General features: G+C 54.1%; 2 protein-coding genes across 3 annotated transcripts; one reads left to right on the forward strand and one right to left on the reverse strand.

Moving 5' to 3' along the window:
• The first annotated feature begins 290 nt into the window (after positions 1-290).
• TOGARAM2 (TOG array regulator of axonemal microtubules 2) lies at positions 291-51,119 on the forward strand. 2 transcript variants are annotated; one of them, XR_003524672.2, is made up of 21 exons: positions 291-426; positions 5,627-5,776; positions 8,789-8,927; positions 11,094-11,207; positions 12,733-13,014; positions 15,797-16,008; positions 17,038-17,222; positions 20,153-20,199; positions 22,469-22,635; positions 25,086-25,236; positions 25,438-25,599; positions 27,825-27,978; positions 28,138-28,243; positions 29,090-29,325; positions 31,291-31,449; positions 35,293-35,410; positions 35,802-35,896; positions 37,432-37,624; positions 38,563-38,756; positions 45,946-46,032; positions 50,635-50,686. XR_003524672.2 is itself a non-coding variant. In XM_027622283.2 (21 exons), the coding sequence occupies exons 3-21, from the start codon at positions 8,900-8,902 to the stop codon at positions 50,889-50,891; spliced, it is 2,970 nt and encodes a 989-aa protein (XP_027478084.2). In that variant the 5' UTR covers positions 291-426; positions 5,627-5,776; positions 8,789-8,899; the 3' UTR covers positions 50,892-51,119. The 2 variants fall into 2 exon arrangements, 1 of the variants encoding a protein (XP_027478084.2); XM_027622283.2 differs by having other exon boundaries at positions 38,540-38,756; positions 50,635-51,119.
• A 9,019-nt stretch (positions 51,120-60,138) lies between these two features.
• On the reverse strand, positions 60,139-68,824 carry PCARE (photoreceptor cilium actin regulator). The gene is made up of 3 exons (XM_027620631.1): positions 65,097-68,824; positions 64,505-64,507; positions 60,139-60,316 (listed from the first exon to the last, which is right to left on the reverse strand). The coding sequence occupies exons 1-3, from the start codon at positions 68,822-68,824 to the stop codon at positions 60,139-60,141; spliced, it is 3,909 nt and encodes a 1,302-aa protein (XP_027476432.1).
• Positions 68,825-69,296: the final 472 nt, after the last annotated feature.

The following is a 69,296-nucleotide window of genomic DNA, read 5'->3' on the forward strand; positions in this document are numbered from 1 at the left end:
CAAGCCCGCCACACACTCCCTTGCTGTGGGCACTGCACAGTGGGGGCCAGCTGGCTCTCACCGGCAGCCCCACGGGACCGGTTGGCCACTTGGGAGGGCCCCGCGCCTGGGAGGGCCCCGCCTGGCAGGGCCCCAGAGGAAGTGAGGCCAAGGGGAAATGTCTCCTGGCTCCCTCTGTCCCTCCTGCAGGAGCTATGGGCTCTTTCCGAGCAGTCGTTGCTATGCAGCCTTGTTTATGCAAGGAGAGCCTGGCAGAGGCCAGCAGCACACGCACAGCAGGGCCGGGAGCCTGTTTAACAGCCTGGGGCCGGTCAGGCCCGGGGCCACCTCGTCCTTGCCCATCCAGGCCCATGGGCCACATGGTCCGCGGAGAGATGCCAGAGCCTGGATTCCTCCAGTGACAGGGGTTGGCCTCTGGACAGAGAGGTAAGGGGGATGTGCAGGGGGGAAGGGAACGGGAGGAGGGCCAGCCTGCCTGGAGTCCTCGGAGGGATGTGGAGGAGCTGAGCTGGAGCAAGTACAAAGGGCTCCGAGGGATGGAGGCCTTGGGACTGTGGGGCGGTCCCTTCCTCTCTCCGGAGCCTGCTGCTCTCTGAGCCTGCGAGCTGAGGAGGGGGGCTGCGCTCTCCTCCTGGCCATTGCCTCCAGCAGAGCTCCCTGTTTGGGGCTAAGCTGCACTCCCTGGGGGTGCTGAGGGATGAGGAAGGCTCTGTGTCAGGGGTGCTGGGGCGCAGGCCTTGGACAGGCTGGAAGAAGCAGGATTCAGGCCGCTCTGCCTGCTGCGAGGCCTGGGTGCTCCCACTCCCTGCACTCCTGCGTCCGGGTTTCAGTTCGGGCTCCACCTCTTACTGGCGGTGCCGACTTAGGCTCTTTTCATTCTGAGCCTCAGTTTCCTTGCCTGTGAGGTGGGGGTTAAGTGACGTTTCCCTTGGGGCTGCTCGTGAAGGGTTGAGATGGTAAGGAGAGAGAGGAGTGTGTTGGTCCCTGTGCTCAACAAAAGTTAACTTTTGTTGGTGCCATTATTATTATAGCGGAGATGATCGTGTTCCCTTCCAGAGCAGATTTGGGGCTCCTGAGACAAGGGTTTTGTGAACCACCTCTCCAGGACAAGGGCTCACATTGGCTGGGGACCTCGAAGGGCTGATGTTTCCTCCAGAGCCCTGAAAGGGACTCTAGGGCCTGTGCTGGGTGGGGGCATTGCTGTGGAGAGTCCTGGAGCACGGTGGTGCCCAGCCCCACCCAGGCGGGCCATGGAGGGGTGTAGCCAGGCGGGTCCTTTCTAACCCCAGGCTGGCCAGCTCAGCCCCTGCAACCTTGGCCTAGTCGACTTGAAGGAAGGGGAATGTTGTGGGAGCAAGTGACGGGGAGGGGTCAGATTGAGCTCAGGAGGGACCTACTTCAAGGTCACCCATTGCCCCCAGTGCCACCTGAAAGGAACCTGACTTGGCTCACTGGCATGATTAGAAGTTTATTACTTGTTTTATACTCAACCTCTTGACGACAGAAAGATGTATAAAACTTACCAACTGTTCAAAGTAGAATTTTAAAGTCAATGTGTAGCCCCCACTGCCCAGGGCAGGAAAGAGATGCCCTCTAGGGCAGCCCCCAGGTGCCTCCCTCACCGGACCCTTCCTATCACAGCTGCCTCCCTGCCCCCGAGGGTTGACCACACTCCTCATTTCCCCTGGCTTTTCCATAAAGTCTTACCATCTTTGTGTGCATGTCTAAGCTGCTGAATTTTGTCTTTGAAATTCATACAAACAGAATGGCAGCCTTTGGAGTCTTCTGTGCCTAGCTTCTCTCAGTAAACGTTGCACTGCGGAGTCACCCATGGTGCTGAGTGGAGTGGTGTTGAGTGGTTTTGTTCATTTTCTTTGCTGTGCAATATTCCATGGCATGAATACCCATAACTTTTTCTCCAGTTTCCTGCTGGGCATTGGGATTATTTCCGGATTTGGGCCACTGCCAACAGAGCTCTATGAACATTCTTGTACTTCTGTCTTGGTTCACAGCATGCAAGGTTTTCTCGAGGGTAGACGCCTAGGAGCGGTCTTGCTGGGCATAGGGCTTGCATGTCTTTAACTTTAGTAGATGAGCCAGACCACTTTCCCATGTGGCCGTGCCCTCGTTCCCCTCGCCAGCCCTGCGTCGGAGGCCTGGCTGCTCGGCGTCTCACCAATACTTGGTGTCATCCAGAGTCCTCCAAAGACTTGGCAATCTTTGCAGACTGGCGACAGGGACAGCGGTCTGACTAATTTGCATTTCCCAGATCAGCAGGGGGTCAGGGCCTGTCTTGCCTTTCTTCCTCCTGGCTTTCCTCCATCTTGGGGAGGCCCCTTTTTCCCCTGGTCTCCCTGCTCAGCCCCCTCATCATGCTGTTTGCCGACCTCCATTTTCCTCTCTGCCCTCCAGGCCCCTCTGTCCCTAGGCCCCATTCTCTTTCTTAGGGGACAGTCACTCATCTGTGTTATTCCCTTGCCATCGAGCTTGGAGCAGCAGTCCCGGGCTCCCGTCTGGAGGTCTGAGATTTCCACTGGATCTATGCTTCAAAACCTCTGGATTTTGGCCCTCCTTGCCTCCCTTCCTGGGCCTTGGCTTTCCCTTCAATAAAATAAGGACAGAAGAAATGGCCCTCCACAGAAGCCCTTTCTGTTTTCCAGGCCAAACCTGGCGTATGTCCTGGAGAGGCACTTGGAAGACTCTAGCTTTTGGTCTGGCAGAGTCAGCTTTCGCCTGGGGCCATTGGGAAAGGACAGAGCTGGTGGTCTGAAGCCTGCTGAGCTTCTTACAGGGAGACCTTTGTCAAGAGCCATTTCCTGGGACAGGACAGGCATGTAGACGCTAGGCATGGCCAGCACAAGTTTGCTGAGATGCTGATTGGAAGAGGTGTTTCTTTCTTCTCAGCCCCTCTGGTCCTCTCGCACCTGTAAAGTGCTCACACAGTGCAGTTTGATGACCAGAGCTCCAGCTCCTGGGCAGGGGTCCCCAAGCAGGGAAACCTATGCATAAAGCCTTCCTGGGGCAGTGGACCGGGCCTCTCTGTGTGTCAGACTCCAGGCCCAGGATCAAGCTCTTGGACAACTCAGCCCTTGATGGTGTAAATGTCAGGGTGGATGCAGCAGAAGACTTCCAAGGACTAGCCAGGAGCTGTGTGATTTCAGGAAGGATTGACACAATGGCACCCAGCCCCACCAGGAAACGTGGTCCCCGGGAACACGTTGTCATGGCTTTGGCCAGGCCCTGCAGTCTGAGGCACTGCCCTGCCCACTGCTGAGGTGCCCATTTTCGGGGAGGCCTGGGTGGGAGGTGGGAGAGGGGGAGGAGGGAGCTGGGGACTCTGCCAGCCGGTGGCCAGGGGTATGGCCATCACGGTACGCTTTGGCTCTTGAAGGCCCTGGGTATGTCCTGTAGCCTCGCCAGGCCCCACATTAACCCCTCAGTTACCAGCCAGGAGACTAGCTAACCTTCGGGGTCTCTTACAGCTGAAAAGTCAGAGACAGAGGAAGCAGATGAAGTCTCCTCTTGGCCCCACCATGTGAAGCTTTGTTGAATTACTAGCACATGTTCTGATTTCGAATTTATATTTGCATCAAGATGATACACAAAAGTGGGGCAGGCTCAGAAGATTTTGAATTTTGGAAATTTATGGATATGTCACATACCATTTTCACTAGGGCCACGACTGCTCATCCAGTGCCTTGGTGTGAGTTAGAAAAAGACACCTCTTTGTCAAGGCACTTTACTTCTATGCATCAGAAAAGGGCAATAAATGTGCAAATCTGTAGTGTCTGCAGTGTGAATGATATCTCTTTAATTATGATGCCTTGTGCAGTGCCCAACCTGAACAATCACACAAGGCGGCTGTGCTGGTCACTTGCTGTCATTGTTTTCCAAACAGAGCTTAAGTAAAACTTTTTCTCAACCAGGGGCCTTCCCATGTCTTCTAGACCAATGATTCTCACATCAGAATTCCTGGGAGGTGGGGGGCTGTTTTGAATGTCACAGCCCTAGACATAGAGGCAGCTCTCTCCTTCCTCCCCCAACACACACACACACACTGGACTATTGCAAATGGAAGGCCACCTTCCTCAGCTGTGATGGGAATAAAAATGGTTCGAGAAGTTCTGCTTTGGGCTCTTGAGCATGAGATCCACCCTGTCCCGGAAAGTCATTAAGATGCAGGTGCTAACCGTCTCCTTAACAGACTCTGTTCTGGTAAGAAGGGCTCTCTTGGAGCATTTCCCAGCAAGGTGATACCTGAGCTGTTCTTCTAAGGGTCCTGCCCCAGCCTGTCTGCTGCCTCCTGCTCGCCCCGGAAAACTTCCGCAACGAAGGTCATCTGCCAGGCGGCACCTCATTCCGCCATCCAGCCTCAACCAGGCCTCTGGAGCTTCTTGCCCCAAAAGCTTTCAAAAAGGATATTGTCCCTCTTCTCGCACATCTCAACACACACACTGAAATTGTTATTAAAGAATAATATTAATAGGCCCCACTTGTTGAGTTCTCGCTTAGGGGCCAGATGATTTGAGATGCTTTTTGTATTTTATTGACTATGCTCAGTAACCTTGTGAGAAAGGCATTATCATTTCCCTTTTGCAGTTAAACGGAAGCTCAGGTTTAGTAACGTGTTGCGTGTGAAGTCTCGCAGCTGGTAGGTGATGGAATTTAATGCAGGGCTGTTGGCCACCGGGCAGTACTGTGTTCTTCTGCTTCGAGCAGCAGAGAACGTCAGCCCCGATGCCTCCACTGGCCAGCTCGGTGACCTCCATCCAGCTACTTAACCTCTCTGAGCCCCAGTCTTCTTAGGCATAAAATGAGGACAATAACATATGCCTTGTTGCTCTATTTCAAAAGCTAAATGGCATGATGTGTGGCAGCACCTAGCACCGTGCCTGGTGCAAAGCAGCGTGGAACTAAGAAATGTTAGTTCCCTTCCTTCGTTTCTTCTCAACAAGACTGTCTATAATTTCGACATTTGGGGCTATAATTTTGATTTCTTCATTCATGTGTGCTGCAAGCAGTCATGGAGCTCTTACTATGTGCCAGGTACTGTGTTTGGCACTTTGTATTTCTTTACAGTCCCATAGGCCTGCTAGCTGAAGCACATCCTGCTGTCTGGAGCACAGAAGGTTCCCGTAGCATTGACCCCACCTGATCCCAATTATGGCAGGGAGGTGGCATCTGCAGTCAGAGGGTGTAGCTCCAGAGCTGGTGAAGAGGCTCTGGAAGGGGGCACTTATGGTTGGTGGGGGGCATGTCATCTATGAACTGTCTTCCTACTGGCCTGCATGCCAGTCACTGCTGGAGCCAGGAGCCTGAGTGGGGGGCCCTGGGCACCTCTCCTGGGGGGTCTGGTGGGTGTGGGGATCAGTCTCCTGGTTTTGGTGGTTTTGGTAGCTCCTGGCTACCAGCGTCAGGAGTCAGATAATGCCATTTCCTCTCTTCAAAAGCTCTTTAGAATTCCCTTCCCTCCCCACACGGGCTCTCCACCTTCTCAGCCTCGGGTCCTTCTGCCAAACCCCAACCCCACAGCCTGTTTCTTCCTCCATGCCTCTACTCAGACTGTTTTGTCAGCCTGCAAGGCCTTTCCTGTTTCCCTCGCCATCTAGACTCTGCTTCCTTCCAGGCCCAGCGAGGATGATGCTCTCCTGTGGTGGGTCTCCAGGCGCCTAGTCAGACAGCTCTGCAGGTCTCCCCTGTGCCCGTCTCCACCCAGGACCCCCTGCGCTCTGCCTGGTGTCACGGTGGGCATTCGTTTCACAGGATAGCATCCCAGGTAAGAACTGCAGGAGGGCCCGGCCCGGCCGGTTTGAGCCTCTGACTCTACGGACATGTCTGTCTCCTCCACGTGAGGGGCACCCATGGCACCCGGTCTGTCTTGTAGGGACGGAGGGCTGGCCCCTCATAACTTTAAAGACGGCACGTGGGCGGGGGCAGGGAGAGGAAGAGTCCGCACCTGATCTTACTATCTACCAGCAAAGGTGCTGAATTCTTTTTGCACTTCACTTAATCCCAACCAAACCCTTGGATAGGACATTTTTTTCAGATGAGGAAACCAAAGCTCAGAGGAATTAGGGTTAATATGAGTGGGGCAGGTGGGAAGGGTGCCCATCTGAGGCCTCTCTTCAGAGAGAAGATGTTTCTGCAGGGGACATTTTTGGGCTCAAAACCTAGGTTTGTTCACTCTGCCATCTTTGCCCCATTCCCCTTCTCTACCCATCTTGACAGGGCACCGCTGTTCCCACCCGGCACGTCTGAGGAGGCACAAACTCTGACTTCCTGGAACCCATGTCCTCGGAGGCCTCTAAAAGGAGGAGTGGGTAGTGTCATGGCCCCACAAGGGATGCTACATGTGTGGCAGCCCCTGGGAGGGGGGGCAGGTGGGGCTGCATCTCAGGATCGGGGGCCCATCCCCTCCGGGGCCTCTCTGCAGCCACAGGGGTGACTGGGATCTTGTCCCTGGGGCTGACGTTCTTTACTGGGCCAGTTCTAGCTTTATTTCCTTTCCACTCGAAACCTGAGTCCCTTCCGTCACCTTGTTCATTCCCGTGGCGCCAGTCGCCATGGAGCCTCTGTAGTCATAGCTTTAGTGGAAGGAGTGGACAGCGGTCAGTTACCTTGGGCCACTCCACTCCCGAAGCTGGAAAACCAAGGCCAAGGGTGGAGGAGCCAGCTACCTTGGGCAGAGCCTCAGGGAGTGAGGACAGAATCCTGGTCCCCAGAACCCACTGGCTACTAGCCCTTTAGGTCAGGGGTTGGCTGTTCCAATAGGGAACAGTCACTCCTCAGTGCCCAGAGCAGAACAGTGCCAGGGGCACATGGGGGCTCAGTGGATTGTGTCTTGGGGGTCAGGTGCTAAGTCCGGTTGATGCTAAACCCCAAACTTCTATCTATCCACATTGGGGCTGGAATTTCTGATCTTGGTTTTTAGAGTTTGTACATGGATTTTTAAGTTCCTACCAGGTCGTGGGCCTCCATGATTTCCCTGGGGAGGTGCCGCCCATTGTTCTCACGTAGGACATAAGACGTGGTTGTTTGTCCATTTGCAGCTGTGGCCACCTCCCCTTGGGCAGGTGCCTAGGAGGTCCTGCACGCAGACCCTGAGGGCCTGCCTAAGGGGTCAAACGTGTTGACACAGTCAGGAGCAGGCCCAAGAGGGGGTCTGCCTGCTGGGCTGCCCTGGCAAGCTAAGAGAAAGAAACCAAACAGATCCCCGTGGCTTGCTCCCTAGAAGACTCTAATTCAGTAGGGGCCAGAGGTGGGGCCTTGGAATCTGTCATTTTTATCAGTTCCCAGGTGATTCTGATCCACAGCCACAGTTGAGAACAAGGGCTGTAGCTAAGTATCACTTCTCTGCATATAATTCGCATAGAAAGCCAACGCTCTGGTTAGATATGGTAGCAGCAGTCTGTGGGTCCTGCAGCTCTCACTGTCTACAAAGCCTGGACTCTAGCTTGTTTGCTTTAATTCAGCTGTGGATGGTGTGTCCCTGCCTGGAACATTCCTGCTGGGCTTTGCTGGCAGCTGCCTTGCCAATCTCTTGAGTCTCTTTGCCAGCTCACTGGGGCGAGGGGCGGGGTGTTGAGACCTGTGGAATAGTCTTCCACCACCTTGCTCGGGAGAAGTACTGTGTCTCACCGACATCCCCTTGTGGCCAAATACTTATCCTAGTAGTCAGCACATAGGGAGTTGTGAGGAAAATTCTCCTCGGACAGAGAACCTGAGTGCTTGAGGACGTAAGCAGAGAGACCAGGCAAAGGCTGGGCTGGAACCTCTGTTGGGGCCAGAAGTGTTGCTAGGAGCTGCTCTGCCTTCTGGGGCCGGGGTGGGGATGATGGCAGGCTGGCTTCCAGACGGAAGGCAGGTTTTCTCAGTTTCTGAGTTGGGATATGCTGCTCAGCAAAAGGAAGTTGGCATTGCATCTTGCCCTGTCCCCAGATGATATCCCAAGCGAGCTACTCCAGAGTAGAGACTGGGAGATGTGGCCTTTACCCCTGATTTTGTCACTGATCGGCTCTGGCCATCCACCTCCCCATCTGTCATAGTGAAAATGGATCACCTTTGTCTCGGCAAAGACTATAAATCTGTGTGAAGTTGCAGAGTCTGTGGTGAGACCCTTGTCACATGGAAAGAGAATGAAGTTAGGTCCTGAGCAAGAGCCGATGACTGACCCCAGAGGTTTAAGGGGGACCAAGAAGAGGCTTGACGTGGTCAAGCAGTTGGCCACAGGACAATGAAATGACTCTCTGACAGGGTCAGAAGTGTATGGCTTGGTGGGCATGTGGACCAAGAACTTCATGCAGATAGAGCCTGGCATATCCGAGAGAAAACTAGAGAGCTGGTTTCTGGGGAGAGACCCTGCCACATACCCGAGTGATAAGCAAGAGTCACAAAGCTCGACATTCGTCAGGAGCTTCCAGGGCAGCGGGCAGAGAAAATGGGATTCTGAAGAAAATAGAAACTAAAGGAGAAAGAAGGTGTCAGACTCAGCCTTGATCAGTTCCACCTTACCCGGAGACCCTAAGGTGTCCTTGTCAAAGCCACAGGTGAAACAGCTTTAGTGGGCTTGGTGACACTCTTCATCTACAGCTCTGCTCACAGTGGTACAGCCTTGGCACCTGCAAAACTTCGAGCGTCTCGGAGAGGCAGGATGTCAGAAAAGGGGTGTCCTTTGATCCAGCAGCAGATTTCCTCACTCCGAGAATACCTGGGCTCCTGATGGACTTCCTGCAAAGTCACTTAAAAAGTGTTACTTGTACTGACATCGCTCTGCCGCTCCCTACCGTAGGACCCTGGATGTTACAGGCTGCCGCCTTCTGGATACCCCAGGACTGTGCTCACAGCCCAGAAGTAGCTGCTGCCTCTGGACAACCTCCCAGGCACCTTCTCCACCCAGGGCATGAGCACCCATGATGCTGTCCCCCCAGGTAAAGGGCTGCACTTGGCCTGGGAGATGGAGCCAGGCAGGTGGCCATGCCTTTCCACCCTGGCCCAGCTCCCTGCTGGCTGATGCTGGCCCTCCATGCTCAGCTTGCTGTCTGGGGGCTCCCGGGCCCAGGGAAAGGCTCAGAGTATTCTAGAAAGTCAGCTGAGCTTTACCTCCCTTCTCCGTGCTGGTGGGCTGGCTGAGGAGCTGGCCTGTTTTGTGGTCAGAGGACATGGGGCTGGGCCCTCGGACAGCGGCGTCTCCATCTCTTCAGCGGACAGAGCAGGAGAAGGGGGGGAACAGTGTGGCTAGCTCAGGGTCAGGAGATGGCGTTACAGGCCTGATGCTCTTCCTCTGGGAGCCAGCTGTGTGAACCTCCGTTTCCTCTGGAGAGTGAGGGGATCCACAGGTTCTGCCACAGAGGGAAGGGGTGCTGAATGGTGGAGAGCTGCTTTTCCCTGGTGGGGTTGGAGCCGAGGCCCCGGGATGACAGAGTAGTTCAGGACACAGGTCATTACCTAGGGGCAGAGCACCCTGGGGCTTTGATATATTAATGTGAGGACAACTGCATAATTTAATGCCACATCAGATCCTGCCGGACATTAGATTCTTAGAGGGAAGTGGGGAGTGCTGAAAGCTTAAGAAAAACCTAGAAATCTAGAAATAGAATGAAGGTGTGACCGTATGAACCCCTAATCCTGTCCACCTCCTTTGTTTTACTGATCTGGGGATCGAGACTCAGAGAGGCTAACTTATTTCCCCAAGGTCACACAGCTGACAGAAACAGGAGGGGAACAGACTCCTGACTCCTGGTCTGGAGGCCTTCCACCCTGGGAGTGGGTGTGCTGGGTCGCCCCTGGGTGGAGGCTTCTCCAGGTGGTGGGTTAGGGCCCCAGGGATAGTCCTGAGGTGGCCTCGGATGGGGAGCCATGGGGGTGTTGGACCAGCGATTCAGCTTGCTAACATTCAAGTGCCTCCTGAGCACGGGTCCTGCAAAGACAAATAGGATAAAGTCCCTGTGCCAGGATGTGAAGGGTGGGGTGGGGGGAGGCCAGGAGGGGGAGGGCGGGGTAGGGTATGCCTGGGCGGCTGCAGGGGCACAGAGGAGAGGCCAGGAGAGGGGAGGGTGGGGTGGGGTATGCCTGGACGGCTGCAGGGGCACAAAGGAGAGGCCAGGAGGGGGGAGGGTGGGGTGGGGTATGTCTGGGCGGCTGCAGGGGCGCAGAGGAGAGGCCAGGAGAGGGGAGGGTGGGGTGGGGTATGCCTGGGCGGCTGCAGGGGCACAGAAGAGAGGCAAGGAGAGGGGAGGGTGGGATGGGGTATGCTTGGGCGGCTGCAGGGGCGCAGAGGAGAGGCAAGGCTTCTCAGCGTAGTGGGTGCTTAGCCGAGGCTCCCCCTCTCCCCTCCCAGGGAGTCCTGACTCTCAGCTCAGGCCCCCCCCAGCCCCCCTCCCGCTGGGCTCCTGGGCCCCACACTGTCACTGCTGGTTACTCATGGTCTCTCCCAGCAGCCTTCAGGTCTCACCAGGGACTGGGGAACAGGGTCCCTGACAGGCAGCGTTCGATAAATATCCACGGTTAGGGATCAATCAAATCAATTTGCTGAGCCGGGGAGGTTTAGGAGAAGACGAAGGGTCAGTGTGGGACACGCTGATGAGGGGCTGGAGGACTCCCAGGGGAGGGTTGTTGGGCAGGTAATTGGATGCTCCGCTCTGCCCCCGTGGGGCGAGGTCAGGGCCAAAGCCACAGGTCAAGGGGTTACCGCATGAGGGTGACAATCACAGGCACGGCAGTGAGGAGTAGCCCACGAGAGGTGCAAAGGACAGAGGCGGGGTGGGGGTGTGTGTGGAGGAGGGGGAGCCCGTGAAGGAGGCTAAGAAGGTGTGGGGTAGCCGGGTGGGGGTGCAGGGGCTGGAGCAAAGTCGGATGGAGAAGGCGTGCGAGTGTGAGAGGTGGGGGAGCCGGGCCGAGAGGACTGGGAAGAGGGGGTGGTGGGATTCGGTGGGGAGTGTAGTCCCCTGGCCTGCTGGGTGCGGGGTGGCGGGCCCCCTCTCTGTGGGCCAGGCTCTGGTTTGGGGATGGGCTGCAGAGACCCCGAGAGCGAGAGTGCTGCGGCAGCCTGTTCCCCAGTCCTGGTCTCAGTGGACTTCCTGTGCTTCTGTCCCCAGCCAAGGTTCTGGCTCCCGTGGCCGTGTACTGTGGGAGTGTCCCTCGGACCAGTGCTGGGCCCCGCGCGCTCCCGGGCAGGAGAAGTGACTCCGAGCTCCAGACTTACGGAGAAGGTGAGGTTGGTGGGACTTGGCCTGCTGACTGGTCACACCAAATGGCCTTCCAGTGCCCTCAGTGGCCTCTCTGGGGACTGGGGGCAGAGAATCGGGGTTCCACCGGCAGCTGCCCAATCAGGGCCGGGGACCAGCGAGCAGAGCTTGGGCCCCCTCCTGGAGAGAGGATGTGAGTTGATTTAGATGCCTGGCTGTGTCCTCCAGCTCTTGGCACTGGCCACTTTTACTGTGGTCCCTGCTGAAAATGCCCTTTGGTCTTAGGTGGGTCCTTTCAGTTCTGTGCCTCCGGGGATGGAGGTGCACAGAGGGCTGCCCCAGGAACAAGGAAGTGGGGATCTCAGCACGCCCCTCACTCTCATCAGAACCCAGGGAAAGCCGCCGTGAGCCCCGGGAAGACAGGGTCTGCTGCCCCTCGCTTGGGGGTCCGGGTGGGCGGTCAGCAGCCAGGGTGGTGGTGGGGACGGGGGCCCCGCTAGTGGGACAGCTGCTCATGTTATTTTCAGGACAGCCATTCTGGTTCTCGGCCACTCTCTGCTCTAACTTCCAGCTGCAGACCCTCTTCTCTGCAGAGCCCCAGTTCCCATGTTTGCGAGGGAGAACATGATTGTTCTAGCTACTTGCCCTCTTTCAGGCTACTCCCCTTACAGGCCTGTGGCCGGCACCTAGGCCAGCTTTTGCTGGGCCTGGTGCTGCCCAGGATCTGTGGCCTCTTCTGTGGGCCTTGTGGCTTAGGTCAAGGCCCTCCAAAAAGGCTATGTGTGTGGCAGAGATTCTAAAAGCTGGTCTCTGTATTTGTTTTCCCTGGCCCTTCCGTGGTCTAGGCTCCTGCAAGGCCCAGTTCAAACATCACCACTTTATGAAGGCTTTCCAGATCCTTCTCTTCCTCCTCTATGTGCACAAAGCATTTTGTTGATATCTCTCTTATGGCACATCTCCCAGTTTACCTTGTAATGAACCCACTTAGGGATAAATCTTCTTTCTCTAATAGCTTGAAAGTCCTTTTGTGGCAAAGACTGTGTCTTACCCATCTCTGGATCTCCACTGCCTGGACTGCTTGGCACATAGGAGATGCCCTCTGAATGTTTATTGAATGAGTGGTTGGATAAGCTGGTGTCTGCATGGAAGCATGATTGGTTCTGAGTCACCTGAACTCTTTTCAATCTGCATTTGGTATTGTCAAGTGTACTGAATGGATTGGTAGGGATCCTGGAGATTGCTGGATGGTGGTCCCTGGACAGAAGGCCTTCCCTAAGTATATACGCCCTCATGTCTGTGCTGTCATTGGGCTGCATATCGACTCCCTTGTTCTTCCCTTGAGTAGCTCATGACACATCTTGTTAAGGTTAGGCTTCCCAGATACTGTTGAATGAATGAATTGACCCAAGGAGCGATGGTAACAACAAATGATCGGGATTCATGGGGCAGAGCCGGACTGTTCTAAGGAACCAGCACCGAAGAGTTCACTGGTACCTGGTGCCACCATGGGTGCTGTGTGCCCAGCCACTCTCGCCTCTGTCTCCCTCAGCCTCCCTCCAGCCAACTCCGAGTGTCCTGCTAGAGAAGCCGCTGCAGCTCTTGAGTGGACACGGGGACCCCAGAGGCCTCAAGTTGGATGCCCCCCTGAAGGGCTGGCCCGCCAGGAATGGCCACCCCAGGAGCCTTGCGGCCCTGTCTCTGGGGTCCAAACCCCTGGCACCCTTCTCCTCTCTGGAGTCTGAGGCCAACAGTGTGGCCCGGGACACCACCCAGATCAAGGACAAGCTCAAGAAAAGGAGGCTTTCAGAGGGCTTGGCGGCATCCTCCCGAGGTGAGCACTGGGCCCTGCCCACCTGCCTCTCACCCACCCTGAGGCCAGGGACTCAGGCTACCTGGCTGTGAGGATCAGTAGGTGTCCGGCTGGCAGCCGGGTTCTCTGCAAGCTGGTCAGGACGCACCCACCCAGGGCACTGTGAGCCGCCTGCCTGGGAATGCACCTCCTGCCTGGGCTCTGCAGCGGCCTCCCAACTAACCTGCCCTTTCCCACCCTTGCCGCCTTCTCCTCCTTCTAGTCTTCTCTCCAGGGGGATCCTTCCAAATTGCCAATCTGATCATATTCTCCCTCCCGCTCCCACCAACGATGCTTAGAACCACCCCGTAGTTTTTGGATGTGCTTAGAGTAAGCTCCTGAACAGTCCCTGTGTGTGAGGCTGACTGCCCTCGCCCTGTGCCTGCACCACACTCTCCCCTGCTCTCCGCTCACTCTCTCCCCTGCTCTCTGCTGTCAGATACACTGACCCTCCAGTCCTGGAGCAGGTGGGCTCTCTCTGGCCTCAGGCTCTGACAGGCTGCTCCCCCCACCTCCGGAATCCTTTCCTCACGGGGCTACCATTCATCCTTCCTGCTTGGCTCAGAAGCCTTCCTCAGAGAGGTCTCCTCCACTCCCCAGTCGGCATCCATCCCAGGGACCCTCTCTAATAATGCCCTCCAGTTTTCTCTCTTACCTCTCTCTGTAGAGCTGTGTACTTACACATCTGTGTACTTACTTGTGTGATTATTTGTTTCACATGTGAATTTTGCACTCGGTGGTATTCTTGACGAGGGCAGGCAGGGAGTCCTCAGTGCAAGGCAGAGTTGCCTGGCAAGGGAGATTCTCCAGAAATGTTTGTTGAATAGATGAGCAAAGAATTGAACAGCGAGCACTTTATATTTCTCTCTCATCTGCGTGGTGGGCAAACCAGAAGAACAGGCCAGGTTCCAATCTTAGCCCTGACACTGGCTGGCTCTGGGACTTTGGGCAAGTCAGTCACCCCTTCACCCTCAGTTTCGCCTCAGTGTAATGGGGATACTAATACTTCTGTGTGCCTGAGAGTTTGATGCAAACATCGTACACAGAATTCTCAGCACCCGGCATTGTGGGTAGCACTTAATAAATTCTCATTTCCTTTTCTCTCTCCTCTTCTCCTGGACTCATCACTGGGTCCTTTTTTAGCTCAGTGAATGCTTGAGTAACACAAGGAATAAGGAGCCTCGAAGTCTTAGGAAGGAAGGGGACATCCTCTTCACTGAGCAAGATGCTCCCCCTGCTGAGGTCTCCCCGGGGCTGACGGTGCCCAGGATGATGCAGGGGAGCCCCTGTAAGGAGTCCCCCTGTGGCTGGACAGTATGGACGCAGCAGGTGGGGGCTTGGAGTGCTGGAGAAGCTTGCTTAGAATTTCCAAGTGGTGCAACTTCTGGAGTTGCCAGACCAGTGACTCCCTCCCCAAGAGGTCTGAAGTCTTTTTCTAGACATGTCCTCTCTTTGTACAAACTTCTAGTACAGGAGAAAAAGAACAGGAGTTGTTCTACGCAAGGTACGAATGGGATGTGATCTTGACTTAGCAGGTCCCTCAGCAGGTGTGGCGGGATGGGGATCTCTGGCCCCCTGAGCAGGGCTGGGCCTGCCCTCTGCATCCTGGATGGAGGCTGTGTTGGCCTCTCTGTATCAGCTCCCAAATGGAGCCCAAGGCAGGTACCGTCGCCACCTGGCTTGTGACCCCTTCGTGCCTCCCTCCCCTCAGCACACCGACAGGACTGACGACAAGGCAAAGCAGAGCCAGGCTGGGCAGAGGAGCAGAGAAGCTCTTCTGATGCGACCACTTTGATGTAGCTGGAACAAAATGGCCTTTGAGAGTTAAATGCTAAGTTTTTTTCACCACCACCACCACCAGTAGTTGCAAAGATAATCCTGAGCTCTTTACTGTGGGGATGGCAGGAGGCATGTTGCTGTTCCTGATGGGGTGGGGCGGAGGCAGGGAGGATGCCTGTTGGGCACAGAAGTTACTCAGAAAAGAGCTAAAAGTGGGAGTGGTCTGCTTTCAGATGAGGTCAGGGTGTCTCCTGTGTCGAAACAGCAGTACCCACACATCATTAACTGAAAAGGAAGGGGGGACAGAAGTAATTTATGGGCACCTGCCACGTGCCCGGGACTTTCTTGGCATTTTACAGAAGTCCCTGAATTTTTGGATAACCCCGTGATGTAACTATGTTCAGTTTACAGATGAGCTAATGGGGATTCAGAGACTTGCCCAAGGTCCCACAGCTTCTAGCCAGGACTGGAGTCCGCTGTCCTGACTCCTGGTCTAGTACTGGTGTGTTTCCCGTCCTGCCCAGGCTGCCTCCGAATTTTATTTTTTTTTTATTTTTTCTAAAGATTTTATTTATTTATTTGAGAGAGAGAGAGAGAATGAGAGATAGAGAGCACGAGAGGGAAGAGGGACAGAGGGAGAAGCAGACTCCCTGCTGAGCAGGGAGCCCGACGTGGGACTCGATCCCGGGACTCCAGGATCATGACCTGAGCCGAAGGCAGTCGCTTAACCAACTGAGCCACCCAGGTGCTCCTGCCTCCGAATTTTAAATGGGTGACTTTGATTGGCCCTTTTTACCAAAGTTTATAGGAATGGGCACGGTCCGCTTGCTCAGCCTAGTGGTGGGGGTGGGCCGGGGTGGATCTCCTTCTGCTCTCACAGTCTCAGCCTCCCCTGGAACCGATGGCCCTGTTGCCAGTATCTGAATTCCCCCCATTCCCAATGCTCCAGGGACTAACTTATTCCTCACCCCCACCCCCTGCACAGTCTCCCTGGATCCTGTGGGAGGCCCCAAAGGAGTTCCTCTGAGGAGCACCATCCCCCGGGCCACTTCTCAGAGGCTGCTGAGGGCGCCCAGGCCAATGCCTCCCATCCAGAGCATCCCCCCCACCCCTGAGGCTGGCGGAGCCAAGGAGAAGGGCCTAGACCCACCTGGGAGCAGTCAGGGTCCCCAGGAGCTGAGACCCGGAGCCCAGGAGGTAAGGTGGCTTGACTGTTCTGAGTTTTGCCTCTCCTTCCTTCTGTCTTTGATTCTACTCTTTTTTTTTTTTTTTTTAAGATTTTATTTATTTATTTGAGAGAGAGAGTGCATGAGCTGGGGGAGAGGCAGAGGGAGAGGGAGAAGCAGACTCCCCGCTGAGCAAGGAGCCCGATGCGGGACTGGATCCCAGGACCCCGGGATCATGACCTGAGCCGAAGGCAGATGCTTAACTGACTGAGCCACCCAGGCGCCCCTCTTTGTTCCCATTCTTTACCACCCCCCCCATTCCTGAGCCCTGAGCTTCTCTGGAGGTGTGTGAAGGGCTGCCCTCAAGGATAGGGGTAGCACTGGGGGGGCATCTTCCCTGCAGCATCCAAAACCTCCAGTGCCAGGGCGGAGCTCTGGGGGCCTGGGCACGATCTGGCTGGCTGCCCCAGAGGTGCTGAGCACAGGCTGTGTGACCACCGGCCCTACACTTGGGGATCCCTAGGCCTTCTCTGGTCTAAACGTTCCAGAGTTCCTGATGCTTCTGACCATCCCTATCACAGGCAAGGGCGTGCGGCAGAGGGGAAAGGTGGCTGGGCTGAAACTCAGGAGATTTGGGCTCTGGTTTCCACTCTGCCCCTCACTGGCTGTGTGACCTTGGGCCAGTCACCCTCCTCTCTGGGCCTAGTTTGCACATCTATAAAAAGAAGGTATTAGACCAGACGTTTTTGAAGATCCCTTTCAGCTCTGATGTTGTAGGAGTTTCTGAAATGAGAAGAATAGAAAAACAAATAATAATAACAAAAAGAGAGTAGGGATGAGGGGGGTACCCCGCAGCAGGTCTTCTGTCTTGGAGTGGTAAGGAAACAGTGAGCTTTCTGGGGGTGGTCCCAGGGTGGTGTGGCTGGGAAGAAAAACCAGAGGCCACTTCCCAGCACTGCCTACCACCCCAGGTGGCTGCTGATAAAAGGGACCACCCTGTGTGAGGGGCCTGGGAGGTGAGCCTCCAGAACCTTCCCTCAACCTCCGCTCCCGGGTGCAGATCTCCAGACAATACCTGCATTGCAATGACAAGAAGATGCACAAGTCACTGGGAGGCGTTGTGACCCCGCCCATCCCGAAGGCCGCCGTGTCTGCTGGGGCCTCCTCCTCTACGGCTGGCCCCCTTCCCAGCTGCTTGCCTCTCGGCCAGGGTGTCCTGACGGGCCTGAGGGTCCCCCGCACGCGGTAAGCAGCCCTCTCTCCAGCTGGCCCTCTGAGATCCGAGATCTGCTGAGCCTCCAGTGCCAGGGAGGAGCTCTGGGGGCCTGGGCACGTGAAGGGCCTGGCTCACCCATGAGCCACAGACCTGGGGACCTCACAGAGCTGATCCTTGAGCCCAGCGGGCTGGGCGTCTGCGCTTAGTAGACAGTGTCTCAGCCTCCATAGTCCACCAGTTTGCTGATGTCTGTGGTTGTTGCAGTGATGAATGAAATAGGAGCTCTATTCCCGGTAGCTCTTTGTTATTATGTATTTTCTTAACTAATGGATACTAAAAATACAAGCATTATCCGGTATCTGTAGGGAAGTGGGAGGGAGTGGTCCACAAAAGCTTTGGATGTAAAAAGGGGTCTTTATACACAAAAATGTTTGGGAATCAGGGGAGGTAGAGGGTTGCTGTGTTGTAATGAATCTGGATTTATGGCTCTCAAGTGGGACAGACGGAACTCTTCAGATGTCCCAGAACATCCCCATGGTCAGTCCAAACTGATGTCGGAGCAGGTGTGTGTGTGTGTGTGTGTGTGTGAGAGAGAGAGAGAGAGAGAGACAGAGAGACAGAGGCAGACAGAGGGAGAATGACAGAGGCCTCCCTTCTCGCATCCCTGTGGGGCCTGCTGTACTGCGTTCTGCCATTTCTCTCATGTTCCTCACCTCTCCGTCTCCCATGCTGCCTCCCTGCCCATCTGTACCCACGTCCACCTCCTCCCCAGCCCCGGTGGAGTGTGGGCCTGCTCCTGGATCTGAATGCCCGCTCCGTCGACCTGTGCTCCGTCGACCTGTGCTTCCTCACGCCAGGCCCTTCCTCCCCTCAGTGGCGGTGCTGGTGGCTGGAGGGACTCTCTGGCCCCAGACCAGTGGCCTTCACTCCACCCTCCTTGCTCTCGACTTCACATCCTGTGAGGGACTGACGTCCACGTCCTTCCCCTTCCTTGCCCTCCTGACTTGAACCCTGCTCCCTGACCTCCTGTGGCAGGACCTTCTAGGCAGTGTCCCCTGCGCCCTTCTTCGTCCACCTCTTAGACGTGGCTGTTCCTGCAGTTTGGTCCTGGCCGTTTGTGCCCAGCTACTTGTTCTCCCCTGGGGGAGTCCTGTCTGTGCTGGCAGCTTCCAGGGATGGGCGGCTCCCTCATTCCCTCATCCCCCGCTCTGCCCCAAGGTCTCCCTAGAGTTGGGCTCCGCGTTTCCATCCTCCTGGTGGGCATCCCCGGTGTCCTCATGGCCGATGCCGATCCGGCGTCAGAGGGAGGGAGGGAGGCTGTGCCACCATCATGGCCACACTGACGGGCCACCTCACGTTGCCCCAAACCCCCTCCCTCCCACGACCTCCCGACTCCCACCAGGGTGCGGGCATTCTCTTCCATCTTCCAATTTCGGCATCATCTTCGGCTCTTGCTCCTGTGGCCCCTTGTCCTAGCAGATTGCCACATCCCATTGGGTCTTCCGTAAACAAGAGAAAGTATGAAGGCTGCCACCCTCTCTTGCCCCTGCCTGTCTTCTCCGTTTCCACTCACGGGCTCCCTCTTGAGCGCCCCAACAGTTCCCAGCCCAGCACCTTGCTGCCTGGGCTCTGCATTCTAATCTTCCCTTCTCGTGCACCACCCCGTGTACCTTTCCTCCACGCCATTCTCATTTTTTTGACGTCCTGTGTCAGCAGGTTAAGGAGAGTCTCCTCGGTCTGACGTTCAGGGCCTGTCCCAGCCCACCACCCCGCAGGCCTCCTGGGCTGCCCTCCGGAGCCGGCCCACCCCCAGAGCCTCCCCGCCCCATCCCTGCAGTCCCAACACCAGCCTTCACCTGGGCGGGGGGGAGGGGGGCCCGTTCAGCTCCTACTGCTCTTCAAGCCCCAGTCGTATGCCAGTCCTTGCGCTCAGGTCTTCCCTGCCCTCCCTGGGGAGGCGATCAGGGAAAGAGCCTCCTCTGCACTGTCCACACAGCATCTAGCCCACGGACCACCTGACCACACTTTTTTTTTTTTTAAAGATTTTATTTATTTCTTCATGAGAGACAGAGAGAGAGAGAGAGAGAGAAAAGCAGAGGGAGAAGAAGGCTCCCCGCTAGCAGGGAGCCCGATGTGGGACTCGATCCCAGGACCCTGGGATCATGACCTGAGCCGAAGGCAGACGCTTAACCATCTGAGCCACCCTGACCACACTTTTATTTAAACCGCCTATCTATTCTTCAACGGGGAGCACTGCCGGGCAGAGGCCATAACTTGAAATCTCTGCCCATCCTTCTGGGGAAGCCCCCGGGAAATGATCTCAATCAGGCTGGGAAGCCTTCTTGGAGGAGGTGAGGCCAGAGCTGAGTTTTGAAGCCTGAGGGAGAATTTGGGCGACGAGGAGGGAGAGACGTGAGGCATTCCCGGAGCCTCAAGGGGTGTGCGCACCAGCACCAGTGTTGGTGTGACACAGGCGGGTGAGGTTAGCAGGACTGCACGGCTCTGTGTGCTAAACCGAGGACCGTGAGCTTTACTCTGAAGTAGCAAGGTGCCACTGAAAGCCTTTAGGTGTGGAAGTGCCATCAGATCTGCGTTAGAAAGGCCACTTTGGTGACCAGAGAGGACTGAGCACGCTGAGGCGGAGACTCTTGCAGGATCGGCGGGCAGAAGCCATGGGCCCCTGAGCGGGGCAGCGGCGGTGGTCTGCGGCGTCTGTGTCTGGACCCAGCCTGGCCTGGCCTGGTCTTCGGTCGGCCTGCCCTTGACTTTGCGGATGGAGCTGCATCCCCCGCAGCTTTGAGCTCCTAGCCAAGAGCCTCTTTACAGAGCCGCCCCCACCCCCTTCACGGGTCCCCCCGTCTCGCCCGTTGCCCCATCCTGGAGCCACCCAGGCTCCTCACCGAAGTGGCTTCTACTTGCCATCTCTCATGGTGCTTTTTTTCTCCCCGATTCTTTCAAGATTGGTTCGGGAGAGTGGGCCTCGGGAGAAGACCCCTAAATCTCTGGGTACGTACTCCCCACACACACCCCCACTTGCTGTTAATTCAACTCCCTGCTTCCTGGGCCAGGTAGGGGATCAGAAGTAGGGTTGGAGTAGGTGTGAGCACCCTCAGACCCTAGCCCCTCATTTTATGGACGGGGAAACTGAGGCCTCGGGCCATGCCACCTTGGAGGGCGGTACCAGCACATGGAGCTTCCTGGTAGCCCAGCCGCGAGGGAAGCCTGTGTGACCTGTGACTGGCTGCACCAGGACTGCAGGCTGGGGTCTTGTCCCCGGTCCCAGAGCCTGGAAGGTGGCCCGCCATATGTGCGCGCGGGGCCGCAGGGCTCCAGAGACCGTGCTTCTGACACCTTGGGCGGCTGCCCCTGCACTGTTTTAAGCAAGCAGAGGAGAATGTTCCATACCAGGCCAAGTGAGACATTGAACCATATCCCCTGAACCCCTCAGTCAGCGGGTCCCGGAAGGCTTAGTGTCGGGAGAATAGGGCCATCCCGGTTGTTAGGGAGGCGGGTGGCCTGCAGGAGGCCGGGGCGCAGAGAGGCTTCAGAAGAGGGAGCCGGAGGCTCTCCAGCCTGATGACCTAAGTCTGTGGGGAGGAGGGAGGCTGAGCCCCGGGCAGGTCCGGTGAGGGGATCTGGACGGAGCACCCCGAGCCTGGGGAGGAGGTTTGGAGATAGCTGCTGTGCTGACCGGCAGGAGGGGGCAGACTCCTAGTCCAGCTTTCGGGCAGGTCACTCTGGACAGCTTAGCAAGTGGATTGGTTGGTGAGTGGGGGGCTGTTGCCCAGGAAGCCCCAGGCTCAGGACTCGAGCTGAGCCCAAGAGGCAGGCCTGGCATAGAAACCTCGGTGGCGGCTGCTTCTCCTGGTGCAGTGGGGTGACCTCGGACTGTCTGCTGTGACCCATGCTGGCACCCACAGTGTCCCTTAACAGCTACCCCTGAGTGTGCCGGCATGGGGGTTTGGGCCAGGAGACCCCAGTTTGCAACTATTCCCCTGTTTGCATCCCCAGCTTGCTGCTTGAGAACCAGGTCCCCGGGGGCTGGGGGGGGGGGCAGGGGCCACGCTGCTCAGACAAGGCTTTCTAGGATGTCTCTTGGAGGTGGAGGTGAGGAAGGGGATACAAAATAGTAAAGTCCTTAAAGGGCTCTCTGACCCTCCAGCCATTAGCTGGGGATAACATTGCCCAATACGTGTAACGTGCCTGCCTACCACATAGAAGGAGCTCACGTGGTATTGTCTGAAGCTGAGGGCTTCCCCAAATCGTGTGGCATTCCTGCAGTCCTTGCCCTCCTTAGCCGGCACCTGAACATCTGTGTCCTCTGCCCTGCCCCCTTACTTTTGGGCAAATGAAGCCTTTGCCCTTCTTCTGTCTTGGCCCTCGATCCTTCTCCTGGAAGCCAAGCAGAGGGATCCTTGGCAGAAGGCATGGGCTGGGCAGAGGTCCAGGGTAACCTGGGAGCCCTCCTGGAGGCCCCAGATTCAAGGCACCCCTTCTAACCTCAGGCAGCCCCAGATGGTGGCCCCCATTCCAATGGACCCCTTACTTGCAGGTTCACCCAAGGGCGGTGTGCTCCAGACGTTGATGACAGGAGAACCCAGTTAAAACTGATCTACCCCTGTCCTGCCTCCATAAGAAGGCACGTTACTTTTGAAATCTATTGACTAGGAAAATCTAGAATGACCAGGAAACACTAATGATTTGCTGTCACTTGGAAGTGAATTTGTATTGTATCAGTCACAAGAGCGTGTGAAGGTTGCTGGGTCTCAGCTTCCCCATCCGTACAACGAGGGGATGGGACTAGCATTGGTTAGTTCTCTGGTCCCTTCACGCTGTGTGATGATGGGACTCAGTTTATTTTCTCTCTTCCTGAGGTGCACGCCTCCTGGGGAGAGATAGACTGACATGCTCAGGAACTATCTTAAACTTCCTAGATAACGGACCCACTCCCTGTTTCCTGCCCTGCCTCCTCCCTTCCCTGTCTTAACGATAAGGTGTGCAGTAATTATTGACTGAACGGTTGGATGGATGGATGCACAGAGGAGAGCAGGAGAATGTTGGTCCTTGGGCAGCCTGCTCTGTGCTTGCCGGCGCTGTTCGGTAGAGTTTCGCCACCAAGGAAGCATTGGGCGGAACCGTGGAGAATGGCAGGCTTAGGCAGTAAAATGCTATACCAGCCACAGGGTCATAGGGCCCCAGGGGGCAGCCCAGAAGGGTGAGTGCTGCTTCAGAGTGCTGGGTGTCCTCAGCTTCATTCTTGTTCTTGACCCCACAGAGCCAAGACCTTCGGCCCTGCCTGTCAGAGACAGGTCTGCCACCCCTGAGAAGCCCGCCCTGCTTTCATCTCAGTCCGCTCCTACACTGACAGCTTTCTCCTTCGGCCAGAACAAAGGAGCCCGCCCCTTGCTCAAAGAAGAGGACCAGAAGGAGAGCAGTACCAAGGTATCTGGAAAGCGAGGGGAGGAGAAAGCGGGGGTCAGAGTGGACCACTGGCTGAACACAAGCATGTCTTCTGAAATACATAAATGTGGGGCCAGCCTGAGGAAGGCAAGAAAGAGCCCTGAGTCGGCTTCCCGGTGCTTAAGGCTGGAAGCTGTAGATGGTTTGGGGGTGAGGACCAAGGAAAGGAAGAGAAGGATGGGGGTTGGGGGCTAGGTGAGGGGAGGAGTGCAGTGGGGAGCTGAGGGGCGGGGTGGGGGGGAAGGGAGGGCAGAAGGAGGTCACGCGGGGTTCGGGAGGAAGCAGGATGTGGAGAGCCCAGAGGGGCTTAGGTGAACCAAACCGAGTAATTTGAACCAACTCCCAAGATAGCAACTGAGAGACAGCTGACGGGCAGGTCAGCCAAAGACTGTGCTTGACAGGCTGACGAACACCTTGCGCTTCTAAGGTGACCTAGGTCCGGATGATTCCCTTCTCTGGTCTGGATGAATTTACTAAAACTTGAAGAGTCACTATTAGGGGAGCTCTGTGCTCAGTCTTTGAAGCAGAGATATGAGAGTACAGGAAACGTGCCTGGAAGGCCCGCTGCGCGCACGTGCTCCGTTAGAGTCCAGTGATGACGACGATGGGGTCTGGGCCGCGCGGCCTTCCCGCTCCAGCCAGGGCGCCGGAGCTCGACAACCGAAGGAAGAGTAATTCAGGGCTGTGACGTGACCCCACTGCCCCCCCCACCTTGGCCGCTCACCCCCAGGGTCGGACCGTGGACCTTGTGATCACTTCACCCCCCACTGGCATCTTGCTTTCAAGCATCCCCTTCGCCCATCACGGCGTCCTGTCCTTCCAGCTCTGTCCAGCCACACCCCGGCCCCGCACCTCTTCCTGTTCTTGCATCAGCAATATCCCCCCCAGGATCACACCGTTCCTACCAGCATCCTAGCTCTCCGTTATTTCTTTTGTCTTAAGAAAACAAAACTACTGCCTCGTCTCCACCCGTTCTGTCCTGGGTCCGCTACAGTCCGGTTTGGGTCCCACTGCCCCCACGGAAACGGCCCACATCAAGGCCACCAATGACCTTCACCTTCCCACATGCAGCACAGCTCAGGTCTCTTCTCACTCGACCCGTCAGCAGCTTTGGTGGCTCACTCTTCTTGCAGTCCCCACCTTGGGAGGGAGGCGGGTGAGGGGGTGGCTTCCTTCTTGGTTCTCTGCCTCCGTCAGATCTGGTTGCTTCCCAGTCCTTCTTGGCTGGCTCCTCCTCATCGTCCTGCCCGTTACACGCAGGAGGCCCCAGAGCCTGCATCTCTGGCCTCTGGTCTATTTCTACTGACCCCGTGTGACCTGTTCTGGTCCATGATATTAAGTGCCATCTATATGCTAAGGACCCCCAAATCTCCCTCTCTGGCCCAGACCTTCCCCTGACCTCCAGGAGCAGTTAAATTATATAACTAAGTATGTATTAACTGATACTCTGCATTTCCATTTAGGTATCTAATTATATTTCAAACTTACCTCCTCCAAAACTCAACGGTTGAATCTTTACCCCCTAAAATCTCTTTCCCCGGTCAATGGCAGGAAAAGGCAACTCCAGCCTTCCAGATCCTCTGACCAAAAATCTTGGGCCCACCCTTGCCTCCTCTCTTTCTCTGTCGCCCCACACCTCATATATCAGCAAAAGCGGTGGGCTCTACTTTGGGGACCTGTCCAGAATCAGGCCATTCTGTCATCTTCATTCTCACAACGCTAGTGCAAGCCCTACCACACGGAAACTCTTGGTTCTCTTTTGCAACTTTCCGTGAGTCTTAAATTATTCCCAAATATAAAACTATAAAAAACAACAACACTTAGAGGAACCCCGCATCCCCCAGTGGAAGTCCAACAACGTCACTCCTGTGCTCAGAACCTCGGTGGTTTGCTGTGTCCTTTAGAGGACACGTCTGACCCCTCACCATGGGCCACGGGGCCCGGTGCACTATGGTTCTGCCCACCCCTGCCACCTCTGACCCTGTGTCCCACCATCCTCTGCCTCGGGGTGCTCTGGCCAGTGTCCTCACCGCCCCCCAACCATGCCCAGCACACTCCAGGCTCAGGGCCTTTGCATTTGCTTTCCTCTGCTTAGCACCCTCCGCCCCTAGAAATCTGCATGGCCTCTGCTCTCTTAGTTCATTCATGTCTCTGCTTAAATTTCCCCTCCTCCGGGAGTCCCTCTGGGCCTTCCTACCTAAAATGGAAGCCCTGTCACCCTCTGTCCCTCACTTTCCTCCTGGTACATACTGCCTGACGTTAGAGATTGGTCTGTTTGGCAGCCCTCCAGGAGCAAGATCTCGGTTGTTTTGTTTACTCCCAGAAGAGTGATGGCAGGTAGGAGCCACTCACATTCCTGACTGAATAAATGCAGGTACAGAAAGCGCTGTTGGGTCCTCACCGTAACAGAGTTTACCTTGACCTTCTGCCAGATCCACGTCACCATCTCCAAGTCTGCCCAGGAGAAGATGCGGCTGAGGCAGATGAAGGAGATGGAGTTGCTCCAGAGGGCAGAGGAGCTGGAGAGGGAGAGGGAGCTTGCTTCCCAGAGCCTGGCCTCCCGGAGAGCCCTGATGAAGGAAGGTACTGGGTGCCTGGGGCCCGATTCCCTCAGGCTGGGGAGACTTCTTGGCCAACCACTGGGCAAGAGATTTACCCACAGCTCCCCATGCTCCCCATCTGGACACTGGACAGGGAGCTACTGATGGGCCCATGTCCAAAGGAGGACACAGGCTGAGGACAGGCAGGACCAGTGCCATCCTAGGACTCTCTCTGCCTCCCCAGGCCTCCTTCCCCTCCGGGGTAGTGGGACCATGTCTGTGCCCACGGGGCTGAGCAACCCACACAGAAACATCGGTGGCATCCTGAGGAAGCGGGCCAACCGGGCCTCACTGCCCAGCATCCCTGTCAGCAAGCAGGAGCCCAGCTTTGCCCGCCATGCTTCAGGTAGGGCCCAGGCCGAATGCCTGGGGGTCACATGTCCCTCTCGCTGCGTTGCCTCGGGATGCTCTGGGGTACAGCAAAGGTGACCTGGGCCGTTCTGCTTCTTCCTATTACCTGTGTTAGAGTAGAGGGCAGTCTGAGATGCGATTGCCTTGCCAGAGAACGAGGGATAGTATGGGAGTCAAAAGCATCTATGGTCCAGACTGGGGATCCAGGGAATTGCAACTAGAATTACCGATAGAAAGGCAGGTGTGCCCAGCCTGCACGACATGTCCTAGAGGACTCACCAGTGCACCGGGACCACAGATGCTGGGGAAAAACACCCACGAAAGTAGCCGGAAACATCGGGAAGGGGAAGAGAGGGATCCGTAAAGACCTCGGGTTCCTGCAGTTTGCCTCATAAAATGTCGGGGTGGGAAAGGGCTGATTACAGCCTGGGATCCCAGGATCCAAAAGTTCTTTGGGGTGCTCAGGAAGGTGCCAAGGCACAGTGGAGGCTCTGACCCCATTCTACCGGAGCAACATCTATTTTGCCTCACTTTTTTAGATATTGGGCATCCACCTGACATTTCAGTTTTGAAAGATTTTGCTACTAAAGAGCATTTGAAAACAACCAGCCTGACTCAGAGTTTCTTTAAGTGTGGGCTGTAGTGGGACCATGGTGACAGCGTAGAACACCATGTTTGGTGCCAGAAATAACATTGATGCATCCTTCTTCTCTGTTCTCTTTCTATCCCTTTGATTCCGTCAAGTAGAAAGTCTTAATTCAGTGCTGGTCTTGAGCATCCCTTTCAGGCTTGGCAATCTCCTTTTTAAACAAAGAGATCTTCCTTCCAGCTTGAGTCATCAGAAGCTGCCTACAATTTGGTAGCTGGAGTTTATAACGTCCTCTTACTTTTACTGCAAATATCCTAACCTGTGGCGAATAATATTTGTTTACCAGTTATGGTAGTGACATAAATTTCCCTTTAGGATAAACTTATTTAAGATCTGAAAAGTGGGTTGGCTTGAAGAAAAAAATGCCATATAAATAAAATTACAGGTAATGAAGAGACATGGCAAGAAGTCATGAAAGTGGTGATTGAATGGTTGATACTTGGGCGATATTGATCTATATAATCCATCCCACTCATTTTATAGTCAACAGGACTGAGACCAAGACCCAAAGTCACCTGAGTTTACTTAAGGTGATACTGGTCCATGGGGACTAAGATTTTGGCTAATGAATCTTATCCAATGGCAAAGGTGAGAAGAGAATCTGGGAATGAGGTCTTTTGGTCTTTAAGTAAAGGATTTAAGTAAAGGATTGCCCTGCCAACTCAGATTTGCCTAGGACCTCCTGGGTGCGCCATCTTGACAATCATGCTGGGGGAGATGAGCCTCTGAAGAGAAGTAGCCAGGAAGCGAGGCGTGGCAGTGTGAGCTCTGGGTTCGGAGGAGAGCCTCTTGTCATGGCTCCGCTGATGGAGACGCTGAGGGACTGTGGGTGGGGACCCACTGATGGACCCCTTCCAATGCCTCTGAGGCCCCGATGATGTGTTTCGGGCATTGGAGCAGGTAGATGGCTAAACTGCCTTCCTGATCTGCTAGGATTTTATGATTCTAGCATCCGTCCCCAAGGAAGGGGAGCCTAGAAAACATGACCTGAGTTTTAAACAACATCCCTGCTTATTGGCAGTCCCTGCCACATCTTGACCACACGGGCCCCCATTAGCTGCATTGTCTCCTTTGAGCTTTCACTGTCCCCTGCTTCGTCCTTTGGGCCACTTCCCTGCCTTGCCCCTGGGCAACTTCACAAAGGATGGAGAGTGGGGGAAGGAGGAGAAGCTGATAACACAGCCTCCTGGGTGGGGAGGAGGTTAGAACACCACCAGTGTGAGTAGGGGCTCCCTCCTCACAGACTTATGAGCCTCACCCAACCACAGATAGGGCAGGGTTGGGGGTGAGTCACCGGCACGGTGGGCTTTGTCACGTCACATCAAGCAGAGTATCACAGGCTGGCTTGTTTAGAACCACGAGGATGGCAGGGCTGGGGCGGAAAAGGCCAACAAAAGCTAGAACTTTCGGAGGTGTCCGCGTCTCCTGGCGGGGGTGGGGCGGGGGGGGGACACACAGATCCTGCCCTCCAAGCCCCGGGCAGCTCCTCCTCTGAGCACACCTCGTGTTAGGCCAGGCCTGGGTCTTCCTGCCGAAATGTGCCATGTTCCTTTTCCTTTCTGTGAGGGCAGCCAACTCATTACCTGTGGTGCTTACCTTGGGGTCTCCCGAGCGGGAAGAAGAGGAGGAGGAATTGGATCCTAGAACCTTTAAGGAGTTGAGGCCTTTCTCGAACCCTGAGGTGGGGCTGATGGATGCCCTCCAGTGCCTGGAGAGCAGCGACTGGTAAGGGGACGTCCCCCTTCTCCTGACCCCAGCTACCCGCCTCCCTTGCAGCGGGAGAGGGGTGGTGGTGGCGGGGGGTGGGGAGTGCCCCGATCCGCATGGGGAGCAGGGCTCCTCCCTCCCCACCTGCCTGTGACGGGCCTGGAACTTGCTTCTCAGGCAGATGAAGGAGAAGGGCCTGCTGAGTGTCCAGCTCCTGGCGGTTTGTCATTCAGATGTCCTTGCTGGGAGGCTACACGACGTGTCCTTGGCTGTGACGGGGGAGGTGAGGCCACCTAGACAGCCTGTGTCCTGTGCACTGTCCCCACCCTGCAGAGCAGGCCGTCCCCCTTCCCTGGTGCCGCTGCTCAGGGTGGGTCACATGGCAGCCACGGAGGGGCCATGGCTCCCTGGAACGTGGCATCCCCCGCTTATTTCTTAGCCCTCAGCCACAGAGGTGGGAGGTAGCCGCCCATGTCTCAGATTGGAAAACTAGGCCCTGGGGTTTCCTTGTTTCTAATCTCTGGGCACTGAAACAACCAGAGTCCTGTATGCCCCTTCGTCCCAGCCCTGTGCTGTCCTCTGTACTCAGATGCCCAACAAGGGGCTGTAGTGTTCTGGGCTAGATCTCCAGCCTCAGGGAAGTTGTAACATCTCCCAAGGATTTTTCTCCCCTGGGGCTGGGGCTGGGGTGGGGGCCTAGGCCGGGCCCAGGGAGGCAAAGAGATGCATCTTATCATCTGGGAAGGCCAGGTCCCTTCTTGGGAATAGACTATTCCAGTGGTGGGGGTGATGTTGGTGGTGGTGGGGGGGGCTTGTGAAGACTAAATTGAACATTCTTTGTAAAAGTACTTAGAAGACTAAGTGTTGCACAAATTTCAGATGTTCAAATTTTAAATTTCAGGTGGAATTAATAACTACGATGATAACAATAATAACATTTTTATAAAAAATGGGGCTGTTTTGTCCAGAGCTACTGCATGGTTTTCGTTTCCAGCCTGGCAAGGCTTAGGCCTGCAAGAAGGGTGGCGGTGGCAGGAGACGGTGGGGCTGTGCCCCATACTTCGTATGTTCTGGAACCCTTGGCAGGGTCCAGCAGTCCTTGAGGCTCCCTGTCCCATCTCTCTCCTAGGTCACCAACCTCCGCTCCAAAGTGTCCCGCCTGGCCATCAGCACTCTGGAAGCCCTCTTCCGGACCTTGAAGAAGAACATGGACCAGGAGGCTGAGGAGATTACCCGCGGCCTGCTCCAGAAGATGGGGAACACCAGCGAGTTCATTCAGAGAGCCGCCCACCGCTCCCTGGGGGCCATGGTGGAGAATGTGACCCCCGCCCGCTCCCTGGCGGCCCTCACTTCAGTGGGCATCTAGTACGTGGTGGCTCGTTGTCGGAGGGGTGGGTTGGGAAGGTAAGGCAAGGGGAGAGGTCTGGGGATGGGAGAGGAGCAGCCAAACGCAGGAGGTGCCCCACACATGTAGCTGGGGGGGGGGGAAGACCCCTGCTTCCTGGTGTGCTTCTCTCCCACTTTTCTTGGGCTAGGTTGGGGATATTGAGGCGAGCTCAGGGCAGCCCTGAACCTCAGCTGCAAGTGGAGAGCTATGGCGTTCTGTTCAAGGCTGGGGAGTTCAGAGTGTCCGTGGTAACATCCCTGGAGACCGGGCTGAGAGCCAGCCTGCGGCCCGTGTGCCTCTCCCAGGGGATGGGCGTTCTTTCTGATAAAATCAAGGCTGTGAGCAGAGCAAGGCACACAATCTTACTCTAGCTCACACCTCTTGGCCTTTTCCCAGGGAGGAGGAAGGTGCTTGCCTACCAAGGGAGCCTTTCTGCAGCCAGATTTGCTTTCACCTTATTCAAAAACCCAAACTAAAGCAAAACCGAAACCATTTCCCAAACCCTTTCTCCCACAGGGCCAAACCTCTCTCAGCCCCAGAGCCACTTGTAACACAGATGCAGGGGCCTTCTGGAAAGCCCCCAGGGTGTGTGGTAGCCACCGCCAGGCCTTTGCTAGCCGCACCACAGCTGGGTAGGAAGGGTGAGGGGCTCCAGAGTCATGTTGCCTGGGTTCACATCCTGGATTGTTACTTAACTTCTCTGTGCTCAGTTTCCTCATCTGTAAAATGGGAATAATAATGGTGCATACCTCTTCAAAGTATGAGGAGGTATCCATCCTCAAGAATGGATTCATGAAAGAGCGCTCAGAACCATGCCTGCCTTTACCGTAACATTCACTGAGAGCTCACTGTGGCTGCCACTAACTTGGGAGATGTTATTTGTCCTTTTTTCTGGATTCCTCCCTTCGCTCAACTTGCTCACCTGCAAAATGATGCTAATAGTGGCTTATGGAATCGAACAGATAATAGATGGGGGGTGTTTAGCAGGGTGCCTGGCTCTGAGGCTGTGCTAAGTACAAGCTGAGGCAATTGATCATTGTTTTTTTTTTAAGATTTTATTTATTTATTTGACAGAGAGAGACAAAGCAAGAGAAGGAACACAAGCAGGGGGAGTGGAGGAGGGAGAAGCAGACTTCCTGCTGAGCAGGGAGCCCGACCTGGGGCTCGATCCCAGGACCCTGGGATCATGACCTAAGCCGAAGGCAGATGCTTAACGCCTGAGCTACCCAGGCGCTCCAATTGATCATAGTTGCAAGAAGCAGGGTCGGGTGTCTAAAGAACTGTGGGCACTCAGGCCCTGTTTGAAAGAGTGAAAAAGAAACAAGTGACATTCTGATGGGTTTCCCCTGTTAGGGTTACCAAATCACCCATGGATCCCCTGTCCCTCCCTCCTGTCTCAGCTCACTTGGACAAACGTGTAGTTAGCTCCCACTAAGTGTGGGCATGTGCCAGGCACCAGCAGGGCACAGGATTCCACTGGGGGGAAGGAAGCTGGGCGCCAGCTCCCTGGGAGCTCCTCGCCCGGCTGGGGAGCCACAGGGGTGCACCTGTACTTCCCAGGGGACATTCTGCCGAGGGGGTTGGGGAGGGCAGAGAAGGAGACAGGGATTGGGTAGGATCTTTCTAGGTGGGGAAAAGGTGGGGAAGGGAAACACGGGCTCAGGAAAGCGCAGAGGTGGTGAGCACCTGTGTGTGTGTGCAGAGCACCACGTGGCTGTAGGCGCTCCTTCCTTCTCCTGTCGTTACCACTGTCATCCTGGGTTCTATGATCAGGACGTGACTCCTCTTTTCTTGAAGAGTCCCTGTAGTCCATATGAGAGATTGCGGAGCCCATCACGGCATGAAACACGGAGGCACAACTCTAGGTCCACGTGCGGCAGTCTGGGGACCCCACACCCCATTCCTTGTCTGCACCCTTGACTGGGATTGTATTTTTTTTTCAGCCACCGAAACCCCTCAGTCCGGAAATGCACTGCCGAGCACCTCTCAGCCGTCCTGGAGCAGATAGGTGCCGAGAAACTTCTCTCGGGCACCAGGGACAGCACGGAGATGCTGGTGCACAACCTGGTGAGGCTGGCCCAGGACTCCAACCAGGACACCAGGTGATGCAGGGCCAGGGGCTGGGGGCTGCCTAGCCGGCCAGCCCAGGGCAGATAAGGCAACCAGCCAGCCCTAAGGGCCCTGGCCTGCACAGCTCAGCTTCCCTGGGGCCATGGGAGGGATGGTCAGACAGACCGCAGCTGTGTCCTTCCCTTATGGCCGCCATCCATCTCTCTCCACCGGCATAGCCAGGCCTGGAGGAATGGCCGGCACTGCACGCCTCTAGTTCTCCCTCTCTCGCCACTACTCTCCCCCTGTTCCTGACCCACCCCAGCTCCCTCCACCCTCTGAAAAGCCATTCATTCTTTTCAAGGATAGGGAGCAGATCACTCTTCGTTATTATGGACAGGGCAGTGAATAAGAAGAATTAGGCCTCTGCTATCCTGGAGCTCACCCCTAGTCGGGTGGACAGATAATAAACAAATAAATTATTACGGTCACTTCAGATAGAGATAAAGGGTACAGAGAGAAAAGCACCACGGTGGCGAATGGGGTGGTGGCTCCTTTGATGGAGAGTCGGGGGAGATCTTTCAGAAGAGTGACACTGGAGTTGAGAACTGATGGGCCAGCAGGAGCCAACTCATTGGGGGTCGGGGGTGTGAATGTGCCAGCGACGGAAATGTACAAAGCCAACCCCCCCCCTCCCCGGATGGGAGTATGCTCGGTACTCCGGGAGCAGGAAGGCTGGGCTGCAGGGCGCCCTGGCGAGTGGGGCAGGGTGGACGGGCGATGAGGCGGATGAGGGCCCCTCGGGCAGCGGTCAGGAGACAAGATTCTGGCTGGGTTGTGACCGGAAGCCACTGGAGGATCTTTAGTAGGAGTGTGAGAAGATATTCGACGGTGTAAAGCAGGAGAGTGATAGAACCTGATTAGCGGTCTTGGAAAGCTAGGGTTAGGGTCCAGGTAATCACACTCCTTAGTCCCCGGGACACTGTGGCCAGATCTGGAGACCACGCCACATCCGGTACACCTCCACAGGGCATGTCCCCCCTGCCTTCTGTGCTTTTGTACAGACGAGAGCGCGCCCTCCCCACTGCAGTGGTGCTCCACGGAACAGCCTCACACATGCTCCCTGGTGGAGCCCCGGGAGAATGTCTGGGAATATTCCCCTGGGGGCAGGACTGTGGTCAGGGGCATGTGTCCACCTAAGCCGCCCGAGCATCGTGGGGAGCTCTTGAGCACACCGTGCCCCTCCACTTCCCTCCTTTGGGGCCAGTGCCTACGTCCTCATGACCTTGCGGTATCGGGAGTTCTAATTTTTATTGATCTAATGGGTAAAAGTGCCAGCTCATTATTATTTCTGAGTGCTTTTTGCCCCTGGTTACTAGAGTTTGTGTGTCTTTAAATGCTCGCTGTCTTCTTGATTTTTTTTTTTTTTAATCTTTCTGGCTGCTCATTAGAGGATTGATAGTAGGGGAGGGGGGCCAGGATGGAGAAGGGACACCAGACAGATGGCTACTCCCCAGTCCCTGCCAGAGGTGCTGGAGGCTAGCAGAGGGGAGGGGAGAGCTGGACTGGGGTGTCTTTTGAAGGCAGAGCCAACAGGATGTGGGTGGTGAGGCTTTCAAAGAGAAATCAAAGATGATGCTTGAGTTTTTAAGCTGAACAATTGGGTAAATGATAGTGTCATTTACTGAAATGAGGAACATTGGTGGGGAACTAGAAGGTTCTGCTTGATTTGTTTTTAGTTGTTGGGAGGGGGATGGACATTCAGATCTAATGTCTCTCCAGCTGGAATGTCGCCCTCCATTCTGACCTCTCTCACATTGCCGGCATTGACGACACTCCACTTTCCTTCTTGGCACCTGTGCTTCCGGTGTCCATGGACCTACACTCCCTAGTTCCCCTCTTCCTCTATGGCCGCCTCTCCACCTGCCTGCCCTCGGGATGTAGATGGCCGCAGGAGTGTCTTCATTCTTGTCCTCTTACAACTTTCCCTGAGTACTGTCACCATTTCCGTGGCTCCAGCCACAGCAACTCTGATGCTTCGTAGGGTCTCCCTCCAGGCTACCCCTTCTCTGAGCATCAGTGCTTTACCTCTAAAGCCTCTGGAGGACGCATCACCACTGCCAGATGTCCCACTGTCATCTTCGGTGCAGAATTTCCCTGAATGAACCCATCGCCTTCTCCCCAAGCCTGTTTCTCTGGCTGTGTTCCTTCTACTCTAAAAAGTCACTATTATTTACTGAGTCATCTAAGATGCAGAATGGGGACCTTCATACTTCATTGATTCTAAGACACACAATTTCCCCCACCTTTTAATATCTTACACTCAGAGGCGTCTCACAGTTGCTGCTGGCCAGGCAGCAATTCTGATTTGGGTCTTAACTCTCTGCACATTCTCAAACTTGGGCATTATTGCTCATAGCATAAACCTTTGAATCACAGTGTGCATTGTAGGAATTAAACTAGGAGCCTTGCTCGTTGCCTTTTATATTTATTTTAAGAAGTCACCATGGATGCTCTGTGGGGACTTGTTGAGTTTAATTGCTCCCTAAAATGTCTCAGAAATATTACACTATTATTAGGCACTGAAATGAAAAGTTATAGTGTATGAGAAGAGGCATGGAACTAGAGCAATGGGATATAAATTAGATATGAATGCAAACAGTCATAGAAGGAACAACCCAAATTCCGCATTTCCTTACCAGGCAACCACCAAGTAGTTTACCCAGCCTAAGGAAGGAAGGGCACTGCCTGTGAGTAACGTTACCTCTGTTGCTGAGATAATACACGAAAGTGTTGCCTTCCCACATGGGGCAGTGTCGTTGAAGGTAGTGGAAATTGCCAGTGCTTTCTATTTTTTTTTTCCTCAGTGGAAAATAATCAATGGTGCATTTTATAATCAATGGAGTCTTGGGTTGAGGGAAATAATGACTGCAGATGTTTCCTGCTCCACCTCCGATCAGCTCCCAAGCCCTGCAGTCTCCACTTTCTTAGCAGGTCCCGAGGCTGACCTCCCCTTCCTCCTCCCACTCTCTGGACTGTCATAGTGGCCTCTTAACAGGTCTCCTGGCCCCCGCCTTGCCACCAGAGATGTGTCCTCCACACTGCTGCCAGACACTTTTCCACTAAAGTGCAAATCTGGTCATTCCGCAGCTTCCCGTTGTCTGTGCTTTAAAGCCCAGCTCCTTCACATTTCCAGAAATTGGGTCATATCCGCTCCAGGCCCTACCTGCTGTTTACCAACCACACACCTGCTAACGTGTCAAATTGTATTACAGACCCTGGAATGACCCCCACCTCCACCCCCCTTCCCCCTTGATCCCAACCCACTTGTGAACTCCTACTCCTCTTTTGAGTCCCAATCTAAGCGTCACCTCTTCCATGAAGCCCTCTTTGATTCCCCCCCCCACCCACTGCTGTTCGCTAGGTGGAGCTGACCACTTCTTTCCAGACTGCTCCCCCTCCCCCGCACCCTTCTTCAGACTTCTAGATGCCTCATACTAGAAGAAGTTAAGTACATTTTGGTATAGTCATCCAATGGAATATTATGAATCCACTAAAAAGGATGATATGGGAAGATGATTAATGATGAAGTAAAAAAAGCCAGAGGCAAGTTGTATATACATTCTGGTATCAACAAAAATGTATATGCGTCAAAAAGGCTACAAGAAAATATGTGAAAATTTAATAGTGGTTTTCTCTTGGTAATGGGGCTACGGATGATGTTTATTCCTTTATGAACCTAGTTTTTAACTGTCTTAATTAGCAATTATGGTCTTAATTAGAAAAAGTATCAAAAACTCTTTTACTACAATTACAAAACTCCTGTAAATCTGTAAAGCAGATTTATGATGCATTTCTATGGCTGTTTCTTCATCCCTCTCTTTCTCCTGCGGCAGGTTTTATGGCCGCAAGATGGTGAATATCTTGATGTCGAATACGAAGTTTGATGCATTTCTGAAGCAGAGCCTCCCGTCTCATGACCTACGGAAGGTCATGGCGGCTATTAAGCAGCGGGTGAGTTGGTGGCCTGAGCAGGTGGGGGGGGTGCGGGGGAGGTCAGAGCTGAGCTGGGGAGGGGAGTGGGGTGTGCATTCCAGAGATTCCATTTCACCCATAACCCCTGCCAGGTGGGATAAGGGTGATTTCCTTCCCCTGTGCTCAGACCTGGCTCTGCCCCTCTCTGCCGGTGTGCCTTGAGCCACCCTGGGCACGTCCACACTGTCTCCTGTTAAACGGAGATCTTGACCCCTGCCCCGACTACCAGTGGCCTGGAATGCTCAGTTTTGCCCTCAGAAGCTCTGCCAGGTGGAAGGGGTTATTCCTGTCGCTATGGTCTAGCCTAGAGTGGTTGGCAGTTCCCCAGAGGGCCACCCCTTCGGCTCATATTCTGTGTGCCTTTTTCAAGGGAATAGAAGAAAGCGACGGACTTCCATCTGCCAAGGGCCGCAAGGTGTCGAGGAGTCTGGTGCTGGGTGAGAACGGGCTGCCCAGCGAGGTTGGGTATGGCTGCTCTTGTCTCTCTGGGGCTCCACATCCAAGGCTGCCGATGGAGATGGCCCACTGGCCCTGGGCAGGGGTGGCTCTGGGAGGCTGTGTGGATCTGGGCTACGGTGGAGACCTAGTTGGGTCTGCAGCACTCATGGGTGAATTTAGAACAGGTGTTCCCCACCCAAAGCTCAGGGAGACCAAATCCTGGGATCGGAAGCACTGGCGGGAGACGTTGGTTTCTGCAGTCCTGCGGGGTGGGTGTAATGGCACTAGTCCGCACGGGGCGTGTTGCTGGCCAGGCTGTCTGCCCAAGCTCAGAGCTTCTCCACCCACTTCGAGCCGCTCATCCTGTCGCCATCAGGGCAGCCTGGGGTGAGTTTAGAGGCAGAGCTGGGGCGAAGGCAGATGCGAGGGAACGGGTGGGGAGGCTGGAGGGTGGGTGCTGGGAGGAGCAGAAACAAGGCAGAAACTCTCTGGTCACTGATGTGCCTGAAACCCAAAATTCTTCTCCCTAGCAGGCGCTCAGGGAAACCCCCACTACCTGTTCAAGATCAGCTTCCTGCTGTCCCCCACACATGGTCTCCCCGTCAGACCAGAGCAGCTCATCCTCCTTGCCCGACACCCGCCCCCCCGAGCCACGCTCTGTCCCCTGCTGTGTCTTTGCTTATGCCACACCGCCTGCACCTGGAACATGCCTATTTCTTCTACAGGATCCCACAAGACCCATATTACTCTCACCTCCCCCCAGAGGCTCTCTCTGACACTCTCTGCTCTCTGTTCTTCGGTCTTCTGTCAGCCCCCTTGGCTTACCTGCCTCCATTGGTCTGAGAGCTCCTTAAGGCAGAGAACGTGCCTCTCATCTCACTGTCCTCAGCGCCCACGACAGCGCTGAGCACTCAGTGGGCCAACCGCGTGGACTGCAGGAACGAATGACAGCATGGATGATGTTGGGCTCTGTCAGAGGGGACTTGCGTGTAGGGCACGAGCTCAAAGAGCCATGTTCTGAGCTGGGCGTGGGGGGTAGGAGTGCTGTATGGAACTGCTCTCATGCTGGCTGGACTGGGCCAGAGGCTATGATAGACATGTGCTCTCAGCGGAAGAGAACAGGGCTTAACAGTTCCCTGGTCACTGGAGAAGTATGAGCAGGGCCAAGGCAACCGGATCAGGATAAAGGCACTGGCGAGATCTTCCCTCACTCTTAGCTTAAATGTGCAGTCGTCCTTCGGTGGACTCCCGCCTCTCATTCCCATACCAGCACCTCCCCCTTCTTCACGTGTTTTCTGAAAAGAGAAAAAAAGGCAGGAAGAGAGGGACCTGTCCCCTGACAAAAGGGTGGGCCTCTAGGCAACCTGATTGCTGTCCCCTGAGGAAACAGGATTTCCAGAGTTCCAGGGCCGGTGTCCGCAAGCCGCAGGTAGAGCCGCTGGGGGTGGACCAAGCTGCAGGTAGCACTCTTGTCTCAGTCTCACCTGTCTGCGGGCAGGGCATGGGACAAGAGGCGCAGCCGTCCTCTGGGGCTGCCCACGTCAGAAGTCCCTTCCACACAGGCTCAGCTCCAACGGCCCTCAGCTGGCGGGGCTTCGCTCCTCCGTGCGCGGCGGCCTCAAGGTGGCGGAGCATCTTTGGGAGCTGACGCGGCTGCTGGAGGCCAAAGAGTACCAGTCTCGGATGGAAGGCGTGGGGCGGCTCCTGGAGCACTGCAAGGCCACGCCGGAGCTCATCACCGCCAACCTGGTCCAGGTGAGTGCTGCCCCAGCCCTGCCCCCCGACCCGTCTCTCTCCTGTGGGTGCGACTTCAATTTGGAAACCTCAGGACAGAGTTGGACACGGTGCCAGATGCCTCAGGGTAAAGGGAGCCGGAAAAGCACCTGCTACCCGGTTGCCTTGGTGACACTGTGAGACTGCCCCGAAGTAGCTGAGTGGGACAAAGGCCCCGCCTCCTGCCAGGCGCCTTGGGACCACCCAGAGATGTCCTGGGCATCTCTCATCCCTTTAGCGGATTTATGGCGAGGAGGGTAGAGGTAGAGGGTCCCATGGCTGAGGGCTGCTCCTGGTCTAGCCAGGCACATGATGTGTTGGGGGCAGAGTATGTGGTTGGCCAGGCGACTGGGCCTGGATGGGTAGATGGGTGGGTTAGGAGCCAGCACAGGCCCTTCACAGACTGGAAACCAGGGCAGATGCTTGCTTCTTCCAGGATCCAGGCTGCTGATGGTCAAGCTATGTAGCACAGTAGTTAAGACACAGGCTCGAAGTCAGCAGACTTGGGCATCCATCCAAGTTCCTTACTAGCTGTGTGATCTGGGCAAATCACTTAAACTCTTTCTGCCTCAGTTTTGGCTTTGTTTTGAATGGTAAACTAAGGGTGGGGATGCGTGCCTCATGGATTAAGATCATTCCACGAGAGGGCAGGGTACCCCTAATGAGATGCTTTAGATGCTTTGATGGAATGAGTGCTCAACAGGTGGTTGCTCTTCCCCTCTTGTCCTCCTCCCCTTTTGAGGAGGTAAGCGCCTCACCACTGAGAATGTTCTGGCATAAGTTGGATGACCCTGTCGGGGAGGCAAGAGGAATCCCTGCCAAGGGTGGTTGGTTGGGTTGTGGGCTTCCTGCCCAGCCTGGGTTTCCATGGGCTCTTGGTTTCTCTTCCCTCAATAGGTCTTTGATGCTTTCACCCCAAGGCTTCAGGATTCCAACAAGAAAGTGAACCAGTGGGCCCTGGAGTCCCTTGCCAAGATGATCCCCCTCCTGAAAGAAAGCTTACACCCCATGCTGCTCTCCATCATCATTGCTGTTGCAGACAACCTCAACTCCAAGAACTCGGGGATTTACACTGCCGCGGTGACTGCACTGGATGCCATGATTGAGAATCTGGGTAAGCCTCCTGCCTCCGCCCTGCTTGGCTCTGGTAGGGAGAAGACTCGATCCCCGAGCTCGCCCCAGGGTGGGCTCACCCTTCCCGCTGGGAATCAGCAGAGTGCTGATGGGCACTGGGGGGCTCTCAGGCCAGATGTTTCCCCGAAGGCTGTGTAGGACGGGGTGGGCAGCCCAGGACCTGGTTGGCAGGCTTTGCCATGTCACATCCACCCGAGTGTCCCAAATGGGAGGCGTGGAGGATAGATGTGTAGATGATCTAGTCTTGCCTCCTCAGAGTACATGTGACAGAAATGACTCATCCAGGGTCACACAGTACCGCAGTGATTGAGCCAACAGGGCATTGAAGGAAAAATGGGTCCGGATTGCCAGGAAGAAGCTGGAAGCATCGCCAGCAATGTTTTTAGATGTAGCGATGATAGCAGTGGGCGTGGCTTGTAGGGGATGGCGGTGAGACAGCAGAGCAAGCCTGCTGGAGAGGACAAAGTGGACGGGCAGGTGGGCCTCCTTGATTGTCTGGTATAGGAGTGGGGCTGGGATCCCATTGGCTTTTGAGCGTGGAACGGATGAGAGTTGCCTTTGAGAAGGAAGACTGTTCGGGGCCAGGGCTCAGGGTGGGAGGAATCTGAGTGAGGAGTAGGGAGTGAGGGTTGGGGGTGGAATGAAACGGGAAAAAGGAGTGAGCTATGGGAGACACATCAGGAATGGTGAGAGCTTCTCAGTTCCTGTGTGCTTTGCACTAACACATCTTGGTTCTCCAACACTCCTAGGTGGGATTTTGGGTGCATCCACTTCTGCTTGTCATTCTTTTCTCAGATGCTTAGAAGGTGATATTTGGCACGTCTAGGACACATACCGAAGTGCAAGTGCATGTGGGACATAGCACCTGAGTAGTCATGTCCAGAGCAGAGGAACACTGAGTTTTCACAAACCACTCTTGCCACGATGTAAGGAAGCTCGTGACCTGAGAACCACCTGTGCTGGTCTTGTTGCTGTATGTCCCCATGAGCACAGAGCCACGTCCTGCCTTTAAGACCCATAGAGCATCCCCATGGTGAGGCTGCAAACACCGCCAGGCACCCCTCCCTTCCCAGTGCCCACACCCTGTGGGAGCCCAACTCCCTGGGGCTGGACGGCAGCTGTGTCCTTGGCTGAAGCTTCCAGAAGCAGTTTCAGTTACAAATCAAAGGCCTGGTCAGGCCCTTCTCTGCCTTTCGAGTCCATAAATACTGTCAATTTCCTCTCTTCATCTCAAAGGGAATTTATGATTTGCTGAGTTTGTTGCTGTAGAACAAACAATATAAATCCAGCTTTAAATTACGGCTTGTTCTCAGTGCTGCTCTGGGTAAGTGAGATTGCTGTTGCCAATAACCAAGGCTCTTGGTAAATCACTGCAGGCCCTGGATTTATTGGGAAAACCTGCACCAAGCAAAATAGGTTTTAGCTGTTTGAAGAGGCTAAGCACCCTTGTTGGCGGAGAGGCGCTTTTAACCCTTCCCTCTCCGGGTGTTAGAGTTTCCACTTTCTGCCACTGGGCCATCCTCCTAGAGCACGCAGGAGCTCTGGAGCTTTGGGCTGCAGAATCTGGTGTCTTGCATTGTCCCAGGACTCAGGCCTTCTCTACCTGGGGCCCTGTTGTACCTACCTGGGCTGGCCATCCTGGAAAGGGGGCCTGGGGCTGGCCTGCTTTTTTTTTTTTTTTTTTTTAAGATTTTTATTTATTTGTCAGAGAGAGAGAGAGCACAAGCAGGGGGAGCAGCAGAGGGAGAGGGAGAAGCAGGCTCCTCACTGAGCAAGGAGCCCGATGTGGGACTCAATCCCAGGACCCTGGGATCATGACCTGAGCCGAAGGCAGACGCTTAATGACTGAGCCACCCAGGCGTCCCTAGCCTGCTTTTGTCATCTGACTACACCTTGAGTCAGGTTGCAGCCTCCAGGAAGATGCCTATAGTTGTCCTTTCCTCCTGGGACAGGGTCTCCTTGGAAATGGCTGACGATGCCCCCTCTGGCCCATCAGCCAGAGGATCTATGTGGGGAGAATGGAGGCAGGCGTGAGGGATACTATTTTCCTCTCTAATCCTTAGGTCAGTGTTAGGCTGGAATGGAATGTTGTTGGCCTCGAAGAGTTGGATGGAGCCCAGCAAACCCCTGGCAAAAAAGCTCCTGTGGGGCCCAGAGGGTGAAGCCCAGGGTCTTGGCTCTGGGTCATTTTGAGCAGGTGCAGCAGTGGGCTCTTGAGGCCACGTGGCTGTGCTGTGAGCCATACCCATTCTGCCCAATGAGCAACCTTGGTTTTGGAAGTGTTTTTTTTTTTTTTAAGATTTTCTTTATTTATTTGAGAAAGCATGAGTGTGTGTGTTGGGGGGGGATGGCAGAGGGAGAGGGAGAGGCAGACTCCCTACTAAGCAGGGAGCCCCAGGGACCAGGGAGCTCCGAGGACCCTGGGATCATGACCTAAGCCGAAGGCAGACACTTAGCCAACTGAGCCACCCAGGTGCCCCCGGAAATGTTTTTAACGATGAAGTGACCAGCTGATTTCTATATCTATGAAGGGCAGAAGTGGAGGGGTGTAGATCGCCAGTAAGAATTCATCACTGCCAGGGAGTACCTAGGGTAGAATCAAGCTCTCTCTGGGAATGGTTCTCATCTGCCTGGAATGGTCTGAGTCTGACCTGCGGAAGGAAAAAATGGATGCAGGTCACTAAATTTCCCACTGTCCCAGGGGATTGGGTGGTAGAAGCAGAGACTGGAGCAGGAGTGGCAGAAGGGAAGGGGTGTAAGTCTTCCTTTCCATTTCATCCTGGTGGCTCCAGTCCACCCTCAGCATCCCGAGGCCCCTCCTGGAAGTGGCTTGGAGCCCTTTGAGCAGAGGGAGCTTTCTCCTAAGCCTAGTGTCATCCCCCTCAAGGGATCCAGCCTCCAGGCTGGAGAGGAACCATGAAATGCTGTGAAATACTTAAATGTGGAGAGTCACAAAGGAATGTCTCAGCGTATTATGGTTTGTTCCCCACTCAACGGGGGCCATGGGGACTGAGAACACAGCCGGGGGAGTCCGTCTTCTGGCACAAAGTCCAGATGGCACAGCCAAATTGGGAGGTTGGCTTTCTTAGGGAACCTCTTAGGGTCCCTCTTGATTCTGAAATTCAGTGATAGGTTGACTCATCAGCCACCCCATCTCTTCCAGTTCCTTGGTCTTCCTGAGGGTGTATGGGGTGGGTGGTATGGTGGTCGACAGAGCAGGTAGGGATTTCTGCCCATGTCCCCTTTTTCAGAGGTGGTGAGGAAGGAGGCATGTGGGCACCTTGCTCCCTGACCTCTGCCTTTCGTCACTGCCTGCCTGGGGACCTCTCCAGAAAGGACCCTGGAGAGGCATCCTTTCTACTCAGCACGAAGACCTTCTGATTTCAGGGGAGTTATTCTGGGGATCAAGGCAGTTCCTGAGCAGACTGGCTGGTTCTGTCTTTGGGCCCTGTTACCAGGTTAGCTATAGAAGAAACTTCACTAATTAAAACATCAGGCTGCTGACAGCCCACTCCCTCCTGGTCAGACTGAGCGTCAAAAGGAGTTCTCTTAATTTAGCACAGCCCCCAGCCAGTGCTGGAGAGAGCAGATAAGCTCTGAAATGGGCAGCTTCAGATCTACTTTTGTTATTTTGCTCTGCTGACTCTAAATTCATTACCTTATACAAATCATATGACCAACATGGTATTGTTCAGGGAATTTAGAAATTCATCCAAGGTGCCCCTCTAGTGTACCAGCTGCTTAAAAATCTCTCTTCTCTTTCTTGTCTACATGTGTACACATTTCCCTGGTTAAAGGTTGTAATGTAAATACAACTTAGACTTTGCTTCTTTCGTTTAACTGACCAGTTTTTCATGGTACCAAGCAGCTTAGCTTAAAAATATAAAGTTTATTTTCCACCACGTAGAAGTCATACTTGTTCATTATTGAGAAAATGGAAAATACAAAGCATTGGGAAGGAAAAATTTGAAAGCCCCTCATTTTTAGTCTCAACTTCTGGAAGAGACCATTATTAACATTTGGCACTTTTCATTTCAGATATTTTTTTCTGTGCCTATTTGTGTCAAGTCATGATGATATTATGCATTTAAATTTGCCTCCTGCTTTTAAAAAAAAGCAGAGCGTAAGCCTTTATGTATGATTACACACTTGAGTCACTTTTAACAGCTCTATCCCATGCCTAGACCATAGCTTGCATTTTTCTGTTTAAATGGATCGTTCCCACTTTTCCTGCGATGAGTGGACCTAGTTTTGGAGGCTGTGTGACATGAGATTCACAGAGTCCTGTGCTTATTGTCGGGGATCCACTTGGACCCCAGTTTCTTTGCTGTCACTATCCATGATACCATACTTTTCATTCTTTTAAAACAGTTCTTCTCTGGCTTTCCAGGAGCCTGAGGATGATGTGGTCTGGTGGCTGTGGGGCTCGGCCACATGGGGCAGGTGCGAGGCCCCATAGACCCCTGCCCCCTAGCAGAGAGGGAAGGCAAGGCCCAGGGAGGATAAGTGTGTGGCCTGCCAGCTGTGGCTGTTTGCTTGCCCTGTGGGCAGCACCGAGGCCCGCTGTGGTTTCCTTGTAACATAGCAGAGGGACCCATGAAAAACTCGGGCTAACGGAGCATGGATCTTTAAGGTTTCAGGTTAGATTCCAGCCTCTTAATGGTCTTTCCACCATTCAGGTTGCTGGGCTTTTGGAGCATTTTTGGGTAATGATAGTAAACAGTAGCAAAGATAACTGATAACTTACATAGTAATTACACACTCAGGGCACTATCCTAAGCATCATAACATGAGAGCAGCTCTAAGAGGAAGATATGAGTATTATCGGCTTTTTATAGATGGGTAAACTGAGGTGTAGGAGGTTCTGTCCAATGTCAACACAGAGAAATGTGGAAGAGTTAAGGATTCAGCCCAGGCCACCTGGACTCAGAGCCCACACCCCTCACCGTATACTTTCCCGCCGCTCAATAAGCCTGGGTGTGACCTGGAAGGCGAGCCATCACCACAAAAGCAGACGGCGGGAGAGAGGCCAGCTACTTGGGGCGTTGAGCTCTGGGGTTTATAAACCAGCTCGGGCATGCTTAATGTCTCTGCTTTAACACTCCCTGTAGTCCTGGAGCATTTATTGAGCACCTGTTGTGTGCCAGGGACATGGGAGCATGATCTGGCACAGATGTCTGCTGGATGTGCATTTTCAAGTACCCCCAAGTTCTTCACGTCTCTCTGGCTCTGGGAGGCCACATCAGCCACCAGGAGCGGGGAGACCCAGCTGTGTCCAGAAAATGTCCTGGACTGAGTGTTGTTGGGGAGAGCAAGGAGGCAGACGTCCTTGTCTTTGGAGGTGAGCTCATGGCTAATGATGTGGTGGGACAAATAGAAGCACCTGGAAACAATACAGGTGACATTGATATAAAGACCTATTCTTACACAATTACAGATTTACCAAGACACCCTGAGACCACTTCTTGCTAACTGCAATATTCTAGAGGCGGGCCTCTCTTTTATTTCCCAGAACGAATTATTATTATTTTTTAAAGATTTTATTTATTTATTTGACAGAGAGAGACACAGCGAGAGAGGGAACACAAGCAGGAGGAGGGGGAGAGGGAGAAGCAGGCTCCCCGCAGAGCAGGGAGCCCGATGCGGGGCTCGATCCCAGGACCCTGGGATCATGACCTGAGACGAAGGCAGTCGCTTAACGACTGAGCCACCCAGGCACCCCAGAACGAATTATTTTAAAGACTCTTGCCTAACTTACGGATGGTGCTTTTGCAAGGAGCAGGGATGTATGTGATGTACACGTGTACATTTTCTCCTCTGTATCCCTTACAGCTCCCAGGAGGAGAGCAAGGGAATGAGCTCTTAGCTAGAATAGTTGCCTGGTGGGAAAAGCGAAGCTTTGATTGCATATCCAGGGGGATGCTGAGGTATTTGAGGGATCCGGAGAAGGTGGAACTTGCCTGGAAAGACTTCCTCGGGTGGGTCTCTAATCTCTGTCCCCTGCTGAGAGACATCTGGCCTTGAGCGGGTCAGCCCCTGGGACTGGGCTGTGTCCTGGGGGACACACTTTCTGGGGGCGCCTGTGGTAACACCCATGACAGACCTCCACGACAGGTGCAGGCAGGCCCCGTGGCCATATCCCCCGAAAAGTGGTTTTGTTATTTGCGTTCCGTCCCATGGAGTTTTGTGGGGACGGCTGGGGCGGTGTTGGGGGCTGGGTGTGTATCGTCTACATGAGCACGCTTTTCTCAGGTAAAGGGCTACTTTGCTCACCTTGTGTGTCTCTGTGAGGAACGCGGGACTTCAAGTGTAATAGTTTGAGAAACCAGGAGACGTCAGCCAGAACGGGGAAGAATGAGCCGTTTCTAGATTTAGCATCTATGGGATCCTGCTGGGGTTGGCTTTAGAAATACAACCCAAGAATGCCAGAGGGCTTCTTTATCCCCAAACATTCCCCACCCTAGTTGCCTGTGATTTCACCGTCTGTGGTTCATTTTAATAAACACTCCATTGGCATCCAAATGGGGGAGCCCCCAGTCCTCGGGCCCCACCATGAGCGTGGCTGGGCAGCAAGGAGAACTGTCTCCTGAAGCCTGATGTGGCTGAGAGCCCAGTGGGTGTCAGGGTGCTGGGACAATTGGAAAAAAAAAGTTAAAAATCCCTCCTTCCCCTAACCCTCCTGAAGAGTGGGTTGGGGCATGTGGAGGACAAACCGTCTGGTCTTTACAAGGATGCCGTCTGGGCCCAAGTCTCACACAGGGAGGTTATATATAAACTATTGAGCGCTAATACACGCCCCCCGCGAATCCCCTCCCCCGACCCAAACAGAGCCAGCCAGAAGCTTCTGCTGCTGGTAGGGTGACCAGCCCTCCTGGTTTGCCCAGGACTGTGAGCAAACGCTCTTTTGCCCCCAAACTCAGCAGCTTTGAGGAAGGACAGACAATAGGAACCAGACCTGTGGGAGTAAGTGAAACCCGTTTGGGAGCCAGTGTAACTATATCAGGCCATTCACTCTTCCCCAAACACCCCATTGTGACTCAGAGAATTTAATTCGGCTCCCCGACAGGTCTCCTTCCCTGTGTGGGTGTTGCAGGTACGTGGCACTGAACAGCGGGTGCCATCGCTCGGGCCACGGCATCCTGGCCGCTGACACCCTCCTTCTCTTCCAGACAACTTCTGCCTCCTACAAGCGTTCGCTGGGCGGGTGCGTTTCCTGAGTGGCCGCGCGGTGCTTGAGGTCACGGAACGTCTGTCCGGTGAGCATCCCGGAGCCCCTCGCCCCAGCCTTCCAGTCAGCTTCCTGGCATGAAGCTGAACCACCCACTATCTTAGAACCCCCAAATAATCCAATAATCCTCACAGGGCTTTTAGAAAATTTTTGATAATCTGCTTTTTTAAAAATAATTCCCACATTACCAAAAGATAATCTTTGGTCTTGACCAAAATGAGGCAGGTTGGTACATACACTAACTCGTTTTTAAGAAACGATGATGCATTTCTTCTTTGCACACAGGACTTCCCCTGGTCCATAGGGTACCTTTGTGTGAATCAGAAAAATCCCCAGCTCTTCTGGGTAGACCCTGGCTCACGGGCGTGGGGCTCAGTCAGCAGCAGCCCTGTGGTGAGCATGAGAGCTGTCCCTTCTTGGGCATGCACAGCCTGCAAGGCAGAGCACAGCCTGGATGCCAGCCCTTCACCGGGCGCCCGGGCCCATGTTACGCGGAGTTGGTCTGAGTCTGCTCTGCTTTGTTCAGGCTTTGGCTGAGGAGAGCTTGCTCCAAGCCGATGTCTGCTCTGAGTTTGCAGTCTCGAGTGATTTCTTTCCAGGGCTGAAACCTCCTGTGGCCCTTGAGCTGGCAGCATGGAAAGGACACAGGCTTTGTGGCAGACAGACCCATTTGCCACACGCCAATTCTGGTCTTGGGCAGGTTACTTGGTTTTCTCATCTTTCGTACTTGCCAGAAGCCTCCTCTTCCTTCTTAGGAGGGTCCCATGCAGGAAGGAGGCAGGAGGACTCTGTTCTCTAGACCTCTGAGCACCCCTCCCCCTAACATGCAGACAGGTGGTGCTGCCTCCACGCGTAAATCCTTGCATGGGTTGTCCTCAGGCTAGTGTCTGGCTCCCTGGCCCTCCAGGCTCTGCCCCTTCCCCCGCCTCAGTTGTATGCACTGATCATTTAATCCTCATAACATCATAAGGAGGGCGTGGGTTCCATGATTATCCCTTTTAAAAAAAAAGATTTTATATATTTATTTGAGAGAGAGAAAGAGTGAGAGCATGAGCCGGAGGGAGGGGCAGAGGGAGAAGCGGACTCCCTGCTGAGCAGGGAGCCTGACACGGGGCTCGATCCCCGGACTATGAGATCATGACCTGAGCCGAAGGCAGATGCTTAGCTGACAGAGCCACGCGGGCACCCCAATGATTATCCCTTTTATAGAAATAAGGAAACTGGAGCTTAGAAACGTTAGGTGCCCAAGGTCCTTTGCCAAGAAATCCAGGATTTGTCCCCGGGAGCCTGGCCACAGAGCCTCCCTGAGCAGCCCCTGCCTCTGTCCCCTGGGCACCAGCATGCCAGCCACCCTGCAGAGACGGATCTCTCATCCCCTGTGCCTGCCCACATGTGGCTGGTGGCCTGTGGAGCCCCTTTCTGCCCTTCTTCCTTCTTCCTCTACCTGGGCGGTGCCCGCCTGGTCTGGTGCCGGCCCCTGGGTCTCCTTTCTCCCTAGCCCTCCTGCCTGAGTTTCCCGAGCCTCCCAAGAGCAGGTCCCACCCTGTGCCAGCCCCGGTCCGCATTGGGGTGCTCAGCACATGTTGCCTGACTAAGGGTGTCATTCTGCGCCTCCACCAGCCTATCTCTTGCCCTTGGCCTTGCCTCTGTGCCCTGGTTCAGTCCTTCCGGTGTCCCTGGAGTGGACCCTCACCTCCCATCCAGGTGCCAGGCCTTCTCCTCCAAACAGGTGGGGCAAGCAAAGTAGGGTTGGGGGCCACAGTGTCACGATCTTGGTGCCCAGGGGCCATGTAATGGAGACACTTGGCCACCAGACAAGGAACCCTTTTCTCTTGCTCAAAATCTGCGTTCTCTGGTTGAAACCCTTACCTGTCCTTGTACAGGTGATATATGGGCCCCAGAGGTGGATGGGTACCTCACTTTAGATTATCCATTTAAATGTAAATATTTTCTACCTGTTTCCAAGAGACCTCAAAGGCAAAAGTTTCTACATAGCTCTCTGGGTAGGTCGGTGTCAGCCAGGAGCCGAGAAGAACATTTCAGTTGACACAAGGTGTGGACTAATAATAGCACAGCTTAACAGGAGTAAATCTTTCGCTAATTACTTCAGCTGCCTTGTAAGCTCCAATTTAATGGGGTTTTCTTCCTCATGATCAGAAGGGCCACTGCCTGCCTTTGCTAACTTGAGAGGCCCACCGCTGTCAGCCAGGTGACCTCCGCCTCCCGGACCCGGGGAACGGGGGCCTCACTGTAGAAGTGAGCTTCCTGGGCCCGTGTGTGATCGCCGGGCTGCTGGGAGGGAGCGAGTTCAGGTGGGAGTGCAGTGTGCCGGGGATGGGGGCGGGTGAGGGGGGGCGGGTGAGGGGCAGGTGAGCCTCTCACCGTTTGGTGGGCACGGGGGAGACCTGCCTGGGCCTGGTTCTTGGGATAGTCCTCACCTTGGTTTGCAGGTGGATCCCACGGAGGCTTAGGATGTGGCTAATCAGGATCTTTGGCTTTCTTTTGTTCCCTCTGGCCACCCCCCACCCCCCGCCGACCTCTCCCTTGCTCCTCCTAGCTTCCCATCTTGGGGCTGCCCTGGTGGCTTTCCTGGTACCTGTGCCCTCCTCTGAGCCTGTCTCCAGCTTCAGCGTTTCCAGCAGGTCCCGCCTCTGTCCCGCTTTATGAAGCTGCTCACCAGCCAACATGGCTGGGCTGACACCCAACATGGCTGGGTGTAGTCCTGCCTTCCCCAGGAATGAGGACCACCTTTACTTCTGAGGCTTTGGTGACACTGGGGAGCCTCCGGGGAGGCCCCACAGGGTGGGGTGCAGGAACCCTGAGGGTGTGGCTTGGAAGCCAGAGTACACACTCCATGAGAAATGACAGTGCTCCAGTGGCAGGCTTTGCTGGGGGCGGGGGGGCAGCTCATCTCTGACCCCCTGTTGTCCCAGCCTGGCCCTGGAGTCCAAGGGGCCCTGTGGGAAACATCCTGGGGGGTTGGATGATGTTACACTACTGAACAGTCCTTCCAGTCCTCTGGTGTTTCCTGGGCAACATGACCGGGAACGGTGTCCTGCCCGGGCACGGCAGGAACGTCTGCACGGTGGTGCGTCGGCTGTCCAGAAGTTGGATATCTTCATCTGTCCAGAAGGAAGGACAAATTGGAGATTAAAAATAAAACTCCTGGGCACCTGGGTGGCTCAGATGCTTAAGCGTCTGCCTTCGGCTCAGGTCATGATCCCAGGGTCCTGGGATTGAGTCCCGCATCGGGCTCCCTGCTCCTTGGGAGCCTGCTTCTCCCTCTGCTTCTCTCTCTCTCTCTCTCTCTCTCTCTCTCCCCCTCTCTCCCCCTCTGTCTCTCATGAACGGATAAATAAAATCTTAAAAAAAAAAATAAAAAAAATAAAACTCCTCACCAGCCCCTGACATGTGGAACCCCTAGAGACTTGGGGTCACCGAGGGGTGCACAGCATGAGCTTTGGAGTTGAGGCAGGCTCTTGCCCTCATTAGATGTGTGGTCTAGGGCAAGCTCCTTGACCCCTGAGTGCTGGCTTCCTCCTCTACGAGATGGACCAGTGTCCTGCTTCTCGAAGCACTGTGAGGACAATGGAGTCATGCCACAGAACTCTGAGCCCCAGACTCTGGACTCAGGCAGTGTTAGTTCCCCAGGTGTGTCTCAGCGCAGGGAACGTTCCAGTTTCCTTGTTCCATCAATAAGTGAAGGTCCTTTGCTCTTACCAGCACTTTTCCTTTGGTAGGAGGATAGGCAGACTGCACTGATTGGACAGAGAAAGCTTTGTTAACATGGATGCCCTCAGGGTAATGTGGCCTCGGCTGAAGGCTGGAGGGGCCCCTGTGAAGTGACTTAGGGTTCTCTGGAGGTGGCTTTGACCCTGGCATTTACTCTGGAATGGAAGTTTTGCTGGCAGGGGTAGCCTGCTTGTGGGTTTTTTGGGGACTAAAGAAAAGTAGAGGGCCTTGGAGAACCAGATGCAGGGGCTTCATCACTGAATCAAGGGTCTGTGCAGAGCTTGCGGGTTGACAAAGCACATCGATGCCTCCTGGATTACTGCTGGTCTTGTCGTGGGGTTTGGCATCCAAACACTGGGGAGGCCACACTGGTCCTATCCCCTGCTGGCTGCTTTATTTTTCAGAATGCTTCATTTGAGAGAGTGTTGACTTTTCTCCCTGGTACGGTTTTTCTCTGTTCGTATGAACTCAGAGAGGTGGGAATGTGGATTAAAGTAATACTAGATTGCAGTCCAGGTGTGTCTGCATCTTTCTTCTCCCCGGGGCTGCAGGGACCAATTACGACCATCATGGGCTCTGAGTACTTTTGCGTTTGCATACTCATTCCTCCATTGAAAAAAAAAACTTAAAAATTGTATTTTATAACTGGCTGGTATAAACATGAATATAAACGAAGTTGGATATCTTCATATTTTTTGCTTTTGATTTTAAAAGAAATCAAGCCATTTTCATGGGCCCCTAAATGTGTCCCGAGCCTTAGCTGGTGCGTCTAATGACTAGTTGGCCCTTCTGGGCGGCCTGCCCTTTGGGGGGAATAGAGTTGGTGTCCCAAGAGAGGGCAGCAAGAGAGGGAGAGAGTGCCTGCCTCAAGTCAGTCTCTCCGTTTTCTGTCCAACAGCGCTGGTGGCCTCCGTGTACCCCCAGAAGCCCCAGGCTGTGGAGCGCCATGTCCTTCCAGTCCTCTGGTGTTTCCTGGGCAACATGACCGGGAACGGTGTCCTGCCCGGGCACGGCAGGAACGTCCGCACGGTGGCGCGTCGGCTGTCCAGAAGCCTCCAGGAGCACATGGGCTCCCGGCTGCAGGACCTGGCTGCTGGCCAGCCACGGCAGGTCCTCAGAATGCTCCAGGACCTCCTAGACGCAGCGTCCCCGTGAGGCAGCCCCAACCAACGTCACCGACAGAGGGATGGCATTGGACAGCAAGACAACTGGCAGCTCACACCCCTTTCAACCGGCTAAGAGACGGACCTGAAGTGGGCAGTCGTTATATCTTACCTTATTTTATTTTTACGATGGAGTCTTCTCCAGGTCTACTTTCTCTTAGAGTTCCAGATGTATATAGTATATTTTGAAGTAGAATAAAAGCAGTACTTATTTTTCTAGGGTTTTATTGTCTTGTACTTTTTTAACCTGAGAATTTTTTAATAACTAGGGTTGTCACAAAGGACACAAGACAACAGCAAAACCAGCTGCAGATGGCACGGGGACGAAGAGTCAGGGAGGAAGAGTGTAGCACAGACCCACAAGGTGTAGACCGTGTCTGGGCACGGCCCCCCATCTGTGAGAGGCTGGGCCACCCTCCACAACCCAGAGACCCTGAGTTGGCCATTCAAATCCAGTTCAGTTGTTATAAGGCTGATTCGAGGTGAGTAGAACAACCCTCTCTGGGGTCATCCTGCTTCTGCCTTAACAAAATCTTCCAAGGGAGGGTTTGACATTTGCGTTCCTGAAAGCCTTCTCTGGAAGCCGGCATTCTGGCTAGTTCTACAGAAGACTAGATGATGCTTCACACTCGAAATACCATCCATGAAAGCACGTGGTGGAGTATAAAGCTACAGGACGTGCAGGGGTCATGTGGGAACTCTGAAATTGCACAGGTGCCCCCCACCCCCGCCTCAGGCTGGGTCACGAAGCTGGAGGGGTGTGCTGGATGCAGGATGTGCCAGAACATGAGCAAGCTGAGAGAAGGTGTTGCCCACGGATGCAGCAGCAGGAGAGGTGGGGTCCTGCGGGGAGAGAGGGATGTGTGGGGCTGGGACTCTGGACACAGTAGGAGTGGCTTTGCCTTGTCTGGGGCCCGTCAAATTGACAACCGTGTGACCAGGAAGAATTAGAGCTCGGATCATGACCTCAAACACACGGGGAAGGTGAAGGCTGAGGGGCAGCGGCTTGGTCCCAGCCAAGGAACACAGCCAGACCCATAGCAACGCTCTGGGGCAGATCCACATGGCTCAGGCCCTCAGACCCCAGCACCCTGCCAGCAAGTTTTCTGGCAGACCCCACCAGTGGACCCCCTCCACTGTCGCGCACCCCTAGGTATACTATCAGTTCCACCTCACTGTTGTGAGCCTCTCCTGAGGAGGATGACCCAGAGCAGGCTGGGGAGCCCCAAATCAACTTACATATTTCCAAGTTCATGGGTACCTCTGGCTGAGAAAGCCACTTTTTCATCTTGCCTATGTCTCCTGGGGCAGCCAGTTGGGCCCCCACCCTCCCAATGCCCTGGGGTGAGGTTGGTATGGCACAATCATCCTGGGACTTGGGCTTTTAATAGGTGGCATAAGTGTGACTTTGAGTAATTCTAGCCCCAGTAGGAGCTGCTTCTCACTAATTGTGACCGCAGCAGGGGCTTCCCAGCAACCGCCCTCCCTTAGGCTGATTCTGACTGAACCAGGTTAAAGGCCTGCTAGACAGGGGGGCATCAGAGATGCCCAAGAGGCTGATTTGTAAATGTTTGTAAAGTTTTACACCATTTAATTAATTGTGTTTGCTTGGAGTCTGGACAGACTCTGGGTTGGATGGGGAGACTGACATTTTCGGCTTGTCAAGATCCTAGAACCTGTACGAACCCAAGGATGCAGAGTCTGGCAGGGATTTTGTAGGCAGAGATTAAGCTCAAAGGCATTGTCTTGTCTTCTATGCGCATCTTCAAAATGGAAGCTTCCAACCCCCTGTGCTCTGTACCCACCCTCCGGGGTAGAGGTGTTTAAAACAACTGAAAACAGCTGAAAAGCAAAGAATAACTCTGCAGGGTTCTGTTTTCCTTCACTATTTTAAGTTTAAATCTAGTCTCTGGGCAGCTGGGCTCTGTGGGCAATGCCTCTGGCCCAGCCCCACTGGGGAGGGGCCAGGTGGTTCTTGGAGGGTGGGGTGGGGGCTCCAGAAATTTCAGTGTCAAAATGTTTCTTACGAAATTAGCTTAAATTTTTTTCTAAGATTTATTTATTTTAGAGAGAGAGAGAGAGAGTGGGGTAGAGGGGCAGAGGGAGAGAGAGAATCTCAAGCAGACTTCCCACTAAGCTTGAAGTGCGACGGGGGGCTCGATCTTACAACCCTGAGATCGTGACCTGAGCTGAAATCAAGAGTTGGGCACTTTACTGACTGAGCCACCCAGGCTTCCCCCACATCATCACTTTTAAAGCAAAGGGAAGACAGCATATTAGCCTGGGCCTGTGAGAAGGAGGCAATGAAGATGGAGGGCTGGGGGCGGGGGTGGGGGAGGGTCTGAGCGGAGCCTGCCCCATTCTCTGCTCAGCTGTGTGCGCAGCCAGGAACTCTGCCTCCCTAAGATGCTCTCGGGGCTGGGAATACAGCTTCTAGCTATGCGAGGGCTCCCCTCTCCCTCCAGGGTAAGAATTAAGGACTAGACTTGTCTGAGAACAGGTAACTGCTTCGGAAATTTCTGGGGCTTGAGGAAAAGCTGCCTCTAGGCCCTTCTTCCTGGCTTGTTTTCTTTTTCCTCTCGCTCTGCCTCAGCATCTTCCCGGGAGACAGAAAGAAATACTGATGTGGGGCCTCACCCCCAGGGATTTTGATTCAGTTGGTACAGTGCAGGGCCCAGGGTGTTGTCTCCCCGCCCCTCCCCTCCCCCCCCCCCCGCTCAGCTTTATTGCAATATAATTGACGTAGAACATTGTGTGAGTCGAAGGTGTACAAAGTGTTGATTTGATACATTCTGTCTTGCAAAGTGATCACCCCCATAGCATTAGCCAACACCTCCATCCCATCCCGTGACTACCATTTCTTTTTTTTGTTGCGTTTTATACTCTTAGCAACGTTCAAGTAGACAATATAGAATTATTAGCTGTAATCACCATTCCATACATTAGGTCCCCAGAATTTGGATCTTCTAATTGGAGGGTTGTCCACTTTGATTATGTCCCCATTTCCCCTATTAGGCAGCTGGCTTGGAGAAGCTGTGCCCGAACCACCTGTTTCCTGCTGGGCTCCGCAGTCCCTTGGGGGGGGGGTGCGGGACAGCATCACCTCTGGGGCTACTCACCAGGTGGGCGTTTCTGGGTCTGGGACCAGTAGACCAGTTTGGTCCTTATCATTACTGGGGCTTACTGGGCGGGGGGGGGAAGTGTTACTTCTCCTTATTCCGTCACCTGGTGTCTCAGTGAAGAAGGTTATAACATTTGAAGGTTTTGTTTTGTTTTAATCATGGCTTTATAATTACCTCTCCGGGGGTTGACAGGGGCTATTAGCATCACCTGGGGTTCTCCTTGAGAGTCTTTACACCCAGAAACTGATCCAGCACCTCTGTGGCTGGTGTCAGCAGCCATTAACTAAACAATAGCTCTAAAAAGTCACGGGGTTTTGTAAACACAGCCAATCCTGTCCCCTTCCAAAGGAGAAAAAAAAAAAAGATAAATAATTTTCATGAAAGCAATTTGTTTCCCAGGGTCTATAGTTCCTTTCTGTCTCATCTGCTGGGTTTTACTACTTTGGGGCACTGGCAATAAAGTGACAAAGCTGTCTCCTCGAGTGCTGTCTCTTCCAGCCTGGGTGGGGGGGGGCGGGTTCACCTAGAAGCCCACTTTGGGGGTTCATAGCAACAAGGAACAAAGACTTTTTTTTGGAAAAGACTTTTTTTTCTTAATGCTGGGGGCAGTTTTATATGTGTGTGCAGGGGCGGGATGGGGAGTGGTAGAGGAGGTGATTATAGAAAATAATTCTCTTGGAAATTTTGTTTTGAATTTCCATCCAAGCTAGTTGCAGAGGAGTGGCTAAAATTACAGCTGGCCTTCGGCTGGATCTGAAAAACAATTTCCTATGTGTCAATGTTGGAGAAAACTGAGCATTTCTTCCACGGAAGGTTGTGGTGTCTTTTGGAATAACCTCACTCCTGCTGGCTGTCGGTGTTAGAACCAAGGCTGGGCAGGAGCTGGGGAGCCCCACTTGCTGGCCAAGTGTCTTTGACATCCCCCAGCCTCCTGTTTTTCATTTGTCAAAGGTGTTGAAAAAAAGACTTGCTTTTCATCTCATGCGATTAAAAAAAATAATAATAAAACACTGTAGATAATCGTATTTTGAAAATGTAGAGTGTTACACACAAAGAAAATGTATAATTATTATTGACTCCAGCCTCAGCCCAATAAGACCTGCTGTTCAGGAGGCACTGAAGTCATTCCTGGCATCTGACTGACAGATCACCCATGACTCAGTATGGGAATAAGTGGGAAATTCTGAAGCTTAATTTTTTCCCCCGTTTGGAATATTTGACATTTGTAGTCGTGATGGCAAGCAAAATGTTTTAAAGTCTTTTCACTTTGAAAGATATGGAATCCTATGGAGAAGGAAGTCAATTCGAGCTGAGTTTGACAGCTATTCTTAACTTTCTCCAAGAATCAAAGCACAGATCTGGAAGGAGGGGGATACCCTACTTTCTTTTCTTAATCGGAATCTTGAAGTGCAGAGATGGCAGAGATGAACGTTACAAACAAAAGTGGGAGAGGGATCATCAGTTCAGTTCTTCCAGAGGGCTCAAAAAAGATGGTTTGGAAAAAGCGAGTTTGCCTGTGTCTTGTAGATGGCAGGGTATGGAGGTTGGCATTGCCATTGCAGCTTTCCAGAGGAAGGAACAGGCCCCTAGAAGCCGGGTTGCAGGGTGGAGGGGATGGAGGTATGGGGCTTAGGCTTCTGGGTCCCAACCATCGGGAGTGGGATAGACTCCAGCTCCCCAGGGTGACCGACACATTCACCACGCCCTCCTTCTTTCTCTTCCTTCTCCTTGTTTCTTCATTCCTCTTCTTCCTTGGACTCAGGCCCACCAGGCTTGTCTCAGGGCATTACCTGATTCCTGCTGGGGCTGCCATTCCAGCCAAAACAGGTTGTTGATTCGTGTGCGAGACGTCAAGGGTGCCTGGAATTACAGCATTCAGGACCCGGGCTACTACATGGGTGGAATTCTGTAGTCACAGGGCCCACAGGCTATCGGTCAAGTTACTTTCTGAAGTCCATGAGAGTAATCAAGCCAGCAGCGTCCAGGGTCTTCCATAAGAGGGAATTAGAGTGTGGAGTGAATTAACCATTTGCTCCTCTGTGTGTGCAACTCATCTTTAATTACATTTCATAAAAATATCGGGATGGATTGATGGAAGTTTATTTAAACTTCAGGTAGGCACAGGGAGTGAACCACAGTGCAGTATAACATGTTGTGCTAATATAGGCCCAGAACACATTTACTTTATGGCAGTTCAACAGAATCTCTGACGTGAGGCTACTTAAAAATATATTACCTTTGCAAAGCTTTCCTTGAGAAGATGCGTTGGGTGTGGGCAGCCTGTAAGCAGTCAACCAAATGATCAATTGACAAACATGTTGACACTTAAAATTTACTGCATCAACTCCCCTGATAGATGCAAAACACTGGTTTATTTCAGAAAAAAGAATGTATTTCTCAAAACCCCTTTCATTCATGTTGCAGTGTTGGATGAGACAAGTCTTATCAAACAAAAGCTTTTCACAGTGAAAGAAAAGTCTCTTAGGTTGTCTGCCCTGAATTTTCTAACAACATGGATTATTTCAGGTTCTGAACTGGGTACATGATGTAAGGAAAGAACTAGATGCTGCTCAGAGTGAACAGCCACACAGATCCAGGCTGTGGACAGAAGTTATATTTCGTCTTGAAGATTGTATTTATCCTTGCAAAAAGCTATCACTGTTCCACCAGAATATTATATCTGCTTTTTTCCTCCATGAATCCTCTTGATGGAACTGGAAAATTGTGTTTTTCCCTTGGGGCAGAGCTATATGCTATGTTACTAATGTGTTAGATAAAGAGCTGGAGCACCTCTCTCTCCTCAGCTCTAGGGGTCTCCATGGGTGTTGACAATGGCTGGACACCCCTGGAAAAGAGTTGGCCCAAACAGGAATATGGGTAGAATATGCACCTCTTAAATTGATCTCCTTTTCTGGGGTGAGCTCTCTTGTGCCTTTATACCCAACATTCCTTCTTGGTTTCTAACTTTGGGAAGGAAAAGTGCAGACTCCTGAGTCCTTAGTGGGTTGCGTCTATTGGTGTCATTATTCTAAAAAGACAAGACAAAACTGAAGCCTTGCTCTCCCTTCTCCTTGGAGCCCAGGAAGTGGATTGGGCTCAGCAAGGACGAGGTTCTTGGGTGGAGGGAAGGTGGGTGGGTGAGAGTAGCCCATCTGAGAAGTTGTGGGATTGGGCTTGTCCCTCGTGATTTCCGAGGCAGAACCAGAGACGTGGGTTTGAGTAAAGGCCTGGTCTCAAGGAGGGGTGAAACTGAGTTGAAGCCACACAAGTTGCCTGTTGTGGTACATTTAATTTCTTTTGTTCAATGTCCAACTCACCCGTGATTTGGGCTAAGTCTGGTGGTTGGGATGGTAGCCAGGAACCCACATCTGTGAGCCATCTGCTCCAGTGCTGGCTGGGCCCTGCTTCACCTGTGACCTTTATTGCCTCCCAGCCCCTTGGCTTTGGCGACCCCTCTGCTTTACCCCAGGGGAAGCTGACTTGGGGCTCTTGAAGCAGTGAGGTCCTTGGCCAACATGATAGTCTCTATCAGCTCACTGTTCTGGCTGCTTGGGCCTAGAGGTCTCTGACTGCATCACGTACGGGGCTCTGTGGCAGGAGCCCAGCACTGTCCTGGCACAAGTAGGTGCTCGGTAAATGCAGAGGGATGAGGAGGAGCCCTGACCTGCCCCGGGGCTGACGCAGGGACCCTGGAAGCCCTGTGTTCATCCACTGCTGCCTGCAGTGTGGGGACGGTGGGTGCCCACTGCTGCTTAGCGGCCTAGCTCGGGGTGGGGGGGGGGGCAACTTCTGCTCTCAAGAGAGCCTCCTGCCAGGCACCCTCAGGGAGGCTCATTCCAGACTCTTCCAGGGCATTCTCTTTGATGCTGACCCCTTCTGGGAGGTAATAGGCTGCCTGGCTCCCAGCTGCCCACACCGAGCTTTCATTGCTGCAACTGGGTGCACTTGGCCCCCACCTACAGACTCACACCAGCCCCAAACCTCTAAGAGGGGGCCCTTTAATGGGGAGCTTGGCCTCACTTCTGCCTCCTACGGATCTGGCTCCCACTTCCTATCCTGGTTCCCAGAACTAGACTTTTTATTGTCTCTGTGGTTACACCCCCATGTTGTCTCACCATTTCATGAACGGTGGCTCTATCTAGCCTCCCTTTGTTTCTCTGTTTCTGCTGTTTCTTCCCACCTCAGGAAGTCTGCCCCTAAACCCTGTCTGCTTTCCGACAGCCCTCCCTGAAGCTGCTCAGCCATGAGCCGCCTCTCCTGGCCTGCATGCTTCCCCTCGGCTCGGTGCCCAGCCTGCCCGGGGCCCACACCCTCATCACCCTTCGGCAGCTGGCCTGCCCGGGTAGGCACACTGGCCAGTTCTGTAGCGAGCAAGTTTCCTAAACCTGGCTGTTCTCACGCACTTACCTCAGCCCTGCCCCGGGAGCTGGACTTCCTCCCACTTCCTGGGGCCCAGGCGGTTCCCCAGGTCCACCCACTCACCCCTGCGTGGGGCTAGGCCCGGAACCCACCCTGCTGCGCCCGAGCTCTGCTCTGACAGTTAGCGCAACCCCACAGCAACCGTGTGGGTGTGGACAGACATTTCCCAACCCAGGGGTGCCGTGTGGCCCCTCCTGGTAGTTTAATCAACTGTTCCTTGGGTGCCTTTGAAGAAATCAGCCTGGTCACCCCTATTTTAATAACTGGACAAGTCAAGGTGAATTCATTTACAGGTAGCTGTAGTCCCCAGCACCCAGAGTAACACGTCCTTGAGCCACGGTCTATTTCAACAAGAAAGGACTTGAAGTCATAATTTTCCCAAACTTAAAAAAAAAAAAAATCAGCTTTGCAGCAGATCTGGAGGATGGCCCCTTAGCTGTACCCCGTGGGTGAGAATTCTTGTCTTTTGACAACCCACTGAGCCGGCATTGAATCACCCAATTATTGCAAATTCATTTCTAAATAGAAAGCACTCCACAGCCACCCATGGAAACATTCCAAGATCTGCAGCTAATATCTAGCGCATTGGCATGCATGGTAGTTCAACCTCGGCAGGAGTTGTGCGGATGATTTGGGAATAAAGTTGGCCGAGAAGCCCCTGGGAGAGACTGGCATGCGCACGAGCGTTTGTGTGCTTGCATGTACGTGCGTGTGCGCACATCCTCCTGAGCTCCAGCCCCCGCGGGGCGTGGGGAATAGGCTGCTTGTTTGCAAGGCTTGGTTGCACCCACCCAGTTTGAGAGGCATGTGGATGCGTGGGGCAGAGCATCGGAGACACGCCTGCCTCTGAGACACAATCCGAGGCCGCTCAGCCGCAGGAGCGGGCTAGAAGCTTGATGTTGGGAGCTTTGGGTCTGTGCTTGGGAGGGAGGAGAGGAAAGAGGGGGAAGGAGGGTGTGTGTCTTAATTCCACCTCAGTCTTCCGATCTCTGGAGCAGTCAGCTTCTAAATAAAGCTCTCAATGGTGACTTGAATGCTGTGCCACTATTTAAACTTAAAAAAAAACAAAAACAAAAACAAGGCATTCCAACCATTTGTACGACTAGGTTTGCTTTAGGCAGATGGAGCGAGAATGGAACGAAAAACAAGGGATTCTGGGGCCAGCCACACCTGTTTGAATTTTTGCTCCGCTCTCTTTCTAGCTGTGTGGCCTCAGGCAAGACTCTTCCGGGCTCAGGGGAAGGGACCCTTTGGTTTTCCTATCTGCAAAACCGGGAGAATGCGATCTGCTTCATTCTTTGTTGTGAGGATTAAATGAGTCCAGGAAACTAACCCAGGTAAAACCCCCCAGCTCATCAAGCATTCGACAAATGCATTTTTCTCCTAAATTAAGGCCAGTACTTGAAGGATTTTTTTTTTTTTTTTTTTTTTTTTTTTTTTTAGTACTTGAAGGATTAAAGAGTGTCACTGTGGGGTCCAAAGTTATAGTTAGCCTTTAGACCCCAAGGCAAACCAGACTCTGGGGCTGAAAATGGCAAAGGTTTAGAATTTAGCAGACTCTCTGGGCAGTGCACCTTCCAGATCTTTCTAGGAGTAGGAGTTTGGTTGGCCCACCCTCTATGGGACAGTCTGGTGCTTGGCTTTCACCCATCGCCTTCTGGGGTGACTCGCATCTGTGTGACCCTGTTGGTTAGCCTGTCAGGCTACTTCCTTCTGTTGAGGCTTGTCCTGGGTGCGGCTGGCTCTGGCCTCCCGTTGCAGCCCGTGACCCAACACGCAGAGTTCTGGGGGAGAGGCACCCCTGCCACCGCCCCTCAGTTCTGGGGCATAGGGGCTGTTCCATGGCTCTGTGTCCTTCTTGGGGCTCTCCTCACTGCTGCGGCAGAGAAAAAAGACAGATGCAGATCAAACACTCCTCAGTTGTTCCTTCTAGGCCCCCCTCCCCGCTCCCCTCCACCCCCATCCATCCTGGCTCGCTCAGTCCCTCACGGTCTGTTTCACCCACAGGCCTGTAGACCCCCCATGCCAAGCCTCCGCCCTTCCTCACCAGGTTTGCCTGGCTGGTGCCATCCTGGTGCGTGCCTGCTGTGGTCAGGCACCGTGGGAGCCGAGCCCCTGGTGTTTGTGCGGACGGGTTGAGTCCTGTTCTCCTCATGCCCAGGATCTCACTGCTCTGAGCAAAGCAGCTCCCACAGGAACTCTGGGAGCTGGCCTTTATTCTATTTTTGTTTTTAAAGCACTTCTTGTTTAATAAAGGGCTAGGCTTAGCTAGCCTAAAAAAAAAAAAAAAAAAACCAAACAAATCCCACCACACCCTGCTTTGCTCAGCGGCCTCCCTTTTCCTGAACAGAGTAAAATGCCAAGTGCTTGGCCCAAGCCTGGCATTTGGCTAGAACAGAGCCTCCCAGCTGCTGAGTGACAGAGCGAGAGGGCCTTTGAGGGGAGAGGGACACCCAGTGTGCATTGGGGGTGCAGAATGCAGGAGGATCACAAGCGTGGAGCAAGCTCAGGCCAGAAAGGGGACCAGCTCCGGAAGCCACATGGGCTGTGTGCTGGCAGGCTGGCCTCATCGTTACTGCCTGGAGGTGGGAGTCCGGCTGTCTGGGTTCGAGTCCTGCACTAACTAGCTGTGTGTCCTGTAGCACATTCATTAATCTCTCTGATTCCCAGTTCCCTTCTTTGTAGAACGGAGATGATAACAGCACGCATCTGACAAGGCATTCGAAGGTATCAATACTGGGTGAGGCGTGCAAAAAAACCCTTCGCATACGAACCAGCACATGATAAGTGCTCAGTAAACGACCAGCTGTCACGCTGGTCCTGCTTCATAGCATGAGCAGGAAGTCACGCCTGGAAAGGAAACTAGGGACCACCCTGTCACATGACAGGCAGGCACCTGAGGGTCAAACCTTGCCATCAGTCACCTCAGGTCCAGGACTGGACCCAGCTCCCATGTGCAGAGACCCGGAAGGTCCTTCTCTCTGCCTCTGACAGCAGATTCTTAACCGTGCCTTGAGCTTTATTCCGCAGCGCGCTCGGCGCTAGGCTTCCATGAGATGTCGAACCGGTGGAGGGCAAGTTTGAGTTTGGATCCCACTCAGATGAAGGTGGCCGGAATGTGGGGTGAAGTGGGGAACTAAGTGAGGAGCTAAGATGGGCATACACGTGATTTTTAGGCTGTGAGAATCGTACCGTGCTCCTTAGAGCTAGCCTCACCCACGCTGGCCTCAGTCCTCGGGCCTCGGGCCCCGTTCCCGGGCCCTGCGTGATCGAGTGTGATTTTGTGCACAGGACCAGCTCCCACCTTCCTTGCTTCTTCTCCCTGTGCCCCTTTTAGAGCAGGGAAAGGCATGTGCAGGATGCACCTCCCCTGGGACCCTTTGCTGCTCCCCGACTGGAGTAGCTAGCAGGAAAGGGAGAGGCATGCTTGGCGTGTGGTATCAGTGGAGGTGACAAACGATTTTGTCCTAGAACCGTGTCTTCCCCGACCCCAACCAGGTTCCACACCTGTGTGAGGCTCAGGCTAGGAGGGAGATTTTCCTGGTTGCCACGATGTGGCCGCGGTTCCGCCTGATCCCAGAATGGCTGGGGAGGCAGGCTGGCCAGGTGCTGCCCCGGGGGTCAGTTGGGAGCCTGATCTGGGAAATAGGGTTGGGGGACTGGGCGGCAGAGAGCCCCTGCCTAGGTGGTCCAGTCTAAGCAAAGACTAAAAGCACTGTATTTAAGGGAGAAAATCTGGACCCTTCTTCTTCTTTTTTTTTTTTTTAAAGATTTTAGTTTTTTGACAGAGAAAGACACAGCGAGAGAGGGAACACAAGCAGGGGGAGTGGGAGAGGGAGAAGCAGGCTTCCCGTGGAGCAGGGAGCCCGACGCGGGGCTCGATCCCAGGACCCTGGGACCACGACCTGAGCCGAAGGCAGACGCTTAACGACTGAGCCACCCAGGCGCCCCTGGACCCTTCTTGAATGTTCACCGCCCCGCAGCGTGCTAAGACCTAGAGACGGCACCTCCGCCCGGGGATTCAAAACATAAATAACAGTTGAAGCTCAATAACTGAGCTTCCTAGGTGAGCCTCCAAGGATCATTCCCAATCCCCTGGGCCCCAAGATCAGGAGGATATAAACATCATCATTTTTTCTATAAAAGGGGCTCGTGCCTAGCTTGGGATGATGAGAAGCAGGTCAATGCCAGGTGGAGGCCGGGTTATCCCGTCTCTGCCGCTACATACCATGGGGTGGTTGCATCCCTGCAAGTCCCTGCTTGGGGAAATAGCCTGTTCTGAGTCTTTCTGGCTCTCTGGCTGGCTTGTTGGCTAGTTGCATGATCTCAGGCAAATCCTGCCTACTTCCTTGGTCTGGTTTCCCGTATGCAGGAGGGCAGGGAAAACAATGCGTCTACAGTGTTTTCTAGCTGGCATGCTTCTGCTCTCAGATGTCAGCTTTACAGGGGTGGAGGGGTGGAGGGACTGGGGGATGAGCGTTTTCCCATCACATCCAACACATGCTCACAGTTTCAGTTCCGAGTGGCTTGGAGGTGTGGTCTTACCAGGAGGCAGGGGAAGGAGTGTGAGCCATTATTGCGACCTTCCTTCCACACAACCTTGGGAAGTCTCCCGTTTACGAATCGTCCTTTCTTTCAAGCTACAAGCACTTCTCCCCGCCCACCCCATCTCCCTAAGTATTGAGATTCAGGACATAAAACAACCTTTTAGGCTGCCCTATTCCATGGAGAAGCCTGAGAGAAGGGCATTATTTTCTTCTTGAACAATTTTATGTTACTTTATTATTGCTCCTGCTCTTAGTGTTTTTAATTAATGCCATTTTATTGTCCTGTTCTCCCAAGCTCTTCTCCTGAAGGGCACAGTTTTAGAAATGTAATAAGAGAATAAGTGGCTAGTGTGAGGAATAATGCATTAACATTTATACAGGTTCTTAGATGAAAAGCACTGTGCTGTAGGAAGCCCATTTTAGATTTAAGAAAAGAGCAGCACTACATTAAGATTCTTGCAAAAATAATCAATATTTCATTTCTTTCAAGTGGCTGGGGAAGTTTATATAACTATAATAATGCACAACTTTCCCTAGATAATTTTATTTAAAATCGACTGCCGAGTACTTTGTAAAAAAGTACCATTTATGCCTCAACAGATTGTGAAGTCTGTAACATGTATCACTCTGGCCGAAATAAACTGCTGATTGACGCAACAGTGGGCATTTCGAAGACAGCAAGGACTGTGCTGGTTGAGCTTTGTCCCATCTGATATCAAGACACATTGGTAAGAGCTCTTCTCCAACAGGGTCTCAGATAGACAGTTTTCTTCTCATGCCGCATCCTGGAGAAGATGCATTTCCCCATGTGTTCTACCTACTTGGGCATATATGTCTTTCTTTCCATGTTCAGGCAAATGGCTCTACCATGCCTCATGACCTGTTGCTATCTCATACCCAGGCCTGCCTACATGGCTGGGCCAATGACCTGTAAGTCAGCTGCCGTCTCGAGAAAGGCGCACTTGGAACTCGGTCTGCCAAGGGTATCGATGGACATCCTTCCACTGATACTGGTACTTGGTGCCCATGAAGGGTCTTGTTCTTGCTCTACACACCTCCAAATGGGTAGGTGGAGGTGACGCTAGAATGGAAGAGAAGTGGAGGCAGGTCTACACACCTCCAAATGGGTAGGTGGAGGTGACGCTAGAATGGAAGAGAAGTGGAGGCAGATCTTTGGGGGTGTGGGAAAACTAAACATTTATATTCTATACCTCTAGGACCAGTCGTCTCAAGGTATGTCCCCTGGGTGTCCCCGAGACACTTTTGAGGGGATTCTATGAAGTCAAAACTATTTTCAAAATACTGTCAAGATGTTATTTGTCTTTTCCACTCATTCTTTCATGAATGTAAAGTGGACTTTCCCAGTCTACGTCCTGTGTGATGTCCCACCAGATGCACTGCCAAAGCAGGTCTGAGAAGGCCACCATCTTTCCTGGAAGCCAGACATGAAAGGAATTTGCAAAAATATAAGACAATGCCACTCTTTCCACTAAATGTCTTTGTTATGGAAAATATACCTACTTTTAATGGTAATGTATAATGGGGTCATTGAAAAAAATTAATAAGTATTTTAAATATTTCTCAATTTTAATGTATAATACAGTAAAAAGTGATAGATAGAACCCGCCTGCACAAAGGTTCTTTTGGGTTCTCCATAATTCTGAAGAGTTTTAAAGGGGTCCTGGGGCCAGAAAGTTTGAGAACCTCAGTAAACCAGAGAAAACAGAAATCCGGCTGCTGGTTCCAGACCATGTGACAGTGGCTCAGCGGGGGGTGGAGCGGGTGGGTAGTCACATCATTTCCTTTTCCTCAGGTGTAAAATAAAGGGGAGGGTGTGCTTGGATTAATGTGATTGTTTTAAACTCTATTTTTTAACACAGCAGAGCTTCTTTCAATTAAAATCTTTCTCGGGAACCTGAAATGAGTGGCAGATGAAAGCACAGCTGCTCAAGGACTGGTCCGTTGGCGGGAGGCTGGATATCCCTCAGCCCCCTTTTCCTCTGCCTCTTCCCTTGGAGCACAGTTTGAAAACTGCTGACCCAGATGACCCCAAGGGCCGCTGGGCTCTATTGGATTACCGCAGGGCGGTGGCCCGAGGACCCCCCTTACCTGCTCCTGCTGAGTGCAGATTCCCAAGCGTCGCTGGTGGCACCGGGGACAGGCAGCCCGAGGCGGATACTCGGCCGGCGGTCAGAAGCTGTCCTTCTGATGAAAGGCTGAGGGTTGAAGGCACACAGAGCCAGGCCCCGCTGGGAGCCCGCCCTCAGCCGTGGCCCCGAGCTCCTCCAGCCTCCTGCGGGGGTCCCCTGAGGGCCGCCGGCTTCAGGGGGCAGCGAGGCTGGGGTGCGTGAGTGGGCTGCTGAAGGTGGCGGGGCAGCTTCAAACAGAGAGGAGGTGGCTGGGCGGAAGATGGAACACGTGTTCCCACATGCTTTAGCTGTGGCTGCCCGACTGTCCTCAGGATCTCTTGTTTGCTGGTGCCCCTGAGCAGGGGACACTGGGGGGGACGGGGAGGGGCCAGAGGAAGGGGAACTCACTTCTGTGTGCTGGGCAGGGGGGCTGGAGGCCTTGTGCTGTGCGGGTGGGCTCACAGGGGGAGTGCTGGGCGGCTTGTGCCGTGGTGGGGTGGAGGCTCCTTCCTTCGTCGCTGGGGGGCTGAGCACCGTGGGGCTTACCGGAGGGCTGACGGGCGGGCTGGGGGAGCCGTGCACAGAGGGGACACTTGGCTGGGCAGATCTGTGAGAGGGGAGCTGCCTCCTGTCGGCTCGGGGTGTCCAGTGTCCCCTTGTGGCAGAGGCCTTCCTGACCAGCAGGGGGCTTCTCTCCTGGCTCTGCCTGGGGGCCTCAGGAGAATGTGGCCCTCGTGTTGGCCTGGCCAGGCTGGGTTCCAAGGTCCTGTTCGGGCCAGATGTGTGGCTGGAGGGGTGCCAGGGGATGGCCTTCTGGGGATGCTTGGACAGGCTGGTGGCCCTGTCTGTGGGTGCCTGACCCTGAGCCCCTCTGCTCTCCACCTCTGGGTTTCTGCTGGTTGCTGGTGGGTGGCTCAGGTCCAAGGTGAGCTTTCTGGTACTGCAGCCACTCTTGCTGCCCCCTGGCCCTGTGCTGTGGGGCCTGGTGGGGGCAGTCGTGCGCTTGCTGGGTAGCAGGTCAGTGGGGCTCATGGAGGCTCTTAACTTTGGGGAAGCCCACGTTCTCAAGGCAGGGTCAGCCCCTCCTGGCCCTGGTGCACGGGTCCCTTTGGAGGAGCTTCCTTTTGGCTTGCTGCTCTCTGGGGGCTCCAGAGAGGTAAACGATTTGTCCATCAGGATTTCCAGAGGCGGTGGAGGCAGATGCTCTGGGTCCTCTCCTGTTCCATAGTTGAAATTGAGGTCCTCCCTCTTGGACACTCCTGCTGTCAGCAGAGGGGGGAAAAGAGGAGCTAAGGGCCTCCCGGCTGGGCCCACCTTGAGACGTTCTCCACTCGCTGCTGGAGAAATTTGGGGCTTTGGATACAAAGGGGCAAGCCCCCTGTAAATGGGAAATCTGGGGGGGATGAGGGGGACCCCCCACTTCCTGAGGCAGGGGCTTGGCCCGGCATCCCTGGAATCCCCCAGGGTCCTCAGACTCTCAGTGGGACTAAACGTCTCAATGAGTTTCTTGACCGATGTTCTGGTGGGACAGCCCCTGACATTCCAGTCCTCGGCCCCCGGAGCCTCACTGGTCTTCTCACCTGATGGGATGACGACGGGCAGCCCCTCAGCCTCCCCCTGCCGGGGCTGTTCACTGTCAGGGCGGGGACTGCATTTCTGCAAGATGCTCTTGTCCTGACTCGGTAAAATGACGAAGTTCTTGGTGAGGGATGCCTTCAGCTTGCTGATGGTGTTGCTTGGCCCGCTCCCCCAGGTGTCAGGCCTCAGAGCCACTGCGCGGGGCTGCGGAACCTGCTCCGGGCTCTGCCCCTGCTGTCGTGCACCCAGGGCGTAAAACGCCTCCAGCCTCTGGCTCAGGCCTCTCTGGACCCTCCGCAGCTCCTGGAGGGTGGAGTCCTCCACTTGGCTCTTCAGACACCCCTCTGACTGGGACCTCCTCTGCCTCACAGGGGTCCTGCTGCTGCCGCTGGCTGTGCTGGGTCTCGGGGGGACCGCTGTTCTCCTCTCGTCCTCATCGGCCCAGTCCTGGGGCCCAGTAGGCACAGGGACAAACTTGATCCTTTCACTGATGGCTTCCTTCATCTTCAGAATCATTTCCTGGGCTTGGGGGTTCCTGAGCCTATCGGGGTGTGGCCGAAATGGGCCTTCCGGGCCACCAGGTGAAGAGCGTGGCCTGGGAGGGAAAGAGTTTTCCTGCCGTGGACCCGGACTCATGCCACTCACCTGGTCCTCCTCCTCTGGGCTACTGTCCTCCCCTTCAGAGACGGAAGGAGCGTCCACCAACCCGGAGCCCTTAGACAAATGTGCTTCTGTGGAGATCCCAATCCCAGGGGAATCACACCGAGTGCTTTTGCCCATTCCCAGAGGCCTGGCGGCCATAGTTTCTGGGCCTGTGCTCGAGGGGCACGGGCCCCCTGCTCCACCCTGTGCTGCAGGCTGAACCTTTGCCGACAGAGGCCTCGAGAGGGGGCAGTCCTGGGGTGTGTCTGAACCCATCCGGAAAGGACTTGGCTGCCAGGCCTGTCCTGACAGCCTGGCTTCTACCGGGGATGAGAGCACCAGCTTCCATTCTGCGGGCTCCGACACCGAGTCCCAGCTGGCTTGCTTGCCCAGCTTGTCCACCAGCTGCACAGAGTCGTTGTCCCCACCGATGCCACTGTCCTCGGAGCACAAGGGCACACCCTGCATCCCAGGGTCCCCGTGGCCGCTCGCCAAGTTCTCCAGTTGCCCCAGAGCCCGCAGGAGGCGTTCATCCACACCCTTCTTTGTGCTCAGCTTCTTTCCCAAGTGGCTCGCGGTGGCATGGTGGTAACTGCTGGAGCCCTCCAGGAAGTGGCCAGTGATCGAGGCCACCGTGCCACTGAGCACCAGCAGCTTGCTGACTGTGTACTGCAGAAGCTGTTGCAGGAGATCTGGCTGGTCCTGAGGCTCTCCTTTCCTCAACGGCCAGGCCAGATCTGCCCGAACTTCCTGGAGGAGCATTTCTCCATCCTTGGAGATCTCCCCCAAGAGCCGGTTGACCTCATCAAAGCATAGCAGCAGGAAGCTGACCATGGGCTGCAGCAGCTCTTGGGTCTGGGTGGCCTGATGGGTGATGGACAGGATTGCTTCATATTTGGCGATGCAGGTGTGGAGGTAGGTGTAGGCGTGCTGGTGGGCCTTCACCAGGGGCTCAGGGAAATCCACTTTGCCTTCAGGCTCATGAGCAGGAAGGACGGTTTGGCAGCAATGGCCCTGTTGGCCACACGTGTGGCATCTCAGCTTCCTTTGCTGGGTATTCCTTTCTTTACTCTCTTCCCCAGAAGAGGCTGTCCCCTGTGACCCGTGGGAGTTCTGTGTCTTGGATGGAAGGTCCTTAGCCATGTGGCTTTGTGATTTGTCCAGCTGGGATGTGGAGATTCTGGTTTCTGGGGGCAGTCCTTCCATATCTTTCCCTTTGCCTGCAGTGGAATCTCTTGTGAGCTGATAGAGACCTTCAGCTGTGCTTTGGGTCCACCTGGCCCTCATCTGCTCCTCTGTCAGCCTCTGTCCCTGGGATGGGTCTCCCCCAGAGTCATAGCAGGTGGAGCTTGGAAGCAGCAAAGGGATAGAGCATCTTGCACCACCCCCTTGACGTCCTGGCAAAATTGCTTTGGGCTTTTTAAAAAACTGGATGCCACTCTTAGCAACGCTATTAACAACGTCATTGTGGGAAGGTGTACACCCCATGATTCCAGCTTGTAGTTATCGCCCACCCATAGTCTTCACAATTTTCAGAGAATCATCCTTGAAATAGGCACCAAAGGCAGCCTTACTAGTCGGTCCAGGCAATTTCCAGGCCAGAATGCTCTGAAGTCCATGGCGCCGGGTCCTCGGAACCAGCTTTCTTTACTTCCTTGGCCCCATCGTGTAGAGGTGGTGGTGCTTGTGGTCTTGTTGCTCTGTGTCTTGAACTGTCCGCTGTGAGGGAGCAACAGGGCAATTCTAAAGGCTCTCCGTCTCGTGGATTACGTGCCTGCGTTCTGCTCGAGTCCTGACAGATGTGGATGGCAAGTGGAACTTTAAGCCTATTAGGTTAATCATGCCCTAGCCAGTCAGCACTCACAGTGTGTTCTAATATAGAACTTCTCAGCATTTACTATCTTGGGAAACGGATTATTTTTGCACGTGCTTATGCTTTTAATTCTGTTCAGACGCCTGC

The sequence above is a fragment of the Zalophus californianus genome, chromosome 8, assembly GCF_009762305.2.
Source record: "Zalophus californianus isolate mZalCal1 chromosome 8, mZalCal1.pri.v2, whole genome shotgun sequence".
Taxonomy (NCBI): domain Eukaryota; kingdom Metazoa; phylum Chordata; class Mammalia; order Carnivora; family Otariidae; genus Zalophus; species Zalophus californianus.

Bases quoted from the DNA above. Each gene is read 5' to 3' on its own strand.
- PCARE (XM_027620631.1), bottom strand. From the start codon at position 68,824: ATGGGGTGTACACCTTCCCACAATGACGTTGTTAATAGCGTTGCTAAG.
- TOGARAM2 (XM_027622283.2), top strand. From the start codon at position 8,900: ATGAGCACCCATGATGCTGTCCCCCCAG. The intron at 20,200-22,468 runs GTACGTACTCCC...TTGACCCCACAG, and splicing joins GAAGACCCCTAAATCTCTGG to AGCCAAGACCTTCGGCCCTG. The intron at 22,636-25,085 runs GTATCTGGAAAG...ACCTTCTGCCAG, and splicing joins AGAAGGAGAGCAGTACCAAG to ATCCACGTCACCATCTCCAA.